Genomic DNA, 64,443 nt, shown 5'->3' with positions numbered 1-64,443 from the left:
AGTACCTGCACTGCCCACACAGCACCACAGCATGATGGAACCACCTCCAAATTTGACTGTAGGTAGCAAGTGTTTTTCTTGGAATGCTGTGTTGGAATTTTGTTTCTCATGGTCTGAGAGTCCTTCAGGTGCCTTTTGGCAAACTCCAGGCAGGCTGCCATGTGCCTTTTTACTAAGGAGTGGCTTCCGTCTGGCCACTCTACCATACAGACCTGATTGGAGGATTGCTGCAGAGATGGTTGTCCTTCTGGAAGGTTCTCCTCTCTCCACAGAGGAATGCTGGAGGTCTGACAGATTGACCACCGGGTTCTTGGTCACCTCCCTGACTTAGGCCCTTCTCTCCCGATTGCTCAGTTTAGACGTGCAGCCAGCTCCAGGAAGAGTCCTGGTGGATCCAAACTTCTTCCATTTACAAATGATGGAGGCCACTGTGCTCATTGGAACCTTCAAAGCAGCAGAAATGTTTCTGTATCCTTCCCCAGATCTGTGCCTCGAGACAATCCTGTCTTGGAGGTCTACAGACAGTTCCTTTAACTTCATGCTTGGTTTGTGCTCTGACATGCACTGTCAACTGTGGGACCTTATATGTAGACAGGTGTGTGTCTTTCCAAATGATGTCCAATCAACTGTATTACCCCAGGTGGACTCCAATTAAGCTGTTGAAACATTTCAAGGATCATCAGTGGAAATAGGATGCACCTGAGCTCAATTTTGAGCTTCATGGAAAAAGCTGTGAATACCTATGTACATGTGATTTCTTTTTTTAAATAAATTTTGCTCAGTGTTGAACATATATCTGTGCTTTGTTTTATGTGTCAACAGTTGGAAATTCAGTCTTACACAGATAGGATGTTGCAAAACGAAGCAGACTGCTTGCAGCCTTCTGTTCTATCAGTGATGCTTCCTCTCCACACTCAGCCAGAATTCACTCACTTTCTGAGTTGCAAAACTCAGCCTCAGGGTGGAATTGGACGTCATCTTGATGAGGTGGTCCTCTTCAGGAATGCTGAAATCAGCAGGTGTTGCTACATTGAAGGGATCGCTTACCCAGTCATACAGAGCATGGATGGTTGGGAAATATACATCTCAGGGAAGAAATGTGCTCTGGAATCACTATGATGTCTCTGGGATCACTGGTTTCAGCAAATGCATTCAGATTGTTGAAAGAACCTGCATTTCCTTCGTCAAGCCTCTTGTTCCAAATCTCTAAATTCATCCACTAATATTGTCTACCAGGTGAGGAAGGGACTTATCTTTGTCCTGAAGTTGGATGTTTAAGCCATAGCATACATAGCAAAAGATTTTTCTCACATTGTCATTACAGGGTATTGTGTGTAGAATTTTGAGGAAAAAAAAGATTTAATTTCATCCATTTTGGAATAAGGCTGTAATAACTGTGGGAAAAGTGAAGTGCTTGTTGTGTGGGCCGCCCGAAGAGGAGGTACTGCTGGCCAACGCCAGAGGGCGCCCTGCCTGTTGTCGGGTTTCAGGCACCAGAGGGCGCAGTTGCCACCCAGGAGCCAGGACTGACAGCTGTCAGCAATTCATCATCATCAGCACCATAAAAGCCTGGAGGAGACACCACACCTCTGCCGAGATATCAGCTTACATCACAGGTAACCTCTCAGCCGTTTCTGTGCCGTCTGCACATTATTTACTACTGAGTTTGCAGTCGTAACCTTTGTACGCTCGCAGCTTGGAGCTGGGTTTTGTGGAGGTTGGAGGGAGTTGGCGTTTCCTGCTCCTCACTTTCCTGAACCTTAAGTGTACTATTGGTACTGTACGTTCTCAACGTTCCTGTTTCTGGGAGTGGTGGATTATTCCCTCAGGAAGGAATTGTGACTTTTGTTATGTGCCGACGCGGGTTGAGGAGCGGACCTACGTCTGACTGAACCCAGCGTTAAATAACCAGAAAGCGGTTCCAAAAACAAAACAATTTTATTTCCCCTCTTGTGCAATACTTGGTGTACAACATAAAAGTGCATTTGTCTGGCGGAGTGAAGGACGGCGCACTCTCCAGCGCCCAAAGGGATCGAAGCCCGGTGCTTCTGGACTCAAGTTCACCGCCAAACACCCCCCAGGTGGACACGACAAACTGACTCTGTGAAGGATAGAAGAGGTGAGGTAAGTCAACAGCTACAACTAATATCCTTCAAAGGCACACACTATCAGCAACACATTCAGGTCTGAATTTAAGCTTTATGTAAATGAGCAGCTTCTCACAACAGGTGGAGGATCATCATTCCGCACGCCACGGCCGTGAGAAGCGAGCTGCACAATTCTCATCAATGTTCAAATATACTGCGTAACAAAATACCAAATTACTGTTAACACTTATTCAGACAATCAATCACCTCTGATGTGTGCTGACAGCATGTGTCCCTCACCCGTCCTCCTTCACAGGCACAATGTGTCAAACCCAGGCGCGGTCCTCAGCGTCTCACAAACGAACGTCACAAGGTCGAGTTCCCGGCAATTCTGCTTGAATCACTCATGGCTTAAATGCAGAACACCATCTCATTATCTGCTTCAGCTGAAAGTCTTTAAGTCTGCACATGAGCATCATCCACAGGTGCTGCGAGTCATTAGTCCTGCACATGAACATCCTCCACAAGTGCAGCCAATAATGTTGATGAGGGTGAAGGATTCTTCTGCCAGCACCGTCTCCACAGACAAAAACCAGTTTGCATACCACCTGGAGAGCAAAGAAAAGAAAACAACACAAAAACATCCAGCCAAACCCCCCAACACACAACAGTACCCCCCCATCAACGGGAAGCCTCCCGGCAACCAAACAGACCCGGCCTGAGAACAGCACCTCCCTCCGGGGTCCATGACAGCAAGCAGACGGCATAACGCTCCCAAGGTCCACAGCAGACAGCAGGACAGGGCACCGTGGCTGGAAGGCCGGCTGGCATCAACAAAACCCCAAAAAAGTCCCATATACAACCCAACATACAAGAAAAACACAAAACCCACCCAAAACCTCCCCAGGGGACCGTCCCATCCAACCCCGGGAAAAAAAGAAAAACTCCCTAATGCAAAAACCCAACACAGCCCCAACAACACAATACAAACACAAATTCACAAAGAAAAATAACAAACAACCCCCCCCCAGAACGATATGCAGAGCCCAACCCCCCCCCCTAGAAGACCTTTACCGCCAGTTCCAGGAGAGACAACCAAAACCGGAATCCTACAGAGGTCCCCAGGTTTACATGGAGGAGCAGCACCCCCCCAGAGGACCGTGCCATCAACCCCAGGAGACCCCCTCCCCACAACCCAGGAACCCTAGACCCGGCCACACTTGGTTAGTCTGCCCCACAATCAATTCCCCCCCAGAGGACCATCCCATCAACCCTGGGGGTGGAACCTGGAAGGAAGCGTAAAAACACAAAAATCCAACCCCCGGCGGACTTCATTAAAACACCCCGGGGGCAAATAAAACAACTGGAAAACCCTGTTACCTCCCCCAGCACCCCGAAAGACCCCAGATCACTGCCAGAGCGAGTCGTTAGCTCCATTTTGGCAAACGGCACAAAATTACTAAGCCGGGGAAGGAAACAGGAAAAACTAACCCGGTCCCAACCCTGAAGTGCAGCGGAAAACCGGAAATACGTCCGGTGCCCCTACCCGACCATATCACCAGCCTATCGGGAGGGGCGGAACTACCGAAATGGCGAACGGCAACAGATCGGCCCACCCCTCCGACTGAGGTATGTTCCCGCTGCAACACACCCCGGTAACACCAATGACGAACGGTCAAAGGCCCACCGAGGCTGGAATGGAACCGGGCCCTAACCAAACCCAAAAAAACGCCCCTGACAACCCCCCCTAGGTGCAGAGGTCTTCTGAGAAACACTCAGCGTGACCAACCTGCACCACCCCACAACCCACAAGACAAACGGTCTTAGGGCAAGTGAGGTTGGGGTTAGGGAAGCAGGGAAATAAAAACAACAAAACAAAACGACCCAATCCCAAACAGAAAATACCTAAGTTCAAATGATAAAAACCAACGATTGGCTGAGTCCAGCCGAGCTCCGAACGGCCAGTCGTTCACTCCACCAGAACCGCCTCTAAACACCCAAACAATTTATAACCCCTTACAAAAAAAACAAAAACAAAAACAGCCCACAACTTTTTTTTTTTCCCCATTATTGTGCCTGTCCAAGAACACCTGGAGATGTCCCTAAGGATCCTAACAATGGAGGGTCATTACTCCACAACGCAGTGACCCAGGCTAAGGCATCACCTCGGCGCAAATTCGTCACATATGAGACACGGCTACCATCAGAAGAGAAGGAAGCCGAATCTCTGGGTAACCGAGTTATCTGCACCGGTATCGATAGTGCCGCAGCTGGAGGAGCAGAAAGCAGAATGGCGTGCGCTGCAAGCTCCATAATGCAGGCATCTGTTTGTTTAATTAGGTTTGCGAGATACTGTAATTGCTCCCATATTTTCTCCAAGTATTCTTGAACTCTTTCGGCAAATGGAACTGCTTCTGCTGCTGGGTCCATTTTAGAATGGCCGGGAACTACTGTTATGTGCCGACGCGGGTTGAGGAGCGGACCTGCGTCTGACTGAACCCAGCGCTAAATAACCAGAAAGCGGTTCCAAAAACAAAACATTTATTTCCCTATTTGTGCAATAATTGTGTACAACATAATATATGGTTTGTCTGGCGGAGTGAAGGACGGCGCGCTCTCCAGTGCCCAAAGGGATCGAAGCCCGGCGCTTCTGGACTCAAGTTCACCGCCAAACACCCCCCAGGTGGACACGACAAACTGACTCTGTGAAGGATAGAAGAGGTGAGGTAAGTCAACAGCTACAACTAATATCCTTCAAAGGCACACACTATCAGCAACACATTCAGGTCTGAATTTAAGCTTTATTTAAATGAGCAGCTTCTCACAACAGGTGGAGGATCATCATTCCGCATGCCACGGCCGTGAGAAGCGAGCTGCACAATTCTCATCAATGTTCAAATATACTGCGTAACAAAATACCAAATTACTGTTAACACTTATTCAGACAATCAATCACCTCTGATGTGTGCTGACAGCATGTGTCCCTCACCCGTCCTCCTTCACAGGCACGATGTGTCAAACCCAGGCGCGGTCCTCAGCGTCTCACAAACGAACGTCACAAGGTCGAGTTCCCGGCAATTCTGCTTGAATCACTCATGGCTTAAATGTAGAACGCCATCTCATTATCTGCTTCAGCTGAAAGTCTTTAAGTCTGCACGTGAGCATCATCCACAGGTGCTGCAAGTCATTAGGCCTGCACATGAACATCCTCCACAAGTGCAGCCAATAATGTTGATGAGGGTGAAGAATTCTTCTGCCAGCACCGTCTCCACAGACAAAAAACAGTTTGCATACCACCTGGAGAGCAAAGAAAAGAAAACAACACAAAAACATCCAGCCAAACCCCCCAACACACAACAACTTTTTGCTGACTGCTTACTGGGTGTCCTCACACCCACTATTAACCTGTTTTTGTTCCTGCCAGCAGTACCGGATCTGACAGCTGGAAGCAGAGTCCACCTGGGGACTCGGGACTTGGCGGCTTCGGCATACTGCAGGTCTCCGTTGGCGGTGGAACCTTGTGGGCCCCGGCTCTTCTCTGGATAGGCGTCTCCTACCCTCGGGCCTGCCCACATGTCACCAGTTGTATTTTGTGATTGGCTATCTAAAAGCAGTATTCAACCTGTTGTGCACATTTGCCGCAATAAATTGTATTTATTGGTTTATCTATTGACCATTCATTTACGCCCCCCCTGTTGCGGGTCCGTGCATTACACTTTCCCCAACAGGATATCTCGGCCAACGTCATGGATCCCGAGGGGCACAAACCACCCGTTGAACAGTCAATGGAGATGCAAGGTGCACAGGCTTCTGCCGGAGGAATAATGGGTGAGTTGCAGCAAATCTTGGCCGCCTTCACTGCTCGGTTGGATTTGGTAACCGAGCAGAATGTACTACTCAATCATAGGATGGAGGCTCTCACCGCACAGGTGGAAGCGCATGCACAGGGCGCGGCTGCTGCTCCTCCTCCTGCCGACCTGTTGCTGAACAGGGACCCTCCAGTGGTCGTTCAACGGACCCCCCCCCCATCCCCTGAAGCATACATAAGTCCCCTGGAGCCGTACGGAGGCTGTGTGGAGACATGCGCGGACTTCCTAATGCAGTGCTCACTCGTCTTCGCACAGCGCCCAGTAATGTACGTGTCAGACTCCAGTAAGGTGGCTTATGTCATTAATTTGCTTCGAGGTGAGGCACGCGCCTGGGCTACGGCGCTTTGGGAGCAGAATTCACGGCTCCTAACAACATATACTGGGTTCGTAAGGGAGTTCAGACAGGTGTTTGATCACCCAAATCGAGGCGAATCTGCTTCCACTATGCTGCTGTCCATTCGACAGGGGCGTCAGAGCGCTGCGGAGTATGCAGTCGACTTCCACGTCGCGGCCGCGAGGGCCGGCTGGAATGCGATAGCGCTTTGCGCCGCCTTCTTAAATGGACTGTCTCCAGTCCTGAAGGAGCACCTGGTGGGTAGGGACGAGCCGCGGGATTTAGACGGGCTTATTGACTTGGTTATACGTTTAGACAACCGGTTAGAAGAACGTCGACGGGAGCGAGACGAAGGACGTGGGCGGGCACGCACCGCCCCTCTCCCTTCCCGGTCCGAAGCAGCCCCGTCTTCCCCACACTCCAGAGCCAGAGTGCTCCGTGTGACGACAGCTCCCCCTGCTGACGAAGCTATGGACACGAGCAGGGCCAAAATGAAATTAGAAAACAGACAGAGGAGGCTGGCCCGCGGAGAGTGCTTTTTCTGCGGCTCTAACGAGCATTTGCAGAAACAATGCCCCAAGCGGTTAAACACCAATGCTCACCCTTAGAGACTGGGCTAAGGGTGGGCCATAACACACACACGGGTAATGCACGAAATTCTGCACGAATCCCAGTTGTGATCCTCTGTGGGGATTTAACCCTTCAAGCCCCAGCACTGATCGACACGGGGTCAGAAGGGAATCTGCTAGATAGCAGATGGGCTAAGGAAGTGGGGCTCCCTCTAGTGGCCCTTCCTTCTCCGCGACGTTCCAAGCATTGGTAAACAACGTCTTGCGGGACTTCCTGCACCGGTTCGTCTTCGTATACCTAGACGATATCCTCCTCTTCTCCCCGGATCCTGAGACTCATGTGAAGCATGTACGTCAGGTCCTGCAGCAGTTGTTGGAGAAGCAGCTGTTTGTGAAAGGCAAGAAGTGCGAGTTCCACCGTACTTCTTTGTCCTTCCTGGGGTTCATCATCTCCTCCAACTCCGTTGCACCCGATCCGCCCAAGGTAGCGGTGGTGAGAGATTGGCCCCAACCGGCAAGCCGTAGGAAGCTGCAACAGTTCCTCGGCTTCGTTAATTTCTGTCGGAGGTTTATCTAGGGCTACAGTCAGGTTGTTGGTCCCCTTATTACCCTGACCTCCCCAAAAGTTCCATTCACCTGGTCGGATCGGTGCGAAGCCGCGTTTAGGGAGTTGAAACGCCGGTTCTCTAAAGCGCCAGTTCTGGTGCAGCCCGATCCCAGCCGCCAGGTTGTTGTGGAAGTAGATGCCTCTGACTCAAGGATAGGAGCCGTGCTGTCCCAGAGCGGGGAGTCCAATAATGTTCTCCACCCCTGTGCCTATTTCTCCCGCAGGTTGACCCCGGCAGAGCGGAATTATGACGTCGGCAATCGGGAGCTCCGGGCGGTGAAAGAGGCTCTGGAGGAGTGGAGACACTTGTTGGAGGGAACTGTGGTTCCATTTCCGGTTTTCACTGACCATCGGAACCTGGAGTATATTCGGACCACTAAGCATCTGAACCCCAGGCAAGCCCGTTGGTCTCTATTTTTTGGACGTTTTGACTTCCGGATCACCTATCACCCCGGGACCAAGAACCAGTGGTAGATGCATTGTCCCGGGTGCACGAAGAAGAAGTCAAAACGGAGCTGTCGGATCCACCTGAAAAACTCATCCCGGAGTCCACTATCATCGTCAGGGAGGCTCTGACGCGTCACCCGGACCCCGGCGGTGGACCATCAAACCGTATGTACGTCCCACCAGACGCTAGGACTGCAGTATTAGACTTCTGTCACGGTTCAAGCTCACCTGCCATCCAGGGGTGCGAAGGACCGTGGCAGTGGTCCGGCAGCGGTTCTGGTGGGTGTCTATGGAAGCCGACGTCCGGGAGTATGTCCAGGCCTGTACCACCTGTGCCAGGGGCAAGGCTGTCCACCAACCGGAGAAGGGACTCCTCCAGCCGCTGCCAGTGCCTCGTCGCCCCACATTGGCCTGAACTTCGTCACAGGTCTCCCTGCGTCCCAGGGAATGACAACCATCCTGACGACAGTGGACCGGTTCTCCAAGGCGGCCCACTTCATGGCCGTCCCGACGGCCCAGGAGACTGCAGACCTCCTGGTCCACCACGTCGTACGTCTGCATGGTATCCCAATGAACATCATCTCGGATCGTGGTCCCCAGTTCTCCTCGCAAGTCTGGAGGAGTTTCTGTAGGGAACTGGGGGCCACCGTGAGCCTTTCGTCCGGGTACCACCCTCAGACCAACAGTCAGGCAGAGCGGGCCAACAAGGAGTTAGAACAGGCCTTACGATGTGTGACATCCGCGCACCCGATGGCTTGGAGTCAACATCTGGCCTGGATCGAGTACACTCACAACAGCCAAGTCTCGTCTGCAACCGGCATCTCCCTGTTCGAAGCGTGTTTGGGGTACCAGCCCCTATTGTTGCCGGTTGTGGAGGGAGAGGTCGGGGTTCCCTCGGTCCAGGCCCACCTCAGGAGGTGCCGTCGGGTGTGGTGAACAGCCCGCTCTGCCCTGCTGAAGGCCCGGACAAGGGCGAAGAACCATGCAGACCACCGATGCGCCCCGGCCCCAGGATACCACCCCAGGCAGGAGGTCTGGCTGTCGACCAGGGACATTCCGCTCAATACGGAGTCACAGAAACTGATGGACAGATATATTGGACCTTACAAGATCGTCAAAGTCATCAGTCCAGCCGCAGTGAAGCTGGCAGTTTCAGCTTCACTGCGGATCCATCCAGTTTTTCACGTCTCCAGGATTAAACCATATCACACCTTGGACCTTTGCACCCCCGGACCAGTGCCGCCTCCTGCCCGCATCATCGACGGCGAGCCTGCGTGAACAGTCCGCAGGCTCCTGGATGTTCGCCGGAGGGGTCGGGGTCTCCAGTATCTGGTGGACTGGGAGGGTTACGGACCTGAAGAACACTGCTGGGTGAAGAGGAGCTTCATCCTAGATCCGGCCTTCCTGGCCGATTTCTACCAGCGACACCCCGACAAGCCTGGTCGGGCGCCAGGAGGCGCCCGTTGAGGGGGGAGTCCTGTTGTGTGGGCCGCCCGAAGAGGAGGTACTGCTGGCCAATGCCAGAGGGCGCCCTGCCTGTTGTCGGGTTTCAGGCACCAGAGGGCGCAGTTGCCACCCAGGAGCCAGGACTGACAGCTGTCAGCAATTCATCTGCACCATAAAAGCCTGGAGGAGACACCACACCTCTGCCGAGATATCAGCTTACCTCACAGGTAACCTCTCAGCCATTTCTGTGCCGTTTGCACATTATTTACTACTGAGTTTTCAGTCATACGCTCGCAGCTTGGAGCTGGGTTTTGTGGAGGTTGGAGGGAGTTGGCGTTTCCTGCTCCTCACTTTCCTGAACCTTAAATGTACTGTTGGTACTGAACGTTCTCAGCCTTCCTGTTTCTGGGAGTGGTGGATTAGTCCCTCAGGAAGGAATTGTGACTTTTGCTGACTGCTTACTGGGTGTCCTCACACCCACCATTAACCTGTTTTTGTTCCTGCCAGCAGTACCGGATCTGACAGCTGGAAGCAGAGGCCACCTGGGGACTCAGGACTTGGCGGCTTCGGCATACTGCAGGTCTCCGTTGGCGGTGGAACCTTCCTACCATCGGGCCTGCCCATACGTCACCAGTTGTATTTTGTGATTGGCTATCTAAAAGCAGTATTCGACCTGTTGTGCACATTTGCCGCAATAAATTGTATTTATTGGTTTATCTATTGAACGTTCATTTACGCCCCCTATTGTGGGTCCGTGCATTACACTTTCCCCAACAGTGCTCTGAATACTTTCCAGATGCACTGTAATATTAACAATTAGGTAATAAAATAATATAAAGTAAACAGTGCCAGAATTATGACCAAACGTATTACAGCAATCCCCAACAGGTATAAATTTAATAAACATGGTAATGGCAGCTCCTACTAAAATTACCAATGTCCCGTAAAAAACCATGCAACCCCCCGCCAACACACACAGGCCGCTCTCCAAAGGTATGACAGAATATGGAAAAGTCTAACATCTTGCATAAATAAAAGTTTATTGCTGAAAGATGCTGCAAGCAGAATTAGTTAGTGCAGTGCACAGCTCAGCTCATTTGACAGATGTCACTGTCCTCAGAAGATTTCCAGTGTCTAAAATAAAAATTGTGCACTAAAAATAAGGACTAGAGACTAAGTATTGCCCTAGAAGGCAAGAAAAAGGCTTGACATTTTTAAATATTTTTTTTGAGGATGCATGCCCCTAATAGCAGCACAACTGACCAAGTCCCATGCATCATACATGCAAATGGTAGCAGGTGGGGGAGGTGATGGTCTAGTGGTTAAGCGTTGGGTTTGAAACCAGAGGATCCTTGGTTCAAACCCCAGCCTGCCTGGAAAATCACTAAGGGCCCTTGGACAAGGTCCTTAATCCCAGAGTTGCTCCTGGTGTGTAGTGAGTACCTTGTATGGCAGCACCCTGACATCGGGGTGAATGTGAGGCATTATTGTAAAGCGCTTTGAGCCTCTGATGCAGATGGAAAAGCACTATATAAATGCAGTGAAGTCACCCCACTCCAGCTGTCCATGCTTATTTTCTTAAATAATTAAGAATATCTAGTTTAAAGTTAGAGACCTGCCATTGTGATGTATAGAACTGGGCAGTGCGCCCTGCTTCTCCCATCAATGGGCTTTTTACCTGACAATTACATTCCCCTACCTTAAAACATCATCTCACAACTTGAATAAGTGTATTATGCCACTGGTGTGTATAAATAATTTATTACACGAACATATCAAAATTTGAAATATTGTGTTACTAGAGTGGGGTGACTTCACCTGGACTGGGGTGACTTTACCTGGGGCGAGTTCACAGTGGGGTGACTTCACTATGAACCTGTGCAAATGCTCACACAGTTCTCCCATTTCAGCCCGTGTTCTACTTCTGCTCCTATACAGCTACAGCTTGCCTACAGCTGTAGTGCAGTATTCTGTCAGATGGCAGTAAAGAAACAGTTCCTCAGCTGTCACCCTGCATTTCACATATTTGCAGAATGGCTATTTGGCATCAACAAAGTGCACGTAAGCAGCGAATATAATCTTTATCACTGTCAGCAGCTTCATCAACCTGTAAAGCTCAAAGTGTTATCATTTTTCAATTAGTTGCTCTTCCAAGTGGTTTGAAATGCCAAACGATCGTGACATTACAGTGGGATAGCCTCTAGTTTTGAGACGCTATTCTGATCCAGACACCAGACACCATATCCAAGGCTGGGGGGAGAATTAGCTCCTCTATTGTGTGTGGTTCCGTGCATTGTGTAACTCTGTAGGTGACTTTGAATGAGTCTATTTGAACTTTGGTATTCACTGCTGTTGCTTGTACAAAGTGACTTTCCTGTTGACAGGATGCTTTTATTTTGATCTGGAATGTGTTTCATGACTGTCTCTTCAGCTGCTCCCTTATTTTCACTCAAGGTCGCCACAGTAGATCCAAGGTGGCTCTGTGTGTACTGCTCTTTGTTAGGGATGAACCAACAAAACCAGGTTAGGACCCAAATGCAGAAAGCCAACCAGAATATAAAGTAATTTACAGTTGTATACAAAAGTTTGGGCACCCCTGATAATTTTCATGATTGTTCTTTATAAATCATTGGTTGTCTGGATCAGAAATTTCAGTTAAATATATCATATAGCAAACGAACACACTGATATTAGAGAAGTGAAATGAAATTTCTAGTATTTACAGAAAGTGTATAATAATTATTTAAACAAAATTAGACAGGTGCATAAATTTGGGTACCCTTGTCATTTTATTGATTTGAATATTATTGAAACACAAAACTGGTTTGGTAAGCTCATTGACCCTTGACCTCCTTACACAGGTGAATCCAATCATGAGAAAGGGTATTTAAGGTGGCCATTTGCAAATGTTTCTCCTCTTTGCATCTCTTCTAATGAGTGGCAACATGGGAGCCTCTAAACAACTCTCAAATGACCTGAAAACAAAGATTGTTCAACATCATGGTTTAGGGGAAGGATACAAAAAGCTATCTCAGAGATTTCAGCTGTCAGTTTCCACTGTGAGGAACATAGTGAGGAAATGGAAGACTGCAGGCACAGTACTAGTTAAGGCCCGAAGTGGCAGGCCAAGAAAAACCTCAGATACCTGAAGCGAAGGAGGGTGAGAACAGTCATAGTCAACCCACAGACCTGCTCCAAAGACCTACAACATGATCTTGCTGCAGATAGTGTATCTATGCATCTTTCAACTATACAGCGCACTTTGCACAAAGAGATGTTGTATGATGCTGTAATGAAGAGGAAGCCGTTTCTGCGTACACACCACAAACAGAGCCACTTGAGGTATGCTAAAGCACATTTGGACAAGCCAGCTTTATTTTGGAATAAGGTGCTGTGGACTGATGAAACTAAAATTGAGTTATTTGGACACAAGGGGTGGTATGCATGGCTGAAAAAGAACACAGCATTCCAAGAAAAATGCTTGCTACCTACAGTAAAATTTGGAGGTGGTTCATCATGCTGTGTGGCTGTGTGGCCAGTGCAGGTACTGGGAATTGTGTTAAAGTTGAGGGTCACATGGATTCCACTCAGTATCAGCAGATTCTTGAGAACAATGTTCATGAATCAATCAATCAATCAATCAACTTTTTTCTTATATAGCGCCAGATCACAACAAACAGTTGCCCCAAGGCGCTCCATATTGCAAGGCAAGGCCATATCAGTGACAAAGTTGAAGTTGTGCCGGGGCTGGCTCTTTCAACAAGACAACGACCCTAAACACTGCTCAAAATCTACTAAGGCATTCATGCAGAGGAACAAATACAATGTTATGGAATGGCCATCTCAGTCCCCAGACCTGAATATTATTGGAAATCTGTGATGTGATTTTAAGTGGGCTGTCCATGCTCAGAAACCAACAAACCTGACTGAACTGGAGATGTTTTGCAACGAAGAATGGTCCAAAATACCTTCAACCAGAATCCAGACTCTCATTGGAAACTATAGGAAGTGTTTAGAGGCTGTTATTTCTGCAAAAGGAGGATCTACTAAATACTGATGTATTTTTTTCTGTTGGGGTGCCAAAATTTATGCACCTGCCTAATTTTGTTTAAAGAATTGTTGCACACTTTCTGTAAATACTAGAAACTTCATTTTACTTCTCAAATATCAGTGTTTGTCTGCTATATGATATATTTAACTGAAATTGCTGATCCAAACAACCAATGATTTATAAAGGAAAATCATGAAAATTATCAGGGGTGCCCAAACTTTTGCATACAACTGTATTTTTGTGAACAATTGAAATGATTGAATGTACAAAGCAGAGGAAGCAGACACTGGAGCAGGGAGACGTAAGTTTGAGCCAAAGGTGGATGTAGCTGTTCCCGAACCAGATGGATGATGGCAGTACCAGAACCAGAGACAGGACCAGGTGGCTGCGATGGAGCCGACAGGAGGCAGGAATGCTGAGGAGACAGAAAAACGGAGTTAAAAGACATCCAGAGGACAAGGAATCAAAAATGTTCATAGGAAGATGAACTGAGGCCAGGTACCACAGAGGCAAAGCTGAGTTTCTAGCATCTGTGGAGTGAAAGGACCAGGGTTTATGTACAGGTGCAGGTGATTGTAGACAGGTGTGATGAATCAGCTTTGTGATACAGCACCTGGAGGAACAGGAAGAGACGGGGAGCAGAGCAGACCAAGGCAGCACAACAGTTCTTAATTTATTTGGTTTCATGATGTCAGTCGGCAGAGGCCCAGAGTTTCCAGACACAAAAAGCACAACGGTCTTTCCTCATCTTTGCTGACAGTGAACCCAAGAGCAAGCTAGGTGTTGTCATAGTTTCTTGACTTTGAGTGACTACCTTCATCTTCTCTCAGAAGTGTCTCCAGCTTTTTTTTCATCCAAAATCTATTGATCCATCAAGGCTTTCTGGTTGTTGAGCTATACAACAAAAAAGGGGGTTTTCATTGACCTTTGACCTGTGACCAAATGACTCCAAAATCTGATCATCTCTAGATGAATAAAATGCCTTTATTGTCATTGTACATGCATACATGAAAAACTCCTGAAAAACTCCTTTGTCCCTCAGGCCATCAGACTGTACAACTCCTCACTCAGGGGGAGGGGGAGTAACAGGAAGACAGAGGACGGGAAGGAGAGGAACAGCAGTAGCCAGTAAACCAGTACTGATCAGTATGTCTGGTATTCATATTTGTGTATTTATATTTATATTTGTAAACTGATTTTTTTTTTTTTTTTACTTTTACTTTTGGTACTCTGTGTGCTTCTTACCCTGTGTGCTGCTATACAATGCTGCTGGAAGCTCAATTTCCCTGAGGGAGTCTTCCGAAGTGATCATTAAAGTTCCATCTAACCTAATTTATACATATACAACAAAATTTGTCCTCTGCATTTCAGCCATTCTAATTACAGTTACACACAGCCTAACCACTAGGAGCAGTGGACAGCCACAGTCTGGCGCCCGTGGACCAACTCCAGATTCAGAGTCACTAGCCTGGTCAGGGGCAGAGAAGGGAGCAGACCCTAAATAAGCATGTTTTTGATTGTGGGCAGAAACCCACACAGACACGTGGAAAACATGCAAATGTTGCACAGAAAGTGAGTCATTAGTGCGAACAATAAGCCACCGTACTAGATATCTGGCCAAGTAACATTCTCACCAAGTTTGATTCATCTAGATTTCTTGGTTGATAAAATACACAAAAAAGGTGGGGGGTTTTGTTTTTTGTTTTGTTTTTTGGCCATGTCGAGATGTTCAAAAAAGTGTTTCCTTGACCTTTCTCCAAACAACTCCTGAATCAAAGTATATACTGTAGATCATCTATCAAGGCTTCTTGGTTGTTGAGATATACAAAAAAGTATGTTACACAAGTAATCACTGTTTATGAGTAATATATATATATACATGCCTTGGTGATGGTGCCACGGAGCATGGACCAGTCCGCTTCCATGGAATCCTGATGAGGTGCAGGTAGGTATAGTGTTTCTTAAAGCCAGAAAGTTGCCATTTGAAATGACTTTAGTTTTGTGTCATGTCTGTGATCTGCTTTTTTCTACAAAATTAAACAACTGAATGAACATCCTCTGAGGCCGGTGATTCCATAATTATTGCCAGGGTTTTATATATATATATATATATATATATATATATATATATATATATATATATATATATATATATATATATATATATATATATATATATAAACCTTGGCCATCTACTCCAAAATTTAATTCTCTACAGATATCTACCTAAGTAATATTCTCACCAAGTTTGAAGAAAGTCTGTTCAGCCATTTTTGATTCATCACTCACTCACACACGGAGCAGTGAAAGTGGTCCACAATACATCTTTAATGCCTCACAGCCTAGATAACTCAACGCTGCACCTGCACAAGGTTAACAAGGCTTCTTTGTGCACAATAAAGATTTAAGTGGCATTTGTGTATGTAATTCCATATTATAGTGCGTGATAAAGGATTCTTAAAGTAATCTCTTGCCCGTGTGGTTATATCAGCTATTGATGAATGACAGTTCTTGATGTAGCGCCAGCTGAGGGATTAGTGATCATGAGTGTTCAGTTTAGGCTTTCAACCTGGCCCATGACACACTGACATTCCATCAGAGCCCTTGAATTGTTTAATGATACTATGCACTGTGATACTACAATACTATGCAAAACATGCACTATCTTGGATTTATCCTGTCTGCAGTGAAATAGAACTCAAAGTCAACCTAAGAATCACTTTGGGGATATTATTATTATTGCTCAAATTCCTTTAGGTCAGGGGTCACCATCCCTGCTCCTGGAGATAACATAATGTCATCTATCTAAAATAATGGCCTAAGTCATGTGACTTAGGCCATTTTTGACAATAAGCAAAACAAAGTTGTTTCTTGATCTGATGTGGTGGCGCATAAAACGTCACCAAAATGTAATCAGTTTATCTTCATATCTGTTTTTAATTTGGAGATGTGAGTTATCTTGTGAGTAAACTGGTGGGGATAACATTGTCTGTCTACCCACTCACTGTATTTCACACAGTGCTTGCCAAAGCCTAGGGGTGTGTGTGTGTGTGTGTGTGTGTGTGTGTGGGATTGGGGGGGCGGGGGGGGGGGGGGGGGGAACGACTTAATAATGTATCGACACAAAAACCTTCACCACATATTTTGATTCAGGAGCATGAAAATATATGTTGTGATGTCGATCGGGATGCTGCACAGGATGTTGGTTCTGTTTGGATTCAGGGAATTCCACTCCATGACCATGTTCTTGCAGGCTGCACAGGAAAAGCTGCCTGTTACTATGTCAGTGTGTCAGCCTTTTGTTTCTTTTTTTGTACTTAGTCAGGTGTCACAGAGCTGTGCCTGTATTGATTTAGTTCTCCTGTTGCTGTGCTGAAATCCTCCGTGATGTCCTTCAGACATGAACTATTTATCCATTAGTGGGATTGCTTGTTGTGTGATGCCTCTTCTGTGTGTTAATGCTTCAGCCTCATGTGGGGGTTTAGCTTTCTCTGTCTGTGTGCCGTGTGCCGCCTGAGGTACTCCCTGGGGCTCGTCTTTCTGATCATCATGATTTTGTTTCATCCAGGTCAGTGGCTCTGACATGCCAGCCTCCCCACAGAACACCCACTCTACTGAGCAACAGAGCGACGGTGTGAAATCCAAATGTGTGATGCATGTTCTGATTCTTAGATGCTGTCTTGTGCACAGCTTTGCGATCATTGGTTTTGACAAGTTTATTGTCCCTTGAAGGTTGTATTTGCTGGATGCTTTCCAGGAATACACTCCAGACAGTAATGATGCAACATTTTTCAACCAGTCACCCAAAAATGGTACAAGCTCAACATTTCAAACTGATTATAGGGGTAACTACAACTACAGTGGTCTTGTGTTTATGTACACACACAGTACAGTGATGTTCAGCTGAAAATGTGCCACTTTGTTCTTTCTGCAACAGTGTGACCATCAGTGTTAATAAAGGAATAAAACTGCCGTTGCTTTGAGAAAGCATCTGCAGTTTGTTCAGCAATACTTCAGATGTCCTCAATCCATGTGAAAATGTGCAGAAAAACTGTAAGTGCGCAACAGGTACGATGCATCAATCCAACAATGATTTATCTCTGCAGTTATGAGCAGCATAATGACCAATTGTGTCTGTCCACAGTGTGCAGCAGCATAGTGGCTCACATCACCACCTAGAGGCTGCAAGAGGTACTACAATATGCATCCAACCATGTAATGAGCTTAAATTTGACGTCACAATTACATGATGCGCATGGAGACCTCTAATCAACACAAAAATGCCTAAATCAGGTCACAGAACAAAAAAGTAGAGACTAAAAAAAAAAAAAACCTGAGGTTGAGAGAACATTAGTCAGCAATTCCAGCACTTGTTACCCAACTATTGTGGTTGACCTGGTGACATTCCAACTAGTGTCAAGAGTGGATAATGTGTGAATTTAGGCTAGGGACATTAGTCCACAAACTCAAAGCCAATTTTTCCTTAATCAGTAATATTTAAGAAGACAAAACAATGCTTACAATCTAGCCTCAGTGTACCATGACCTCCACAATAATGTGTGATAACCATTCCAGGGTGGTAGCTGAAGATGGCTCAAAGCAGGATTACATACAGTGCATCTGGAAAGTATGCACAGCACTTCACTTTTTCCATTTTGTTATGTTACAGCCTTATTCCAAAATGGAGTAAATTTATTTTTTTCCCATCAAATTCTACCCTTTGTTCAATACTTTGTTGATGCACCTTTGGCAACAATTACATCCCCACGTATTCTTGAATATGATGCCACAACCTTGGTGCACCTATCTTTGGGCACTTTTGCCCATTCATCTTTGCAGCACTTCTCATGCTCCGCCAAGTTGGATGGGGAGTGTTGGTGCACAGCCATTTTTAGATCTCTCCAGAGATGTTCAGTCGGATTCAGGTCTGGGCTCTGGCTGGGCCACTCAAGGACATTCACAGAGTTGTCTTGAAGCCACTCCTTTGATATCTTAACTTGTCCTGCTGAAAGATGAACTGTCGCCCCAGTCTGAGGTCAAGAGTGCTCTGGAGCAGGTTTTCATCCTGGATGTCTCTGTACATTGCTGCATTCATCTTTCCCTCAATCCTGACTAGTCTCCCAGTTCCTGAAAAACATTCCCAGAGCATGGTGCTGCCACCACCATGCTTCACTGTAGGAATGGTGCCTGGTTTCCTCCAAACATGACACCTGGCATTCACGCCAAAGAGTTGTCTCAGCAGACCAGAGAATTTTGTTTCTCATGGTTTGAGAGTCCTTCAGGTGCCTTTTGGCAAACTCCAGGCAGGCTGCCATGTGTCTTTTACTAAGGAGTGGCTTCTGTCTGGCCACTCTACCATACAGGCCTGACTGGTGGATTGCTGCAGAGATGGCTGTCCTTCTGGAAGGTTCTCCTCTCTCCACAGAGGAATGCTGGAGCACTGACAGAGCGACCACAGGCTTTTGGTCACTTCTCTGACTAAGGTCCTCCTCCGATTGCAGTTTAGGCGGGCGGCCAGCTGTAGGATGAGTCCTGGGGATCCAAACTTCTTCCATTTATGGATGATGGAGACCACTGTGCTCATTGGGACCTTCAAAGCAGCAGAAATGTTTCTGTATCCTTCCCCAGATTTGTGCCTCAATTCCTTTGACTTCATGCTTGGTTTGTGCTCTGACATGCACTGTCAACTGTGGGACCTTGTATGTAGACAGGTGTGTATCTTTCCAACTCATGACCAATCAGCTGAATGTACCCCAGGTGGCCTCCAATTAAGCTGGAGAAATATCGGAAGGATGATCAGTGGAAACAAGATGCACCTGAGCTCAATTCTGAGCCTCATGGCAAAGGCTGTGAATACTTACGTACATGTGATTTAATTAAAAGTAAATAAATACATTTACAAAAACCCCAATAAGGCAAGCCCCTGTGAATACTTTCTGGATGCACTGTAGGTGTCAAAAAAAAAAAAAAGCATATTTTTTTATTGAAACATTTTTCTGATTATAGAGATTTCAAAAAGGTATGGTTTGGACTATGAGGCAAATTATTGGTTAATAGTATTAATAATTTTGACTGTGTTGCGTGAATGCTTGTTCTCTAAAATAAAATGTCAACGTCCATTGGATTCTGATGTTACCCCATAACGTGTTAACTGACAGATGTCAGGGGTGCTGTTCCATCAAGACAATGCCCCAGTTCACAAGTCAACAGTGGCCATGGCCACTATCCACGAGTGTGGATTCAAACTGGTAGATCACCCACAATACTCCCCTGACTTGGCACCCTCGGACTTTCATCTGTTCCCAAACCTGAAAAAAAAACTTGGCTGGGAAGCACTATCGGAGCAATGATGAGGTGATGGCTGCCGTTGAGGACTATTTTGACTCTCAAGATGAAAGCTTCTATGCCAAGGGAATCGAAGCACTCAAGCACCGCTGGAAGAAGTGTGTGGAGTTACAGGGAGACTATGTAGAAAAATAACGCTGAATTTGTTCAATTTGACAACTGCATCTTAGTCAGCCTTAGAACTTTTCAGACTACCCTCGTATTTAAAAAAACAAAAACCACAACTATCAAAAACCAATAATATGCATCACTTTTTACCAAAATTAAAGCAACTTTAACTTTTGACCCCTGCACAAAGTGAAATTAACCTTTGAGACCATTTTTGCCGTTATTAGCCGGTGACTCCTTAATATTCAATTATAGTTTAAATAACACCTTTTTGGAATTGTAATGATCAGTCAAATGTGGTCTACTTTCGAATAATTTTTACATGTTGATCTCTACTTATTTATAGCTCAGCGAGTCCAATCTGCCTCAATAACTACCATTAGTCCCAGGCAGCATTAAATAAAAACAAATACAAGTACTTAATAATTTATTTACACAACGTTAAAATACACAAATACAGTGGCAATAAAAATGAGGAGCAAAAATCTTGAAGTGGGAAGTGATTTCCCATAAATCTACATTTAGGGATCCACTGTGGGATATCAGTGACCACCTCCACGACTCAATTAAAACCAAGCCAGGAGGTGATGACAAAAAAAACAAACAAAAAAACATGCAAATGTGACATCGGAAAATTAAGTCATGAGCGAGACCAACAAATTTAACCCCCCCACCTAGTGAAGAAGAATACAGACCAAACTTAGCAGGAACTACAATGGAGAGTGAAGCATTCCCAGTCCCTCCACTTCAGGAGTCTCCCACCCTGCTCCCAGAGAGCACCCGCCCCACATCGTTCACTTCCTGCTCAACCCACAGCTACTTAACCCAGTCAGGTCTTCTCAGCCAATCAACAGCTGGGAAACACCAGCGCTGACTAACCAGCTGTGCATATAGCCAGCAAACATGGAAGACATGGAGCACGGTCGGAGACCTCCACTCTATATGGTCAATCCCTGCCCTGAACCATACAGCAGCTCACGTGGACGTGGCAGAGTACACCCTATATTTATACACACACACACACAACAACGTACAAATTACTGCTACAACCCCGTTCCAACTACAGAAAACGTCTACAACACTTTAGCAGTCTACCACAGAGAATATTCTACATCAAAACCTGCAGGATTCATCAGTCAGGTTGGCCGAGCGATCATTTCAATGTCATCATAATCAAAGGGTGTCGTCTTCATTAAAGGACCAAGGAACTGTGATGGAACAGCCACCTTGGCTCCAGTATCAAGCACTCAAACCGTAACTCCCCACAAACACCCTAAAGTCCATTTAGTCTCCAGTTTGAGCACAAATGCATCTTTACTTCCTGGTGTCACATCCCTTATGTCAGTAACTCAGACTATCCGAAATATCAGCATCAGACCGAAAGCAGAATTACTTTCATGAACTGATCTCAACCACAATTGCAGCCATCAAGTTTTTGACTTCACCTTTGAATAACCCAAAGAAATTTTTAAGAATATAACCTCAATGCCAATCAAACTATTACAAGTAGAATCAGTGACACCAATAATGCAGATTTATGACACTGGGTTTTTTAAGTCAATCTCGTTTCAAATCTTCTGAAGAAAGCATAAAGATTACCAGGTTTCACTGAGCTAGAACCGATCACAGGGCCGCTATGTTGGACTGTCATGATGCAGATGACTTCTTGCTGGAAAAGTCCATTTTTCCAGCATATTTCAAATGGATAAGCTATTAAATAATCTCAAACACCACCTCTTTTCTAGTTTTAATGACCATCTTGATAGTTGCACATCATCAGTTAGTTCCCTGGCTGGACCTTGCTGACTTTCTCAAAGTAAAAAACATGCACATATGTTTATAAAACTTTTACATTGACTATAACAGTTGAGCAATAAGAGAGTGACTGCAGTTTCCAAAAGACTGCCACACCCAGGAATGGTGAATTACTGAAATTACTGAAAAGTGGGCTGAAGCTAGGGCTGAACGACTGTTTCATAATCAGTTTTATGATGTAATTTTTGAATTAAGACCTGTGATACTGATTAGTTTTAAGAGGCAATACCCACTCAGAGTTCACGTTTTTGCTCAACCAGATCGTTTATATGAAATGCCGCTCTCCATTACTTTTGCTAACTGAAAAGAATGAGCTGCATGCAGAATGTGAACGACTGGCATTCGCTGAATAATTTGCAGATTGTAGCTTCCCTTCCACTGAGTCTTTCAGTAGGTTGTTAGCTTTTAACAGCAACATCTGACAGTTCTGAATCATTTCCAGGTGCTCATCCTGTCAGCGCATGATGCAGATGTTAGCCTGTGTGGCTCAAGTACAGAACTGCTAACAGGATCAGGAAACATCAAAAACTACAGTCAGATTTATTTTAAATGCAATAAGGACACTTATGATTGACATATGGGCAAATAAAAGGTCAATTAATTTCATAACTATGCTTGAAAAGTTAGAATTATGAGCTAAACAGTCAAGTTTTATGCAGTACCATAATGTATGCTGAAATCTATTTTAGCAAAAAGGAAAGAGCAATTTTGGTCTGAAGACAAAAAACAAAGCTGGATTTCTTATATTCGTTCAGCCCAAGTCAAAGCCATCAATGTGCTGCAAGGCACTAAATGACTGATTCACCCCTCCAAAATCCTATTCTCAATTAGCTCCAATGGTATCATGCAGATGGTTCATTACCCAGGTTTTTCCAAAGGTAGATGCAGCCATTTCTTAAAATTATACCCCATTGAACCAGGAGGCGTCACCGACCTTACAATACATTTCTGAGAGATTATTTTGGCTTGTCACAGTAGTTGCTCTTCCACAATTTAAAGTACTTGGATAAATTTTGCCAAAATAAGACACTGCTTATAATCACTAATACCTCCATGGCTACATGCTAACTACTGTTGTAGAGCTCGAGTCCATTTGTGGTTTTGACTGTCTCAACCACTCAAATAAAACCCCAAAGTCAAGATCAAACTTTGGGATTTTAGAGAGGTTGACACACAGTCAAGACCACGTCTTTGGAGGTAGTGAGATAGAGTCAAAACCACAACCGCACTACAGTACTACAACAGTGCTAAATAACACCAATTACAAAGTTAAAAAACTTAAAGATGAATCTTGAAAACTGCATTTAAGCTCAGAAAGGAGACACAATGGACAATTTTTGTGTGAGAGGGGTTTAAAATACTAAGAAGCAAAAAATCTTTTTTTTTTTTTAAATCTCTCCACATCTCTCAATTTGAATTTGTGTAACTAGGACACAACTACACACAAACACCCACAACCATGTCACTATGCAATGGCTTCAAAAAAATCACATCCATACATTGTTTAACAGATCTACCTCCCAAGAATTTTTGTTTCATTCACAGTTTTGCCAGCAGCACACTGCAGTTACAACATGAAGACGGAAAAGATGAGCTGTGTGGTTTTAAATGAAATACCCTTTTTTTTTGGTACAAATACATTTAAGAAAAAAAGTATTAAAGGAACAACTCTGAAAATAACATTGAAGTGTGTCTTGTCCATTTCAGAAAGTAAACTTGGGTCAGAGGAACATAGCTATGAATGTAAAACTCAAAATACCTTAATAAGAAGATAAAAGAAGATAATTCACAAGTCTTCCAGGACATAAAATACATTAGCCACCGTCCGTTTATACTGTCACGACAGATCAAGCCTTCTTGTTTTCAATAATGTCTCTCTCTCTCTCCCTTTTAATAACATCCTACACCATTTGACAACCATCAGATTTGCCATTCTCCATTTTGCAATCCCAACAGCTTATAAAGTCAGGTCAGTGGAGCTGGTGCAGGATCCTTTTTAATGTTAAAGAATGAAAACAAAATAAATTCAAACTAAAAAAAAAAAAAAAAGAATGCCAGAGAAACACGAATCCATGGCTTCATCGATGCTGGCATGGGGGGAGTGTGTCCAGATCTTCACCGTAGAAGAAGGGAGGCTGTGGCTGCTACTTTGTCAAGTGGTTAAGGCCAAACTGTACCACACCCACCCATTGCATACACGCACACAAACACACACCCTGGTCATTACGGATATCTTCAGCTGTCAAGCCAGAGTGCAGCCAGAAGTCTGTGCATTGGTTGTTAGTCCTCTGTGTCACTTAAGAATCCTGTATATGTGTGCATGTGTTGCAGGTGGTGTTTGTTGAGGCCTCCGTGGTGCAGTGGATGTTTGCCAAAGTTTCACCGTGGAGCTGCAGACTGGAGGCCGCTGGGTGTGACGCGGGACAGAGCCTGACAGACACAGATGAAACAGCAAGATATGTTAAGATTATTAAGTCAGCAGGCTGTTCTCAAAGAGCAGCTGATTTACATATTAGTTTGTAAAACAGTAATCCTAAAATGGTACTGAGATTACACCAATGAAATGTTTAACACAGTCATCAGCTGAAGTTGACAATAATTATTTTTCCCCATCTTCAAGGACTTGCGCCCACTTTACATGTAGGTCTCTCAATAATCAAAGTGTCTGCGTTTAGATCTACACCAGGGGTCGCCAATACGTCGCTCATGAGCTATCAGAAACTCGCAGCCACTTTAGAAGTAGCTCGCCAAAGGGTTCATGAACTGTACATAAATTTGAAAACTTGGGTCACTTGGTAAACTTACTTTAGATTTATATCCAATTAACCCTCTGGAATCCGAGGGTATTTTTTAGACAGTTCACTCGCCTGGCATAAATGTTTTATTATTGCTGTTAACAGCTCTCCCTGCATCCCACAATCAAGTTTTATGTCTCTTTTTTTTCAGGACAACCTGTGCTTTCAGAATATATATGTTTTTGTTGTGTTTTATAAGTGTAATAAAGGTTTACAATCAAAAATAGGCAAGGAAAAAATAAAGCGAAAAATAATTTTCCACACATTTATTCAAAACATGCAGCAAACTATAATAAACTGTTTTGACACTTAAAGGTATAAAAGGTAATTTACACTATAAAGGTAATTTGTGGTCTTATGTGAAAGACTGCACAACAAAAAGGTTCAAACAATAAACACAAATGCACATTTTGAACAATATATACAAAATGGTCTATGCGTTTTGTTGTCCATTGATATGGTAAATAGTGCTTTACACAGAGAAAGCAACAGTTATCCAGTAACATTTACATGCAAACTAGTGGAGCAATCCTGATAGTTACACACTCTTTGTTGAGCACGTGAGATTGTCATCAGAGGCTCTCCGTCTGCTCTGTGTGCTTCACTGAGCACTGTGTGTAATGTCGCAGGGCGCACTGAGTACCGTATTTTCCGGACTATAAGTCGCACCGGAGTATAAGTCGCACCAGCCACTTTATCCATTATAAAGAAAAACAAACCATAAATAAGCCGCACCGGAGTATAAGTCGCACCAGCCACTTTATCCATTATAAAGAAAAATAAACCATAAATAAGGTCCACTGGACTATAAGTCCCATGGACATACAGGTATGTTAACATGAAAAGTTCAGATGATAATATTGTGACGGCTACCGTTTTCGGATGCATATTTCACCAGTCGCAACTTGTAATCTGCAGAGTATGATTTTCTTTTTGGTGGCATTTTTTCGGGCCTTCTCCGTTGTCTTGTTATGTTATCAGTAACGTTAAAATTTTTATTTTTCTATGGTAGTCAGAAGTCGCAGGAACAGTCACACAAGACTCGAGTGCCCTCTCATGAGTTGCATTTTACCTACGGATATGTTTGTATTTTGCGGACCACATTGCGAGCCGAACCATGCAGCGCCTACCTGCGCAGCTCATGACCTCCCAGCGGTGTCGATCCAGCTCCTTCCAAGTGGAGACGCTAATCCTCCGCCGTCGCTCAGTGCTCCCATGCAGCTCTCAGCGTCAACTCTGCTCACACTGATATCCAAGGGTTGAAGCTGTCTTGTTAGCCGTCCCGGAATAAACACCATGTTCGTCTGCTTCAAACGCTTTTCACAATCATCGACGCCAGCTCCTTCCAAGTGCACACGCTAATCCTCCGCCGTCGCTCACCCAATGCTCCCACGCAGCTCTCAGCGTCAACTTAAACACTCTGTTCTGTTCGCCATGCCGGAATAACAGCAAGCACCGTGTTCGTCAGCTTCACACGCTGTGGGTGAGGTGAGGAATACGCATCCAAAGTTCTGTTCTCTGATTGGTTATCGCGACCAGCGTGAACTATAGGACGGCCGTCATACTACAGTGCCCATGATGCATTGCATTTCCTTTTCCGGTGGCCATTTTAAAACATAGATCGACTCTGTCACGTAAAATTGTTTTGTTACAGTAAATTAATTGAGATTCTACCGGTATATTTTTCATTTATAAGTCGCACCGGAGTATAGGTCGCACCCCCGGCCAAAACATGTAAAAAAGTGCGACTTATAGTCCGGAAAATATGGTATGTACTCATTGGAGCACCCAGGGGGCTATTCAAATGGGCTAACTAGTAACATAACACATCACTCCTGAAAACGATCTTTGACTTTTCACGTGAGGTAAATCTGCCCTACGATTGGATTTTGGAAAACCATGTGACGGTGAACCAATTCCGATTGGACACTCACATTGCGCACGTCATCACACAGCTTCTATGAGGAGTACAAAGATGGCCGATGGCTGGCTCGAAATTCCGCGGAGTTAACTTTTCAGCAAAAAATTAAAAAAAGTAAGTTTCTATCTCATATCATTCAAAAGTTATTTATAATTTAGTAAAGCTTGGTCTTAGCTGTCGTATACAACGCGTCAGCCCCAGAGGGTTAAATTCACACGTGTCCTGTGATCCTTCTTGCACAAAATGTTTATCTGCCAATTAGCTGTCAATCAAACAGTTGCGCTGCTGTCAATGAATCAGAGTCAGATGACGTTTGTCACTGGTGAGTGAACAATGCTGGCGGACTCGTGCTTCATGTCCCTCTCTTGCCTGACGAGGCAAGTTAATTTTCACTCGCATTTAGTAAGAAATCTGCTTAAAAAGCAACATATTTAGTACTCAAAGAAGCATTTTTCTGATTCAAGGTTCACGCTGGTTCTGAAGTGAAATTGATAAGGCTAGATGCAATCTATAATACGTACCACGTTTCCCAGGACATGCAGCTCAGAGCTGGGGGAGGAAGTACGCATCATCTCTCTGTGTGTCTCACAGCCAGTGGTGACGTGAGTTTTATAAACATATTTACGCTTTTATTTTCTTTTAAAGTCTGGCTGCATAAATATAGGACAAAACATAAACTCACTTTTTTCCCCCCATATACACCTAAAGTCTGTTTTTGAGAACAACATGAGATACACACGGATAAAACCTTCTTATCTGTCAATTAGATAGCACTTTTCACAAAAGTAAAAAAAAGTTTATCCATGTGTGGGTTTTTTTCCCCTGCTCACAGACAGTGACCGTTTGTGACATGGGCGTAGACAGTGGGATGAAGGGAGGGAACAGCCACCACCCCCTGAGAGAGTAAAGATCCACTTTTGAATACATTTTTAAGACATTTTGCATGTATTATTATTACTGCTACCACTAATAACAATATATTTTAACAACTAAAACAGTCAGGCAGTATTACACTGACTGTCCAAGTTTTTACATCTACAATTTTGTGCTTAGTGGAACTGAGGAACTACATTAAAAAAAATTGGTTTACTTAACTTTGGAAAAAATAAACAGAAAGGAGTAGCTTTTTATGTGAGACACTAGAAAAAAAATGCTTATATAAATGCAAAATGCACACGGGAGTGAATTAAATATGTTTGTGATGTTTTAATGTAAAATTTAAGATATGGACACCAACAATTTTTAAATGTTCAGAAAAAACAAGCATGGTGAACCTGTTTGGGTTAAAATAAGGTACAAAAATAAATGTTGCACAACATAAGTAGCTCTCGCCAATTTTCATTTTGAAAAAGTAGCTCACAGAGGAAAAAAAGGTTGGAGACCCCTGATCTACACAATCAATATAATGATGCAAATGACTGGGTACAACTTGAATTATTCAACAGACAGACCAAACACGGGTTGGCCCCATATTTAACACCTTTTATGTTGGGCTACCATTCTTTTAATTTAGTCCATGTCCACGTATCCTGCAATCTTGATTTTACAGCTATTGTAGATTTTAGAGCTATTACATTTGAAACCGTGTCACTGTACCACATTTTACAGACTACAAGTCAAGGTTATTTATCTTTTTTTTTTTAGCGAGTTATATGTATATAAAAAATAAATGAAAAAAATGGGTGTAAAAGTACACAAAAATCACACTTTGGTATCTTTTCAGTACGGTGGAAACAAGAAACACAACATTAAAGATATTTAGCCTATGTTCTTTAGCCATGTGTGAGTGAGTGAGTGAATGCAGTCCATTTATTCAGGGTTGTAGTGACCTCAACCTTTGATCCTGACTCCAAAAATCAATCGGGATATTGGAATGTACGAGGTCTGATAGAAAAGTATCCGACCTTTTTATTTTTTCAAAAACCTGATGGATTTGAATCACGTGTGCTTGCATGAGCCAACCTTGAACCTTCGTGCGCATGCGTGAATTTTTTCACGCCTGTCGATTGTGTCATTTGCTTGTAAGCAGCCTTTGTGTGAGGATGGGTGTAGTCTCTTGTCATTTTTTCTTTGCAAGGAAATGGCGTAACGACTGGAGCAGCACGACAACATCAAATTTTGCCAGAAACTGGGCGACAGCCAGGTGGAAACCATTCAGAAGATTCAGACGGCTTTCGGTGGCTTTTCAGTCGTGTGACTACCAGAGAAATTGTGGAAGAGGTGAGCATGTCACAACATGTCCTGTGAGACACGGTGGCGCCTTTGCTGTGCCATCAGCTTTGTGCCAAAGCCATCGGCATTAATTTCACTGCAACTCTTTTCATGGCAAAATGTTCTGTCACAGTGGAATGTGTCGAAAAAGTGCTGATGTCCACCTCTTCCACAATTTCTCGGATAGTCACACGATGGTCCCGCATCACCACAGCGTTCACTTTGGAAATGATCTGGTCATTTCAGCATGTTGATGGCCGACTGGAGCGCGGCTCACTCTCCACCGTTGTGTGGTCGTCTTTAAACCGGTTGTACCGCTCTTTAATCTGTGTGATGCCCGTAGAATCATCACCGAAAGCCGTCTGAATAATCGGAATGGTTTCCACCTGGCTGTCACCCAGTTTCTGGCAAAATTTGATGCAGTCGCACTGCTCCAGTCGTTCCGCCATTTCCTTGCAAAGAAAAAACGACGAGAGACTACACCCATCCTCACACAAAGGCTGCTTACAAGCAAATGACGCAATCAACAGGCGTGAAAAAATTCACGCATGCGCACAAAGGTTCAAGGTTGGCTCATGCAAGCACACGTGATTCAAATCCATCAGGTTTTTGAAAAAAATAAAAAGGTCGGATACTTTTCTAACAGACCTCGTATATGCATTACCTGTGAGGTGGACATGCGGGATGTGTCCTGACGTCCTGTCAGATCTGACGAGGAGATGTTGACTGGTGCACCACGATGCAGACGCATGCTTACCTTCCTCTCCTTCTCCATACCTAAGCGTGAAAAGGGTAAAGGAAATATTAGGATGAGTGTTGAGGTTTACAGTGTTGCAGCCTTTTCTCTCAGAACAATTAAACACACCTCAAACATATGGCCAACATTTGGTTCTAGGTCTAATCTCATCAACAACTACACAACACAACTCACAGCATGTGACTAGTAGAGCTTTATAAAAGCATATGATATGATGGAATGTGCCATGATAGAATTATACCATTCTTAACTGCTGGTCCTTCAGTAAATAATAGCTTCTCTTACAACTGGTATATTAATTTCAACTGTTATCACACATTACTGAGGTAGACTTGTTGAAATCCAGTATGAATATCAAAGAATAGATAAAGAGCTTTGTGTGGTAAGTAAATGTTATCTTGATCAGTTTTTCTCATGCATGAACATAGCAATTTTTAGTTTCATATTCTAATTAAACATCAAATCAATGCTTATAAAGAACAAAAAAATGTAGCCTTCAAAGTAAGTATGCAAATGACAGAATCAATCCAAGTTTTATTGTTTCAGTTCCATTAACACCATTTGCAAACATTTTGAAACACTTTTTCCCACAACACTGTTGCATACAGCAATTGATTATTTGTGTCAAGTGATCATGTGATATATTGAGGAGAGTCGTGACACGTGTCACAATAATTTTCAAAGTCTAATCACTAATGCTATCAAAAGCAGACAGACTAGGATTAAGATCTAACAAATTTATTCTCCTAGTAAAAATAAAAAGCTCATAATTGCTGCTTTTTCAGAGGAAAGTGGTGTTAAAACACTTACAAATCTGAACAGACACCGAAATGTATTGAACATAAGAGCTCACAATGATCAACATGACAATTCAGCATCATGTGTGCGTCTGTCTGTCACTTTCTGTTGTCTGAGGTGGAGCAAGGGCAAAACCAGGGCAGGACAAATGAACTCGGAACACCAACAAGTAGGCTAATCTTGGGTCTGGTGTTTATTACGTCATATTTTGGGGGGCTTAGTGGTTTTTCTAAGATGTGGGCATTCAAAATTATGACCACGTTTATTTCCTCAGTACTCATAGATGAATGACCTCATGCCATCCTCGCATCCAAAATTCCAACAATAACTTCACTCAACACAATTATCCTCCTCCACAACATGAAACCTATGAAAAGCATGTCACACTCTTCAACATGATGTTGGGGGAGGTGATGGTCTAGTGGTTAAGGCATTGGGCTTGACACCAGAAGATCCTCGGTTCAAATCCCAGCCTGACTGGAAAATCACTAAGGGCAAGGTCTTTAATCCCCTATTGCTCCTGGTGTGTAGTTAGCACCTTGTATGGCAGCACCCTCACATCGGGGTGAATGTGAGTATTATTTGTAAAGCGCTTTAAGCGTCCGATGCAGATGGAAGAGTGCTATACGAGGTCTGTCCAAAAAGTATCGGACCTTTTTATTTTTTGCAAAAACCATATGGATTTGAATGACGTGTGATTGCATCAGCCAAGCCTGAACCTTCGTGCGCATGCACAATCAGACCAGGAGTGACATGTTTAGCTGCATGTTCTCCTTGAATTGCTGGCTGTCTGAGTGGTGTCCAAAAAATGAGGTGGGCTTCATAGATAATTGGCAAAGCTTCTGGGGAAAACCTGGTCTTGTTAGGAGAGACGGCATCCATCCTACTTTGGATGGAGCAGCTCTCATTTCTAGAAATCTGGCCAATTTTCTTAAATCCTCCAAACCGTGACTATCCAGGGTTGGGACCAGGAAGCAGAGTTGTAGTCTTACACACCTCTCTGCAGCTTCTCTCCCCCTGCCATCCCCTCATTACCCCATCCCCGTAGAGACGGTGCCTGCTCCCAGACTACCAATAACCAGCAAAAATCTATTTAAGCATAAAAATTCAAAAAGAAAAAATAATATAGCACCTTCAACTGCACCACAGACTAAAACAGTTAAATGTGGTCTATTAAACATTAGGTCTCTCTCTTCTAAGTCCCTGTTGGTAAATGATATAATAATTGATCAACATATTGATTTATTCTGCCTTACAGAAACCTGGTTACAGCAGGATGAATATGTTAAACACCCCCGAGTCACACTAACTGTCAGAATGCTCGTAGCACGGGCCGGGGCGGAGGATTAGCAGCAATCTTCCATTCCAGCTTATTAATTAATCAAAAACCCAGACAGAGCTTTAATTCATTTGAAAGCTTGACTCTTAGTCTTGTCCATCCAAATTGGAAGTCCCAAAAACCAGTTTTATTTGTTATTATCTATCGTCCACCTGGTCGTTACTGTGAGTTTCTCTGTGAATTTTCAGACCTTTTGTCTGACTTAGTGCTTAGCTCAGATAAGATAATTATAGTGGACGATTTTAACATCCACACAGATGCCGAGAATGACAGCCTCAACACTGCATTTAATCTATTATTAGACTCTATTGGCTTTGCTCAAAAAGTAAATGAGTCCACCCACCACTTTAATCATATCTTAGATCTTGTTCTGACTTATGGTATGGAAATAGAAGACTTAACAGTATTCCCTGAAAACTCCCTTCTGTCTGATCATTTCTTAATAACACTTACATTTACTCTGATGGACTACCCAGCAGTGGGGAATAAGTTTCATTACACTAGAAGTCTTTCAGAAAGCACTGTAACTAGGTTTAAGGATATGATTCCTTCTTTATGTTCTCTAATGCCATATACCAACACAGTGCAGAGTAGCTACCTAAACTCTGTAAGTGAGATAGAGTATCTCGTCAATAGTTTTACATCCTCATTGAAGACAACTTTGGATGCTGTAGCTCCTCTGAAAAAGAGAGCTTTAAATCAGAAGTGCCTGACTCCGTGGTATAACTCACAAACTCGTAGCTTAATGCAGATAACCCGTAAGTTGGAGAGGAAATGGCGTCTCACTAATTTAGAAGATCTTCACTTAGCCTGGAAAAAGAGTCTGTTGCTCTATAAAAAAGCCCTCTGTAAAGCTAGGACATCTTTCTACTCATCACTAATTGAAGAAAATAAGAACAACCCCAGGTTTCTTTTCAGCACTGTAGCCAGGCTGACAAAGAGTCAGAGCTCTATTGAGCTGAGTATTCCATTAACTTTAACTAGTAATGACTTCATGACTTTCTTTGCTAACAAAATTTTAACTATTAGAGAAAAAATTACTCATAACCATCCCAAAGACGTATCGTTATCTTTGGCTGCTTTCAGTGATGCCGGTATTTGGTTAGACTCTTTCTCTCCGATTGTTCTGTCTGAGTTATTTTCATTAGTTACTTCATCCAAACCATCAACATGTTTATTAGACCCCATTCCTACCAGGCTGCTCAAGGAAGCCCTACCATTATTTAATGCTTCGATCTTAAATATGATCAATCTATCTTTGTTAGTTGGCTATGTACCACAGGCTTTTAAGGTGGCAGTAATTAAACCATTACTTAAAAAGCCATCACTTGACCCAGCTATCTTAGCTAATTATAGGCCAATCTCCAACCTTCCTTTTCTCTCAAAAATTCTTGAAAGGGTAGTTGTAAAACAGCTAACTGATCATCTGCAGAGGAATGGTCTATTTGAAGAGTTTCAGTCAGGTTTTAGAATTCATCATAGTACAGAAACAGCATTAGTGAAGGTTACAAATGATCTTCTTATGGCCTCGGACAGTGGACTCATCTCTGTGCTTGTTCTGTTAGACCTCAGTGCTGCTTTTGATACTGTTGACCATAAAATTTTATTACAGAGATTAGAGCATGCCATAGGTATTAAAGGCACTGCGCTGCGGTGGTTTGAATCATATTTGTCTAATAGATTACAATTTGTTCATGTAAATGGGGAATCTTCTTCACAGACTAAAGTTAATTATGGAGTTCCACAAGGTTCTGTGCTAGGACCAATTTTATTCACTTTATACATGCTTCCCTTAGGCAGTATTATTAGACGGTATTGCTTAAATTTTCATTGTTACGCAGATGATACCCAGCTTTATCTATCCATGAAGCCAGAGGACACACACCAATTAGCTAAACTGCAGGATTGTCTTACAGACATAAAGACATGGATGACCTCTAATTTCCTGCTTTTAAACTCAGATAAAACTGAAGTTATTCTACTTGGCCCCACAAATCTTAGAAACATGGTGTCTAACCAGATCCTTACTCTGGATGGCATTACCCTGAGCTCTAGCAATACTGTGAGAAATCTTGGAGTCATTTTTGATCAGGATATGTCATTCAAAGCGCATATTAAACAAATATGTAGGACTGCTTTTTTGCATTTACGCAATATCTCTAAAATCAGAAAGGTCTTGTCTCAGAGTGATGCTGAAAAACTAATTCATGCATTTATTTCCTCTAGGCTGGACTACTGTAATTCATTATTATCAGGTTGTCCTAAAAGTTCCCTAAAAAGCCTTCAGTTAATTCAAAATGCTGCAGCTAGAGTACTGACGGGGACTAGAAGGAGAGAGCATATCTCACCCATATTGGCCTCTCTTCACTGGCTTCCTGTTAATTCTAGAATAGAATTTAAAATTCTTCTTCTTACTTATAAGGTTTTGAATAATCAGGTCCCATCTTATCTTAGGGACCTCGTAGTACCATATCATCCCAATAGAGCGCTTCGCTCTCAGACTGCAGGCTTACTTGTAGTTCCTAGGGTTTGTAAGAGTAGAATGGGAGGCAGAGCCTTCAGCTTTCAGGCTCCTCTCCTGTGGAACCAGCTCCCAATTCAGATCAGGGAGACAGACACCCTCTCTACTTTTAAGATTAGGCTTAAAACTTTCCTTTTTGCAAACGCTTATAGTTAGGGCTGGATCAGGTGACCCTGAACCATCCCTTAGTTATGCTGCTATAGACGTAGACTGCTGGGGGGTTCCCATGATGCATTGTTTCTTTCTCTTTTTGCTCTGTATGCACCACTCTGCATTTATTCATTAGTGATCGATCTCTGCTCCCCTCCACAGCATGTCTTTTTCCTGGTTCTCTCCCTCAGCCCCAACCAGTCCCAGCAGAAGACTGCCCCTCCCTGAGCCTGGTTCTGCTGGAGGTTTCTTCCTGTTAAAAGGGAGTTTTTCCTTCCCACTGTAGCCAAGTGCTTGCTCACAGGGGGTCGTTTTGACCGTTGGGGTTTTACATAATTATTGTATGGCCTTGCCTTACAATATAAAGCACCTTGGGGCAACTGTTTGTTGTGATTTGGCGCTATATAAAAAAATTGATTGATTGATGCGTGAGTTTTTTCACGCCTGTCGGTTGTGTCATTCACCTGTGAGCAGGCTTTGTGTGAGCAGTGGTCCACCCCTCTCGTCTGATTTTTATTGCGAATAAATGTCTGAACAATTTGGAGCTTTGCTGCATCAAATTTTTCCAGAAACTGTGAGAGACCTCCAGCTGGACACCATTCGGAATATTTAGATGGCTTTCAGTGACGATTTTATGGGGCCGCATGGCGCAAAGCAACGCCGTGATGAAGCCTCACAGGACATGTTAGGGCATGTCCAGCTCATGCACAATTTCTCGGATACTCACACGACTGAAAAGCAACCGGAAGCCGTCTGAGCCATCTGAAAGCCGTCCTGTGAGACCAACACGGAGGTGGTTTTGTCCCGCGCCATGAGCGGCATGGTGGCGCAATCCTCCGCTTCTCTTTCCATGAAAAAAAACTCCTGTAACAGTAGAATGTGCCGAAAAAGTGCTGATGTCCACGACTTCTGCCTTTTTTGTGAAAGTTAGACGACGTCCCGGATCAACAAAGCCTTCACGTTGGAAATCATCTGGTTGTTTGAGTGGGGTTTGAGCCTGTCCATCTGTGCTCGGAGCGCGCCGCGCTCTCAGACGCTGTGGGCGGTCTTTAAACCGGCTGGAGCACTCCTTAATCTGTGTAATTCCCATAAAATCGTCGCTGAAAGCCATCTAAATTTTCCGAATGGTGTCCACCTGGAGGTCTCTCACAGTTTCTGGAAAAATTTGATGCAGCAAAGCTCCAAATCGTTCAGACATTTATTCGCAATAAAAATCCGACGAGAGGGGTGGACCACTGCTCACTCAAAGCCTGCTCACAGGCGAATGACGCAACCGACAGGCGTGAAAAAACGTACACATGCGCACGAAGGTTCAAGCTTGGCTGATGCAATCACACGTGATTCAAATCCATATGGTTTTTTCAAAAAATAAAAAGGTACGATACTTTTTGGACAGACCTCGTATAAATGCAGTCCATTTACCATGTTAACAGAGACATTTAAGTTTTGGAAAAGTGTCGCAAACATGCAGGAACTGCCATTTTGTGCATGAGCAAAAACAACTGTGTCACTGCAATCATACATACTTGGGTGCATTTGGCAAAAATCAGTTACACTCGTATATAAAGCGTAACATCGTATGCAATGCAAATTTTACCTGCTATTAAAAAACATCTTACAAAAGGCCAACAGTTGTAGATTTTTTTTTTTAATATATCACTGCATGCTCACCGGTGTGTGAGGCAGGGTTGAGCGGTGAGGGGGCAGCAACATCCTGAGCAGCCCTAGCTCTTCCTGAGGCTGAGGCCATACCCCGTGCCCCAGGGTTTCTGCTGTGCCTTAGCCGTTCCTCCCTCTCCCGGCGCTCCCTCTCTGCATCTTCAACTGCTCTGTTGGCACCCTGTGTATGACAAACAAATGTGAAAGCATTGTTTCAATGATTGAAAATAAATGTTTAACAGTTTAAATTTTTTTGAGTGCTGTGATAAAGGGTCACTTCCATTGAAGCAGATCTTCATCTTTGGGATCTCTGAATATATAAAATTGAGTAGACTGGTGTATTGTTACTTTTTGTTTTTGGCTCTATCTGCAACGTCTTTTCAATAAGTCGTGTGGAGTACAATATGGCACCGTCTTTCCTACATCAGTGGGAACACAACTATTTACAGCGGTGTTTTGTCTAACAAAAAAAAAAAGAAAAAAGTGAATACCCTCATTTTTTTCATAGTACTTACAAACTTGAGCATGTTCCAGTCGAATACATAGTCATAAGAGAAACCCTGTCTGTGGAAGAGATTTCTGAAGAGCTGGCGAAGGTAGGAGTAGTCAGGCTTGTCATCAAACCGCAGTGAGCGGCAGAAGTTCAAGTATGTGGCAAACTCCGCTATGGAGATAAAGAGAAGAATGCTTAAAAACAAACAAACAAAACAAAAAAACTGATACAGGGAAGACACGCAAGACCCAGGGAAAAGTTGACAACATAATTTTCAGTCAAAAACAATTTGAATGTTAAAATTGAACAGGCTGTTTGTCCGTCCATTATCTTTGTCTCAGATGTTTCTGTGAAGGCTCTCAGTTGTCCAGGTGGTTTCCATAGTAGAGAAGCTTGAGAGAATCTTCGACTGGACTGGGTTGCTTGACGCCAGGACGTTTCGCTTCTAATCTGCTCCCCTCCACAGCATGTCTTTTTCTTGGTTCTCTCCCTCAGCCCCAACCAGTCCCAGCAGAAGACTGCCCCTCCCTGAGCCTGGTTCTGCTGGAGGTTTCTTCCTGTTAAAAGGGAGTTTTTCCTTCCCACTGTCGCCAAGTGCTTGCTCACAGGGGGCGTTTTGACCGTTGGGGTTTTTACGTAATTATTGTATGGCCTTGCCTTACAATATAAAGCGCCTTGGGGCAACTGTTTGTTGTGATTTGGCGCTATATAAATAAAATTGATGATGAAATTGATGATAATCGCAGAAGCTTCCTCAGCTAACTCTTGTTACAAGAGTCAAGACAGAAGTCAGACTACCAGAGCAAGAATTTTAGCTGAGGAAGCTTCTGTGATTAGAAATGAAACTTCCTCGCGTCAAGCAACCCAGTCCAGTCGAAGATTCAAGCATCTCTACTTTGTCTCAGATTTTACAAAATAAATTCTAATCCAATTACATTTGTTCCGCAAATCTGATTGGTTAATCGTGTGAGATTTCAGACCATAAAATATCAAATAGACTTTAGCAAAATATCTGACTCCGTGCCCTGACAGCGTTGTTGCACAGGTGTCAACAATGGCGCTGGCAGCTGAGAGCGACAGAAACTAGTACGATGCCGAAATGTGTGGATTTAACTGGATTGATTGATGGATTTAACTCAATGCAGCTGACAAGATGGAGAAATCTGTGGGTCTGCTCACAGAATTTCCAGTTTGGCATGAAGACGCTGCGGTAAGCTTTGACAAGTCGACCACACCCTTTCACAACGATTCGCCGACCAAATTATTTACAAAAAAATAAACTGTGTAAATGATGGAATTGGATTAGAATGGGAATAACCCTGTTGTGTCTGATGATTTGCGGACATTCATGCTGGATTATGGTCGCAAATATCCAGTGTAAAACTCTTTTTACTGGCTCCGCCAACATGTCACCGGTAAAACTCAATTTGTGACCGTAAAATCCAGCATGAACATCCACAAATCATCAGATAGAACAGGGTTATTCCCTAATTTAACCCAATACACACAACAAACTGAGACTACAATATGAATCCTACAAAATTATGCAGAAACATACATGGATAGCCTTTGCATAGGATCTCGATGGGAGTTGACATTTTCTTTTCACTGATGCGTTCATATTTCTGCCTCTTGGTGGCAGCTTTGAGGCCTTGCCACGGCAAAGAACCCAGGTTGAAGTACATTAGGACATAACCCAGTGATTCCAAGTCATCCCGTCTAGACTGTTCTGTAAGTCCACAGATAAAAGACAAAACTGGCATCAGAATTTTAATGACCAATATTGTTTTGTTATTGACAAGACGGCACATAACTGAGGCTCACAATAATTTAGCCCACTTAAGTACACATGAAACCAAAATGATGAATCTCAGCAGTCTTACTGTCACCCTTTTATATTTTTAATAGAATGAGTGTATGTTTAATACAGCTGTGACATGTATTCATGAATATTCTTTTCAAATTCTGTAAATGTACCATTCCTTACAACAACCTGCATTTCCCCCCTACATTTTGATCAAACCCCTGCAGCGTCCTAAAGCCTGTTACACAGAGAGTCTGCTATAAACAAACAAGCACTTGCTGATCTTGTCTCCAAATAATGACTAAGCCACTTTTTACCTATATTTTAATTTCACTGAAGGGCATGAAAAAATCGTTTTAGCTGTCAAAGAGTAGGCAAATCCATACTTGTGTCCTTTGCTCACTTTTCTCAGCTGGTACTTGAAGTTACATCATTAAAATGCAGCAATCCTTCTGGATGGGCCATTACACCCTCATAACATTTCTGACTGCATGCTTTAACTTCTTCAAGACTCAGTGATGCATGCAAGTTTAATTCTTACTATTAACATGTAGAGATATATTTTTTAAATTTATCCACACTCAACCAATATATAAAACCTACTTTTTAAAAACCAGAGAACATGACAAAGATATTGAGAGATTCATCAAGAAGTAGACCCAGACTGATATGGTGAGAGAGTACTGCAAGAGGAGTGCTGAATGAAAATATTGGCTGACAATACTAATTTTACCAAGTGCTCTGATTACTGAAAATAAATTTAAAAATCAACTATTGCACAGCAGGGAGGTAGAGTGTGTGATTACAGCACAGCCTGCAGATACCTGGTGACCACACTGCTCTCTCACTCTGAATGTACCAACAAGAAGAATTCTCACCAATGCCCAGATGGGTATTTATGGAGGCGTAGCGTGCAGTTCCAGTCAAGTTCTTGTTCTCACGGTAGGGGATGTGCTGATGTGTACGAGCATCACGGTATTTCTTGGCCAAGCCAAAGTCAATGATGTAGACCAAGTTGCCCTTCTTGCCCAGACCCATCAGGAAGTTGTCTGGCTTCACATCTCTGTGGATGAAGTTCTTTGAGTGGATGTATTCAATGCGACTGATCTAAAGAAGTGAGACAAAGGGAGCAAAATAGTTAAGAATCATGTGTCCAAGTAAACTCCCAAGTCCTAGACAACAGTGTGTTAGGAAACACCAAAACACTGAGATTTAAATTTAATTTGCAAGAACAAATGCAGATGTTTAGTCACTTTTGTCTCTCTGGGTCATACCATCTGGTCAGCTAGCAGCAGAACTGTCTTGAGGCTAAATTTTCGTGAGCAGAAATTAAACAGATCCTCCAGACTGGGTCCCAGCAGCTCCATCACCATCACATTGTAGTCACCCTCTGCCCCACACCACTTTATTGTTGGAATACCCACTGTGAAATGACAGAGTGGAAAGGGCAGGAAAAATTTAATGGATACCACTGTGATGGAAGGTGTATTTAAAATATGTCAAGGGAATCTAGTTAGCAGGCTTCTTTCATTTTACTGACAGTGAGACCCTGAGCCAACCAAACTGGAACACCCCCCCCACCCAACTACACTTCAATATCCTGTCCATGAATATCACAAACAGGATTGGTGACAAGGCACAGCCCTGTCGGAGGACAATCCCCATCGGAAATGAGTCCAACTACTGCCAAGAATCCAAACACAGCTCTTGCTTTGTGAGTACAGAAATTGGATGGCTGTGAGAAGGGACCCCCTCATTCCATACTCCTGCAGCACCTCCCACAGCATCTCCCAGGGTACCTGATCATATGCCTTATCCAAGTCCACAAACACATGTAGACTGGATGGGCATACTCACAGGATCCTTGTGAGAGTAAAGAGCTGGTCGGCTGTTCCACAGCCAAGACGGAACCTGCATTGTTCATCTTCAATCAGAGGTTTGACTATTAGCTGAACCCTCCTTTCCAGCACCCTGTGTACCAGCATACACTGTGGAAACATGGCATGTGTGGAAGTGAACTCGCATCTATTGGCTGTACACATACACAGAAAACTTTAAACTAGTAACAAATATAGTTTCATACAGATTCTTTTCAAAGTGAAAAAAGTCACATTACATACAGCTTAACAGATTTGAAGGAAATACTTGCTGAAAGTGATGTCAAACTGGACTGCTCACTTAAAAATAAACCTTTTCAAGTGCAATGCAAAGACATTTACGAGTAGGGCAGTCACAATTATTACAATATTCGCCAATCGCAATTATTTTTCATATTCGCGAATATTTTTCATAATCGCGATTACCGTGAATTATTTATTTTATCAACAAAGTTGCATAAACGACTCGGAATCTGACGTCATCGTGCAGCAGCAGCCGCACGCTGCCTCACTCACTCTGTTTTCCTCTCGTCTTGGTCGAATGGTTAGCGAGGCTCGGATAATAACATGGAGCGTGAGGAGGTTCTGGTTCCAAAGCCACGCACCGCTGTGGATGCATTTCGGTTTTGTAGGGCTGGCTCGACTAGTCACGACTACGTCGACGATTGAAATCGTTAACAACTAATTTAGTAGTCGATGAGTCATTTATTTTATTTAAGTCTTTGATTTTTCTCTCAATTCATAGTTTTAGGCAGCCATCCTGCCGTCTTTTGGATGTTCAAATTTTGAATAAGACGGCCGATTAAAACAACAGCCGTCTTGTTCAAAGCCTTTTAAAATGCACAGTTTACCGAAGGAGCGCTGTGTGTGTGTGTGTGTGTGTGCATGCGTGCGCGCGCGGGGTCAACTCACTGCAGAGTGAGGGAGCGAGATTCCTGAACGGAGGCACGAGACGTTACGTTCTGCTGTGAACCATCACGTGACACAGTGAGCGCGGAGCAGAGAGAGAAGATTTTAACCCGAGTGAACATATATATAAAAAACAAAACCAAACCGTGGAGCTGCCTTTACTCTCTGTACTTTCTCTACCGGTGTGGTTCTGACGGCACCGTCCTGTTCACACCATGTGCGCGTCGTATACTGAATTTATGAGATCATGAGATGAAATAAACGGTCAAATATCCTTAAAAACATCCTTAAAAATTAGAATATATAAATGAACTGAGCAAAAATTACAGAAAAGCTGTGCAGTGATGTTCAGAGGCACAGATCACAAAAAGCTGAACTTTAACAACTGTTATTTTCCAAAGGTATGTATTTGTATTTTATTTTAACTATTAGAGAAAAAATTACTCAACCATCCCAAAGACATATCGTTATCTTTGGCTGCTTTCAGTGATGCCGGCATTTGGTTAGACTCTTTCTCTCCGATTGTTCTGTCTGAGTTATTTTCATTAGTTACTTCCTCCAAACCATCAACATGTCTATTAGACCCCATTCCTACCAGGCTGCTCAAGGAAGCCCTACCATTAATTAATGCTTCGATCTTAAATATGATCAATCTATCTTTATTAGTTGGCTATGTACCACAGGCTTTTAAGGTGGCAGTAATTAAACCATTACTTAAAAAGCCATCACTTGACCCAGCTATCTTAGCTAATTATAGGCTAATCTCCAACCTTCCTTTTCTCTCAAAAATTCTTGAAAGGGTAGTTGTAAAACAGCTAACTGATCATCTGCAGAGGAATGGTCTATTTGAAGAGTTTCAGTCAGGTTTTAGAATTCATCATAGTACAGAAACAGCATTAGTGAAGGTTACAAATGATCTTCTTTTGGCCTCAGACAGTGGACTCATCTCTGTGCTTGTCCTGTTAGACCTCAGTGCTGCTTTTGATACTGTTGACCAAAATTTTATTACAGAGATTACAGCATGCCATAGGTATTAAAGGCACTGCGCTGCGGTGGTTTGAATCATATTTATCTAATAGATTACAATTTGTTCATGTAAATGGGGAATCTTCTTCACAGACTAAGGTTAATTATGGAGTTCCACAAGGTTCTGTGCTAGAACCAATTTTATTCACTTTATACATGCTTCCCTTAGGCAGTATTATTAGACAGCATTGCTTAAATTCTCATTGTTACGCAGATGATATCCAGCTTTATCTATCCATGAAGCCAGAGGACACACACCAATTAGCTAAACTGCAGGATTGTCTTACAGACATAAAGACATGGATGACCTCTAATTTCCTGCTTTTACACTCAGATAAAACTGAAGTTATTGTACTTGGCCCCACAAATCTTAGAAACATGGTGCCTAACCAGATCCTTACTCTGGATGGCATTACCCTGACCTCTAGTAACACTGTGAGAAATCTTGGAGTCATTTTTGATCAGGATATGTCCTTCAATGCGCATATTAAGCAAATATGTAGGACTGCTTTTTTTGCATTTGCGCAATATCTCTAAAATTAGAAAGGTCTTGTCTCAGAGTGATGCTGAAAAACTAATTCATGCATTTATTTCCTCTAGGCTGGACTATTGTAATTCATTATTATCAGGTTGTCCTAAAAGTTCCCTGAAAAGCCTTCAGTTAATTCAAAATGCTGCAGCTAGAGTACTGATGGGGACTAGAAGAAGAGAGCATATCTCACCCATATTGGCCTCTCTTCATTGGCTTCCTGTTAATTCTAGAATAGAATTTAAAATTCTTCTTCTTACTTATAAGGTTTTGAATAATCAGGTCCCATCTTATCTTAGGGAGCTCATAGTACCATATCACCCCAATAGAGCGCTTCGCTCTCAGACTGCAGGCTTACTTGTAGTTCCTAGGGTTTTTAAGAGTAGAATGGGAGGCAGAGCCTTCAGCTTTCAGGCTCCTCTCCTGTGGAACCAGCTCCCAATTCAAATCAGGGAGACAGACACCCTCTCTACTTTTAAGATTAGGCTTAAAACTTTCCTTTTTGCTAAAGCTTATAGTTAGGGCTGGATCAGGTGACCCTGAACCATCCCTTAGTTATGCTGCCATGACTTAGACTGCTGGGGGGTTCCCATGATGCACTGAGTGTTTCTCTTTTTGCTCTGTATGCACCACTCTGCATTTAATCATTAGTGACTGATCTCTGCTCCCCTCCACAGCATGTCTTTTTCCTGGTTCTCTCCCTCAGCCCCAACCAGTCCCAGCAGAAGACTGCCCCTCCCTGAGCCTGGTTCTGCTGGAGGTTTCTTCCTGTTAAAAGGGAGTTTTTCCTTCCCACTGTCGCCAAGTGCTTGCTCACAGGGGGTCGTTTTGACCGTTGGGGTTTTTCCGTAATTATTGTATGGCTTTGCCTTACAATATAATGCGCTTTGGGGCAACTGTTTGTTGTGATTTGGAGCTATATAAATAAAATTGATTTGATTTGTTCAATCTTGAGCTTAATGTAGTGTTCAAGCACAAAACGTGACTGATGGGAAAAAAAGGATGACTTCATCACACTAAAATGAACTGGAGTCAGAATAAAAATACAAGCTGCTGATTTCTGTTATTTTTCAAAGTTATTAAGCTGTAGCTATATATTTTAATTATTTCAAAGTGAGTTGCCTCTTATTGTATTCTGATTTATTTACACAAAAAAATATGGGGAGACAAATCAGCCGGCATTGTTCTGTTCACTTTATAAGTTTTCTGCACGTGTCCAGGTATTTTTTCCTTCTTTATAAGAGTTTAGTGTTTGCATTTGCTCCACAAAGTTTTAAAACACAATAAAATGTTCACACTTTTCTTTATAGCAGTTCTGTAATTTCAGAAACAACCACAAATCAGAAAAAGTTGTGAATATATGTAAAATGAAGATAAAAATAAAAATGTTGCACTATTCCCAGTTTCTCCACTCAGAGAAGCCAAACGTTCTTCCAGAGTTGTGTAATCATACTACGATAGTAGAATATAAAGAAGGGAAAAAAAGAAAAAAAAAATAGACAATATAATCGTCAATCGCAATTATTTGCCTGACAATTAATCGTCTCCAGAAATTCCTAATCATGACAGCCCTATTTACGAGACACCTCAGCTGGACATTAACATTGGTTCTTTGGTCAACAGGGGCTGTGAAGTCTTTGATAAAAAAAAAAAAAAAAACCCAAACAAACAAACAAAAAAGCCTAATCAAAAGCCTTGGAAACTGACTAAATTAAAAGATGCAAGCCCATGTGGTGATCCCACCTACTGTCATTGACAGTACAACAGCAATTCTGACAAACTATGGAAAAAAAAATGTCCCCAGTGTGTCTGGAACTCTTGTATATGTTGGGGCAGTTGTTTGTCTTTTGGACACACCCATGTCCATATGGTGCAAAATACTCAGGATTTCACCAACCTCCCCATATAAACCCTGTACCAACCGAAGAAACTATGCAATAAAAATTAGCAATCATACTGCATGCACAACAAACCCATCTACCATACATACAATATCAAACATGAATGGATGTTTTTTTTGTGAGTGTGTGAACAAATGTGCTAAACAGGCATGCTATGTTTCAACTGAGTCACAGGTTTTTTTTAAAAAAAACTTTTTAAAATAACTTTTTGGGCAGAAAGGCAGAATCAGAAATGGGGACAGACACGCAGCAAAGGCTTTGCTCTGGTTGGAAAATGAACTAGGGGATGCTGCAAACCATAAACTGTGGCATGTGCTTAAGGATATACTGGTAGGCAGGCTGACAGTTTACTTCACAAACCATTTTAATTATTTAATTACCAAATATGCCTTATGGTTTTAAAATACAATTTATGAAATAGTCTTTAAAAGTGTATAATTTAACTTTTCTATGTGGTCTGAAACAAAAAAGCAAACAAATCATAGTATATTGTAATTTCAAGATGCAATACTTGTAGAACTGCATTTCTAAAATATTATGATACATATCAAATTGGGACCCTAGTATTGTGGTGTTTATCATATTGTGGGATAATCATATCATCCCAGCCCTACTAAGTGATGTTCAAGGTGAAAACATTAAGGTGAAAGAGATCAATAAAATCTCGTATTTGTTTGCAATGGACTGAAGCCAAACAAACACCACACACTTATTAATATCTACCTCAGTAAATGCTGTTTGTCAGAGATAAACATTTTATATGTAGTCAATGGTACACAATGTAAAAATAATGCTGAATTATAATTTTCAGTACCTTTAAATACTGCAGCTAAATACTGGCTCATAAGAACATCTTCACAGAGAAGATGTGTGACAGCGCACGACATGTACATAGTGTTCAAAACAGTATACAGTACCTCCGCCCTGCATCATCTTATAAATTTTGCTCTCAATGTGGAGCTGAGGGTGTTTGGTCTTCACACATTCCAATTTGATGGCAACCTCCTCCCCAACAGAGATATCAGTTCCTGGACAGAAAAAAAGAAAGTTATTAGCACACACAGAGTATTACTGTATTTCGTTTTTGCACTACACCAGACAACTGTGATTTAAAAAACAAAAACAAACAAACAAACAAAACAAACAAAAAATAAATAAAACTGATTTCAGCTTCTTAAATGTGATTTTCTGGTTCTTTTTACTAGTTTATTTACTCCTTTCTGGCAGTAAACTGAATATACTTTGACTAAGTTGGGTGTTTAAATACCAATTAAACAGACTCTTATCCTCAATGGGTATGATGACATTATTATATTGTGAATAAAATGTAGTTTAAACCAGTATACCATCCACCACGATAACTTATGACTGACACAATAACAGTGCTCCAGATTAACATGTTTTTTTTTTTTTCAGAAGAGCACCTTGCTGAAAATTTTAAAAGCACAAGCAGAAAATTTAGGAGTGTAAACCTTAAATCGCCCAACAACGCAATTCATATTTTCACTCACCGCGGTGTAACTATTAGGCAGCACGGTGGCTTAGTGGTTAGCACTATTGCCTCACAGCAAGAAGTTCATGGGATCGATTCCCACCTGTGGCCTTTCGTTGTGGATTTTGCATGTTCTCCCCGTGTTTGCATGGGTTTCCTCCCGGTGTTCCACCCACATTTAAAGACATACAGGTTAGGCAGGGGTCGAATCAGTACGTGCATGTGCTAGTTAGTGCACGTATTATTCAAGTGGTGCACGTAATTTTATACTGCACTAGCACTGGTGCAAGTAACTTTATCCAAGTTTTATAAACTATAAGCACCAGTAGAATGAACCAATAAAGGAATAAATCAGGAAAAAAACAATTTCCATTGTGCTGTCTTCATCTTCCCTGTGTTTTATGACTCTCACACACAGAACAAGTTGCTGTGCTCTATTTGTTGTGGAAAGCTGAGAAACGTCACCAAACCGCCATCCCTGGGTTCACAACATCCTCATGAGACGTTCCCAATTCGGGGAGTTCCATTATTTGCTGCAGGAGCAGCATCAAATAACTGGAGCTGCAGGAGCTCCAGCTTGAGGACCTCCTGTCTCGTTTGCACGCGCACATGTAAACAAAGAAAAGAAAAAAAAAAAAAAGAAAACTGGCCGCCGCTGCAGTTCTTCGCTCTCTCTCTCCCCTCAGACTCTGTCATCACTGTGTTATAAACCAGTCACCATTTGTTTTATAATACATCTGTGCAGTTAATAAAATTATCTTCACAAACGATTAGTTTGCGTGCGCACGTGATGGAAAAAAAAAACAAAAAAAAAAAAACTGGCTGCCGCTGCAGTTCCTCGCTCTCTCCCCTCAAACTCTGTCATCACTGTGTTATAAACCAGTCACCATTTGTTTTATAACACATCTGTGCAGTTAATAAAATTATCTTCACAGACGATTAGTTTGCGTGTGCACGTGATGAAAAAAAAAAAAAAAAAAACTGGCTGCCGCTGCAGTTCCTCGCTCTCTCTCCCCTCAAACTCTGTCATAACTGTGTTATAAACCAGTCACCATTTGTTTTATTATACATCTGTGTAGTTAATAAATAAAATAATCTTCACGGACGATTCGTTCGCGCTCATGTTAAAAAAAAACAAAAAAACAACTGTCTGCCGCTGCTGCTGCTCTCCCCTCAAACTCTCACCAGAGAGGAAGAGTCTGACACATCAGAGGAGGAGTTTTAAGGTTGACATAAGACTGACTTTTGGTTGTGCAAGTAACTTAAAAAATGTATTTCGACCCCTGTTAGGTGAATTGGAAAATTTATAATTGTTCAGGTGTCCCTTGCAAAAGAGATTTCGATCTCAATGGGATTAACCTGGTTAAATAAAGCTTTTAAAAAATGACCAATAAATGCTTTGGTAATAAATGAACTCCCTCAGCCATTTCTGTCAAAATTTGTTTTTTTGTTTTTTACTTGTGATCAGTTAATATATTCATATGCTTACATGTGAAAAACAATAACTTGGAAAATAAGACTAGTATTGAGGCACTGAGCATTCTCCTTATATTTGCTCCTCAATTACAGCTATTATTGAAGTTAGAAAATGTCATTATATCTAAAAAGTTACACAGTAACTGAACTCAGTGATTTTTGCTGTACCATGCAACAATAAGCCCTGTTTGATCAATAAAATCAATCAATAAGAAAGTTTAATATAAATGGATGGAAAAAAATTTTCCCCACTGTAACCATGAAACAGATTTAAGATCACTAAAGTTTCCTTCTTACAGGAATTCGATTTGTCTGGACAGAGTTTTCTAGGAAATGCAGCACTCCTGTTGTCGTTCTGAGCTAGGCTTTACATGTATTACAAAGACATGCATGTACAGTGTGCATACGTAGTGCGTGTTTTTATCCTCTGCAGTACTGCTCCCTGAACAGGTTCAGACATATCCCTCTATTGCCATTTTACAACACAGGCAAATTTGTAAGCAGCAAGTATACAAAAATATAACAATATTTACAAGCCACTAGCCATTTCACTTCCCACAAAAGTAATAATAATAAATTTTTATTTATAACGCACCTTACATTTGACAAGCAAATCTCAAGGCACTACCATAAAAGTACAAAGAATAAAACACAGTACAAGGAAAATTTTTTTTTGAGTATCTTAACTATGGTTGGCCAACAAAGCCCAGTTCAAACATGGCAAGGGTTCCTATACCATACGTATCGACAGAACCAAATCAGAGCACAGATTTTAGTCTATTATTTTTGCACCATGCTAGTGCCTGAGCTGTTCATTTAAAGACATATTCACACCAGCAATTTTAATCTGGTTAAAACAGACTGTGGTTCATTTTCCTTCTTGGTAGGATTTGTTTCAGCAAGTGTGAACACAATAATCACACCCTGATGTGCATAAAAGCAACTGGAAGCAGACCTGAGGTGGTCTCTGTGGCAAGAATGCAAACTGAACGAATGGGCCGAATTCAATTTCAATTTATTTTCATTTATATAGCGCCAAATCACACAAAGTTGCCTCAAGATGCTTCACACAAGAATAACGTAAGAAAATGTGAATAACACATACATTTCATTTTGCTATTTGTCATTTCATTTGTTGTCTCATCATTCCATTTAACTTTAGGGACTTTAAGGCTTTTAAAGCTTCATTTGTTATATTAAAGATTTCATACACATTTTTTTCTTATTTCAACTATATTTTAATTATTATCACACAATTAACAACAAAAACAGGCCAAGAAGCCTCTCGCTGCAGCCTGCAATGAACAAAAACACCGGCCCGTAGCCAAGTGTGACACAAGAAGCCACTTCTCCCACCATGGCATAACTTTGAAACAGGAAGGTGTGTCAGTAGAGGAAGTTAGCAGCTCTGAGTACGCTAAATATCTTGCTGTATTTCGACTTATGAATCACTTACAAGTAACGTGTGCATAACTTAACTACAACTTATGTCCCGCGTATGCGGGACGTATGAACCATACTAGGGGTGTCGGAAAAAAATCGATTCACGTCTGAATCGCGATTCTTATTTATTACGATTTTTCTGTGTAGGCTCTCAGTTGTCCAGGTGGTTTCCATAGTAGAGAAGCTTGAATCTTCGACTGGACTGGGTTGCTTGACGCGAGGACGTTTCGCTACAAATCGCAGAAGCTTCCTCAGCTAAAATTCTTGCTCTAGAAGTCTGACTTCTGTCTGACTCTTGTAGAGAAGAATAAAACAGAAGCCAACAAAAGCTGGAGTTTTAAACCTAACCAGACCCCTCCTACTGAGAGGCAGACTGCTATAGGCTAGTGACTAAACAATAGCTCTAATTAGCAACTATTGTGCTGTAGCTAGCACACCTAATGGCAGGATAGCTGTCCCTCTAATGATGGGATGGATGCCTTTCTGATGGCTCCCTTGATGACGTGAATGACTCATTACCATGAACAAAAAGACTGAAACTCCTTTGACCTGAGTACCCCATTGTAAACAGGGGATAAAGTGTGTCTCAGACCCCCTCCCCGGTTAAGGCTGGGTTTCAAACATTTCACAAAGAATGCCTCCTTGACCCCTCTCTCAAACCATTTCTTCTCTCTGGCTAATATTTTAACTTCCTTGTCCTCAAACGTGTGGCTAGTGTCTTTAAGGTGGAGGTGAACCGCAGACTGAGGTCCATTGGCGCCCTCTCTGCGGTGCTGGTATAGCCTTTTGTGTAAAGGTTGCTTCGTTTCACCTATGTAGTGTTCGTTAAAGTTTTCCTGACATCTGATAGAATACACTACATTGCTCTGTTTGTAACTAGGGATCATGTCCTTAGGGTGAACTAATTTCTGTCTCAAGGTGTTAACCGGTTTAAAGTAAACTGGGATTTTGTGCTGTCTGAAGATCCTCTGTAGTTTTTCCCCTACTCCTGCTAAATAAGGGAGAGACACTCCTCTTCTTCTTGTCTCCGTCTCCTGTCTATCTGGTCTCTTTGTTCTCTGGGACTTCTGCACTTTGTCCAGGGACCTTCGTGGGTACTCACATACTGTGAGGGCTTTCCGGACACGTTGTTGTTCTTTAGCCCTTCCCTCTGCAGTTGTGGGCACCTGTAGGGCTCTGTGTTGAAGCGTCCTGATCACCCTGAGCTTGTGTTCAAGGGGGTGGTTTGAGCCGAAGAGCAGATATTGGTCAGTGAGAGTTGGTTTTCTGTAAACCCCTGTCTGGAGCTGCCTGTTCTCTCCAGTCGTAACATCACAGTCCATGAAGGCTAAATGGTTGTTTCTGGCATCCTCACGTGTGAACTTGATATTGGCGTCCACCGAGTTGATGTGTTCTGTAAAGTCCTCAACTTGCTGTTGCTTGATTTTGACCCATGTGTCATCAACATATCTGAACCAGTGACTGGGAGAGATGCCTGTGAGGAAGCTTCTGCGATTTGAAGCGAAACGTCCTCGCATCAAGCAACCCAGTCCAGTCGAAGATTCAAGCTTCTCTACTATTTATTACGATTCTGAATCGATCCAAAATGTCCAAGAATCGATTTTTTAAAAGCATTTTATTAAACATTTCCTTGCTTACTCGCGTGTACTGTTTGTCAGGCAACGGCTTCCGTACTACAGCATCTCCACGAGGGGCGGGGGTCCGGCGTGCTTCAAACATTTGTGAGCTGAAGCTTAGCGTGGCGGATGAAGAGCTAATTCAGCCAGCACCGTCTTTGCTGAAGGCAAATGTAAGGGCGCATTTTGGATTTTATTATTTGCTGCGTAAGAAGGAGCTTGACATGACTTATGCAGTGTGCAAAATCTGCAAAATGAAAGTTAAGTACGTCGGAAACACTTCAACTCCGCAAGCCCACATGCTACAACATCACCCGGAGCTAAAAGGAGCAGAGCAGTGGTCTCTGCCGACTACTGACCAGCGCTTCGCTAAACTGCCAGTCAGCTCCGAACGAGCAAAGCAGATAAGTAAATTTACATATTTAGAATCACTTGATTAACCTTGTAAAGCTGCATTTTCTTAAACATAAACATTTTTAAGTAATATAACTATTTCTCAGAGCTCTTTGAATCGGAAATCGATTCTGGCTCGAATCGTCACCCCAGGAATCGGAATCGAATTGAATCGTGAGTTGTTGTACGATTCACATCCCTAAACCATACGTTAAAAACATTGTGCATACCCAAAATTTTTCAATGACCTTGCCATACTATGACGTATATCAACGTGCTCTAAACTTATACAAAGCTTACCCATAACTTATTACACAAGTGTTTTTAATATGCTTTGCATACACTGGCTAAATCGTCAAGGTGTGACAGGAGTGTTAGACACATACTCGCATGACACATGCTTTGTTTTCTTTCCAAGTCTGTGGATGTCACCTGGCTGTCTTGGCATGGAGCCAACAGCAGTTTAAAACTGAGCAGCAGCAAGTTTAAAAAAGACAAAATGTTTAAAAATAAATAAATAAATAATATATTTATTTATTCGGGTGGTGGCCAAGTGGTTAATGCGCTTGGTTTCAGTTCAGAAGGTTCCAGGTTCAAATCCCACCCCTGCCACATTTCTCCATGTAATGTGGAGTTGCATCAGGAAGGGCATCCGGTGTAAAACTTGTGCCAATTCAACATGCAGATCCACCTTGGATTTGCTGTGGCGACCCCAAGTGCAAACAAGGGAGCAGCCGAAGGGACTTACCAAATAAATAAATAAATTATATATATATATATATATATATATATATATATATATATATATATATATATATATATATATATATATATATATATATATATATATATACACACACACACACAGTCTCTTTCTAAGGATGGCATGAGATAAAGTTGTGACACTATCATTGAAGCAGCTCATTCAGTGTCTTTTGCTCTTATCCTAAGCCTTCTTATGGTACACCTCCCAAAATATTCCTTTTAGGGGACTTTTTAAACCATGTTCTCTCTTCTGTGGTGTACACATCATCACCACAGTGGATGCTCTGATCCACCCAGTTAGATCTGAACTCTTCCCAACCAGAAAGACTGATATTTTGGTTTGGTTCATTAGACCTAATGGGACTTTTTAACTGAACACTCAATTGAAATGACAAGCAACCTAATTACTGTTCACTACTATGGCACACATCAGTGGACGGCCCTTCACCTATTTGTAAGTTCTGTAAAGATATTAATTACAATGCAACACAAGCTTTCTTCTAAGTCCCTGTTGGTAAATGATATAATAATTGATCAACGTATTGATTTATTCTGCCTAACAGAAACTTGGTTACAGCAGGATGAATATGTTAGTTTAAATGAGTCAACACCCCCGAGTCACACTAACTGTCAGAATGCTCGTAGCACGGGCCGGGGCGGAGGATTAGCAGCAATCTTCCATTCCAGCTTATTAATTAATCAAAAACCTAGACAGAGCTTTAATTCATTTGAAAGCTTGTCTCTTAGTCTTGTCCATCCAAATTGGAAGTCCCAAAAACCAGTTTTATTTGTTATTATCTATCGTCCACCTGGTCGTTACTGTGAGTTTCTCTGTGAATTTTCAGACCTTTTGTCTGACTTAGTGCTTAGCTCAGATAAGATAATTATAGTGGGCGATTTTAACATCCACACAGATGCTGAGAATGACAGCCTCAACACTGCATTTAATCTATTATTAGACTCTATCGGCTTTGCTCAAAAAGTAAATGAGTCCACCCACCACTTTAATCATATTTTAGATCTTGTTCTGACTTATGGTATGGAAATAGAAGACTTAACAGTATTCCCTGAAAACTCCCTTCTGTCTGATCATTTTTTAATAACATTTACATTTACCCTGATGGACTACCCTGCAGTGGGGAATAAGTTTCATTACACTAGAAGTCTTTCAGAAAGCGCTGTAACTAGGTTTAAGGATATGATTCCTTCTTTATGTTCTCTAATGTCATATACCAACACAGAGCAGAGTAGCTACCTAAACTCTGTAAGGGAGCTAGAGTATCTCGTCAATAGTTTTACATCCTCATTGAAGACAACTTTGGATGCTGTAGCTCCTCTGAAAAAGAGAGCTTTAAATCAGAAGTGTCTGACTCCGTGGTATAACTCACAAACTCGTAGCTTAAAGCAGATAACCCGTAAGTTGGAGAGGAAATGGCGTCTCACTAATTTAGAAGATCTTCACTTAGCCTGGAAAAAGAGTTTGTTGCTCTATAAGAAAGCCCTCCGTGAAGCTAGGACATATTTCTACTCATCACTAATTGAAGAAAATAAGAACAACCCCAGGTTTCTTTTCAGCACTGTAGCCAGGCTGACAAAGAGTCAGAGCTCTATTGAGCTGAGTATTCCATTAACTTTAACTAGTAATGACTTCATGACTTTCTTTGCTAACAAAATTTTGACTATTAGAGAAAAAATTACTCATAACCATCCCAAAGATGTATCGTTATCTTTGGCTGCTTTCAGTGATGCCGGCATTTGGTTAGACTCTTTCTCTCCGATTGTTCTGCCTGAGTTATTTTCATTAGTTACTTCATCCAAACCATCAACATGCTTATTAGACCCCATTCCTGCCAGGCTGCTCAAGGAAGTCCTACCATTATTTAATGCTTCAATCTTAAATATGATCAATCTATCTTTGTTAGTTGGTTATGTACCACAGGCCTTTAAGGTGGCAGTAATTAAACCATTACTTAAAAAGCCATCACTTGACCCAGCTATCTTAGCTAATTATAGGCCAATCTCCAACCTTCCTTTTCTCTCAAAGATTCTTGAGAGGGTAGTTGTAAAACAGCTAACTGATCACCTGCAGAGGAATGGTCTATTTGAAGAGTTTCAGTCAGGTTTTAGAATTCATCATAGTACAGAAACAGCATTAGTGAAGGTTACAAATGATCTTCTTATGGCTTCGGACAGTGGACTTATCTCTGTGCTTGTTCTGTTGGACCTCAGTGCTGCTTTTGATACTGTTGACCATAAAATTTTATTACAGAGATTAGAGCATGTCATAGGTATTAAAGGCATTGCGCTGCGGTGGTTTGAATCATATTTGTCTAATAGATTACAGTTTGTTCATGTAAATGGGGAATCTTCTTCACAGACTAAAGTTAATTATGGAGTTCCACAAGGTTCTGTGCTAGGACCAATTTTATTCACTTTATACATGCTTCCCTTGGGCAGTATTATTAGACGGTATTGCTTAAATTTTCATTGTTACGCAGATGATACCCAGCTTTATCTATCCATGAAGCCAGAGGATACACACCAATTAGCTAAACTGCAGGATTGTCTTACAGACATAAAGACATGGATGACCTCTAATTTCCTGCTTTTAAACTCAGATAAAACTGAAGTTATTGTACTTGGCCCCACAAATCTTAGAAGCATGGTGTCTAACCAGATCGTTACTCTGGATGGCATTTCCCTGATCTCTAGTAATACTGTGAGAAATCTTGGAGTTATTTTTGATCAGGATATGTCATTCAAAGCGCATATTAAACAAATATGTAGGACTGCCTTTTTGCATTTACGCAATATTTCTAAAATCAGAAAGGTCTTGTCTCAGAGTGATGCTGAAAAACTAATTCATGCATTTATTTCCTCTAGGCTGGACTATTGTAATTCATTATTATCAGGTTGTCCTAAAAGTTCCCTAAAAAGCCTTCAGTTGGTTCAGAATGCTGCAGCTAGAGTACTGACGGGGACTAGCAGGAGAGAGCATATCTCACCCATGTTGGCCTCTCTTCATTGGCTTCCTGTTAATTCTAGAATAGAATTTAAAATTCTTCTTCTTACTTATAAGGTTTTGAATAATCAGGTCCCATCTTATCTTAGGGACCTCGTAGTACCATATTACCCCATTAGAGCGCTTCGCTCTCAGACTGCGGGCTTACTTGTGGTTCCTAGGGTTTGTAAGAGTAGAATGGGAGGCAGAGCCTTCAGCTTTCAGGCTCCTCTCCTGTGGAACCAGCTCCCAATTCAGATCAGGGAGACAGATACCCTCTCTACTTTTAAGATTAGGCTTAAAACTTTCCTTTTCGCTAAGGCTTATAGTTAGGGCTGGATCGGGTGACCCTGGACCATCCCTTGGTTATGTTGCTTTAGACGTAGACTGTGGGGGGTTCCCATGATGCACTGTTTCTTTCTTTTTTTGCTCCGTATGCATCACTCTGCATTTAATCATTAGTGATCGATCTCTGCCCCCCTTCTCGGCATGTCTTTTTCCTGGTTCTTTCCCTCAGCCCCAACCAGTCTCAGCAGAAGACTGCCCCTCCCTGAGCCTGGTTCTGCTGGAGGTTTCTTCCTGTTAAAAGGGAGTTTTTCCTTCCCACTGTGGCCAAGTGCTTGCTCATAGGGGATCGTTTTGACCGTTGGGGTTTTTCATGGTTATTGTATGGCCTTGCCTTGCAATATGGAGCGCCTTGGGGCAACTGTTTGTTGTGATTTGGCGCTATATAAGAAAAAAGTTGATTGATTGATTGACAAGTCTCCCATGCTGTCAAACTTTTAAAGAAGCTTTGTAATCATCTATGCCTGTGCGTATTTGTGTCACATGTGTCTTATCTGAACTCTCAGGTATTTTAAGTGTGTGTGTGTGGGAGGGGGACATACATTTGTTGTTTTAGTGTATCAAAAGGGGCTTTTCCCACTCTGGCAAGTATGACAAACTAATAATATTCCAGTTTCAAACTATTTATTTTTTTTATTTGAATGGAATGTTGTATTTAAGTAGACGAAATAAATAAATAATACAAAACAGACACATCCCTCCAAAATACTGATACACGGAACTACAGAGTGAGTCAGATATGATGACACTGTCCTGGCTGACAAACACCCCATGTGCTAAGACCACTGATTCATCGGTGTTACGTCACATCAGTCACTAACCACTTTGAGAGGGAGAGATGAGTGACTCCAGTACATTCAGCATGCTTACATAAGAGCTGGCAGCTCAATATCAGCTCAACCAACAGGTCATGTGGAACACAAACGGGATCTTCCTAATGCTTTTAATAACCTGTGGTTTGAAACCATTTTTAAGTAGTAAGATGTACTTTTATTTTTTTATGTTAGAATTATTAACAAAATCTGCATTTAATTACTTCTGATTGTACAATGTTGGAATGTTGCTGGTTTCTTGTGTTGCTAAAAGAGTTGTATTAAAACTGGCAAAAATTCAATACCAGGATATTTCTGCTGTTTTAGGATGTATTAAGGCATATTTAAAGTGAGTGCTACATCTGTAAACACTTTAAATCAAATTATGATCCTAGAGAGTAAAAATCCCTTCATACACCTCCTATTTACCACAGTAAGAGTAAAATGCTGTACTCCCCGCGGCAGTATGTGTATATGGCACTGGCAAGCTTGCATGCTTTCAGTAACAAATTTGTTTTCGAACTGTCCTATACTCTCACTCTTTAACTCTGTAAAGCAAATTACAAGCATATGGAACTGGTAACCACTCAAGAAACTGTTTTTCCACAGACGTTCTTGAGGTCAAGACTGACGAGTTTCCTCCTTTCAACTTCCCATATCTGAACAAAAACATCATTTCATAAACATGATTACTAGAGGCAAATGTACGTAGAATCTGCCTGTAACAATTCTAGCTACTGTGGGTCTCTTCAATATAATGAGCAAGATAAAATAGCCATTTTATCTTAATGACCTAGCAAATAAATGACTGCATGAATGTGTGTGTACATGTGACTGAGGCCAGCGAGCCTCGCTGTACATATGGCAGTCAATAGGTCTCCTCTGACAGCCAAAGAATACTCTGGCAAGTCAAGCTGAGCCCGGGTTTTAGCCGGATGGACAGACAACACAGACCAAAGCTGCTACATATAGATGTCTTCAGGTACAAAAGTAGATGAAACTATCCCCCAATCTCAATTCTCTTTTGTACCCCTTCCCTTGACTCTACCCCTACCCCTTTAAAACAAGGGGTAAGGGAAGGGGTATGCCTCTAGCCCTATGAATTGAGACACCCCTCCACCTTAGGAGAGAAAAAAAAAAAAAAAAAAAAAAAAACTGCCTGTGTCAAACTGCTGTCTTCACTGTTTGTTAACATGGCAACCGAAATGCAACTTGTTGCAGTAGCCTGTTTGCTTTTTATTTTCTCGCCTTTCTGTGTAAATGCAAATAAATAGAAGAAATCGCAATCATGTCATGTTAATTAATGTAATTAATTTGTAATTTAGAATAATAATAATAATAGTATTAATATTAATAGTATTAGTGTTAATAGTATTAATAATTAATTAATTAGTAATTAATTAACGCTGTTTAGAAAGTTATAACTTGCCAAAAAAACTTTACAGGCAGTTGTCTATGACAGCAACGTGTATGCTGCTGGATGCATGCTGCGTATATTGTCGTTATGAAGAATATCGTGACGTCGCTCGTACGCTGAGGCGTTATAATGCACATACATACGAATGCTACGATAAGACACTTATTTCTCACAATGGAGAAAATCATGATAAAGGATAAGCACGTTAATTTGTATGTTCATAAATCTTTGGATAATATCAATCCCTGCTGTTGGATTTCAAGGTCTGTAACGTGTCTATTTTGTAAACAAACAGGGAGCCCTGAGCACACTCGTCTCCTAATAAGCTTTCAGGCAGAAAATGAGGAGAAGTTTCATCAATGGGAATAAGTTGGAAAATATATACACACACGTATATGTGTAACACATAACCTGACGTCCTAATAAACTGCTATTATTTGTCAAGGAAATTTCTAAAAGAAATAGGGCTGGATGCAAAAAATGGGAGAATTTGAAAAAGAAATATAAGGTTAACAGAACTAGATGCAGCCCAAAACATACATACAGGTGCTGGTCATATAATTAGAATATCATGAAAAAGTTGATTTCAGTAATTCCATTCAAAAAGTGAAACTTGTATACATTCATTGCACACAGACTGATATATTTCAAGTGTTTATTTTAATTACTATTTAATTAATAATTAATTACCAATCAATCAAGTAATGATTAATCAAACAATATTAATTATTACTATTACTGATTAATTATTATTAGTATTATGAACATTACTATTTAATCAGTAATAGTAATAATTAATACTGACTCGATTACACAGGCAGTGGTTACCTCCAAGACAAAACACAAAATGCAGACATCGTTCTCTGTGTAACACCTGCATTGTCATGGTTTGTATCATCTGGATGTAAAGAGGATAAAATGAAGAGCTGAAGTTGTTTATGTGAAATTTCCCTGCACAAATGGGTTTGCACGCAGTGAGATTCCCACCAAGCCTCGCGCTAAAACATCGCAAGATGACGCCATTCTTATAGCAGTGCTGTGAGAGGATAGAAATGATTTATTGCACGGAAATAACAGAATCTTAATTTTGACTGAAATCAGTCATATGAATGAAGACTTGCACCCATGTCATTATGAATTATTGTGTGGACTACAGAGAAGGTACACAACCTGTGCAGTGTGAACTATGACAGAACAGACAGTTCTTCCTGGACCCCAGGAAAGAGTGCTGTACTAAGTGGGTTTCACTTTACCTCTGGTAAGTAGTTTACTGGATCATAGTTGATCTGTGATCATAACAGATTATGAGCACAGCAAAAACCTGCACATTTATATTTGTGCCCCCTTTGTGAGCTTAGGTCTGAAAACTCTGTCTTGTTTAGATGTTGCTCGTCCTTATGGTGCGTTCCATTTGCATGTGGAGATCAGTAATTTCCATAGGGCTGTATATGAGTACTAGAGTCCACAGTCACAATGCTCCCTACTTAACGCAAATGTTCCTTCGTGGAGAGCGATGTGTCATTTTCATACCAGGCAAAATATTGAAGTGCCCGGATGTGAAATGTTTCATGTGCATTTTCAATGCGGTCACATGACTGTACACACACAGGAAAAAGCTTGCAAAATACATGTTAAAATACCATTCTGACCAGGCTACTGAACAAGTAAAATTAATCTACATTAAGTTATGTAAAGAAAATATTAAACTTACTCTGACACCTACACACTCCAAAAAGTTGAACATGTTATAATCCAAAAAGTTAGTGTTGAAAATTTACACAGATCCAATATGTTCCAGCTTCCAAATTCTGCAGACATAACCATCCACAATATTGTGATACACACAATCCAGACTGGGCACAGAGGACGCATTAATTATTCCACATGGTAAATCCATTTAAATGTCAGTTCTGCCTCCATCTTCATGACACACTGTAAGCTACACCAGTTTAACTGCCCAAAAATCATGGAAAAAGTAACAAGAATAACCCAAATTACTTACCCGGAGAAGGAATTGTTGTCTCCCTTCTTCCTCTGGTTGTGGCTTTGTCAACATGCACAGGCTTGCGGTATGTTCCAGCCGTTTCTTGACAAGATCTATGAGCGTCAGTGTGCGCTGGCCACTGAGTTGCCCACTGTTAAAATGGCAACCATGCCTCCTTGCTGGCAAATGTCTCAGTGCAAGTGCAGACTCTAAGACTCATATACAGCTCTATGGTACTTTCCCAGTTAGGCCCACCAGTAGCCCGATAACCAGCACAGCTATGAATTGGGCCGGATACTGGCCTCCATTTTGGAGTGAGATTTCCCACTCCTATAAGACCAATAGGAGAGCAGTGCTGGCCTTCTCTCTCCTAAACAACCAATAGGAGAGCAGCGCTCACGCCACATCAACGTGAGGCTGATGCATGGGCTGATGTCAGCGTCTCGGCCGCCAACCAATCACAGGCTAGGAGAGAGAGGCCAGTATCTGGCCCAATGGAGGGCCGGTTGTCAGGCTAGCCCACCAGAATACCCTCTAAAGTCAGAATTAGGGCTGAAATGATTAGTCGATTAACTCAAATAATTTGATTACAAAAAATGTTTGAGGCAAATTCTGTGCTTCGAAGCTTCATTTAACATTGTAGTATATATGTCAGGCCTGTGTGTGGCGCTGTAACATCCCCTGAAAAAAACAAAAAAAAACAAGACTAGAGAATGCACGTATGCCGTGTAAACACTAACCAATTTAGCTCCCAAAGCTACCGCTTTTCAACGTGACACAGAGGAAAATAAAGCCTTTTAAGAGAAAGTCGGTCCATGCTGATCATCTGAAATAACTCCCTGAGCATTTAAAGTGAAGCAGTGTGTTCGTCTATTTTTAAAAAACACAATGTCCGCTCTACGTGGAGAGTGACTATTTGCTCGGCGGCTTTCTGCTGCCCCTCTCTGTGAGGGACTCAACACTCACCTCAGACCGGTCGAGTCACAGCTCCATCCGGCCACACTGACAAACAGTAAGTCCACTCTTTCATCTGTGTTTTGCTCAGACTCGCACAGTGTTTCGCTTTATAATTTTCGCTTTTTTGAGCAACACACAACTCTTCACAAACACTGTAACTTAAAAAACAAAACAAAAGACCCCCCCCCCAAAAAAGGTTAAATTTTACAAGTTGGGGAAAAAAAAAAAAAAAAAAAAAAAAAAAAAAACAGGAAGCCACACATCCCATCACCATTTCAGAAAAATGCCAAGACTTTGGAGCAGCAACACTGTGCCATTGTTTAGAGAGAGACCTGGACCATTGATGTTGTTTAAAAACGCAAAAGTACGTTTTATCCGATTACTCAATTAATCGCCAGAATAATCAATAGAATACTCGATTACTAAAATGATCGATAGCTGCAGCCCTAGTCAGAATTCCAACTCGATCAAACTCCACATATTCACGATCCAACATGGCTGACCCTACCAGCAACAGTTATAAAAGATGTAGTTTTTAAATGTTTTTAACACTTCTGTCTTACTTGTGTCCAATTTCATAATTTGTACAAACAGTACTGTCCTACTGCTGTCTACACGTTGCTGTGGTATTGTTTATCAACTGATGCTGCGAATATACACAAATCATGTCACTAATGCTAGCAAAAACAGTCTACACTGTGCTACAAACAAAGGAGTAAAATAAAACACTAATGTAACTTCTTTGATGAATCAAATATTTTTGTAGCATTCTACACTACAAAATATTGGAGGTGTCCACCTTATTTCCCAACTTGCAGTGCTGTGTCAAAAATGGAACGAAGTGGTTCCAGTTGTGGCAGCCGTAAATCTAAATCTTGGAGCTACTGCTACGGCAACCAGTGTAATAGATGTTCTGTGACTCAGTGTCTATTGCTAGCTCCTTGTTAGTATACTGGGAAGTATCCCTGCCTGTCATGCAGGAGACAGAGGTTTGATTCGCCGACGGAAGACTTTGTTTTTTAAACTCCTTTCATATCAGCCAACATTTCTTGTTTCAATTGTCCTTTGGGTTCATGTATCTCTGCAAGATTCTGGTTATTTGGGCTATTCAGGCTGAAGTTAAGGAGAGGGTTAGGATTTCACATTACTGCCATAAATAATATCCTACCAACCCATAGTTACAGTTACTGTAACGATATCCACAGCCAAAATGGAATGCATTTAACTCAGTTGTAACATTATTTGTAGTTGCGACCTACACATTTGGAGGTAAATGGAACGCCACATTAGTTAAATCAGCAGCAAGGCATCAATCAATATTGCAGAAACCTGGTGTTCTGAGGAACCATCCTTTTTTTGTCAAAACATCCTACCGTATGCTGAGTTTATAGACATCTGTCAAGTGGCATACAGTAGTTATAAATTCGGTCATTTATCTGCTGTTTCGAATGACATAAAACCAGCAAAACTGGAATGCAGAACAGTATTGGTGACACAAATGCATGGGGTCCACAAAAACTAACAGAAGTAAGAAGGAATTAATAATTAAACAACAAATATTTTATTGTGATTACTAGATAGGAATGATCAAGAATCATTAACAACAAACTTATTTGACTCTTCCAAACAATATAAATTTAATACACTTGTTTACTGAATTGTTGTTCAGCCAAAGGAAACCTTAAGATGTTACCTACTTAGGACTGTTGGAAATCGTAATATCAGTTTTGTTCATTTTTGTTTACACATGCAACACTCCAATACCGTTCAATTCACAACCACGAAACAGAATATTTTTTAAATGTGAGAATCTGGAATGTGAGAATGTTCCCTTTTCTGTTTTATTAGTATCTTAAGCTATGATTAAAGGAGTTTTCAATCAGCTAATCAGTTATTTTGATCAGCCCTCACAAAATTCTGAGTCTCTGGAAAGCTCTTGAAGCAACCATTTTAATGAGACACTAAAGTAGATGTTCTCTGTGATTAGTCTATACTTTTTGCTGAAAATGAAAGGGTTGGGACCAGATGAGATGTTCAGCATATATATATTTTTCGAGAAAGAAAAAAGGGATGGCTTACATAATGGCACTTAGCAAATGGTGCTAAAGGATTGAGCTACATATCAGCAAACATTTTGCTGTCATAAACGAAGATATAAACGGATTCTCAAGTTGAGCATATTTCACATATCGAAGTTTGAAAGATTATAAGGAAACAGACGTCTTTTTAAACTAGCTGTTGTAGATTAGCTCTGGTACTATATAGCTCATAATGCTAACACCAGACATTGTACAGCTGATCGACGATCAGCTTGTTGGGGAACGTCCAAGAGGCAAGTTCTTGGAGTTTCTCTATCAGACTGAAGCCAAAACAAACATTTTCTTAAACTTACCAAGGTAGATGTCTCCAAACGATCCACTGCCAATTTTTCTGCCCAGTCTGTATCGATTTCCTACTCTCAACTCCATAATAGAGAATCTGAGGCTGACTAGCAAGCAGGCTCGCTAGCTTGAAACTACAAAACAAAAACAAAAAAAAAACACCCTCAGACTTAGAGCTTAAACCGATTTCAAGCAAAAATAAAAATAGCGAGCACAGAAAGTCTCGTTAAGCAATGAATCGAGTCTGCTCTGAGGTCTTCGGATGGGGGCACCTCTTACAATCTTTCGCCACTTTTTTTAAAATACTCCAAACATCACAATACACTAATACAATACTTGTTAAAAAGATTTAAGTGTGTACTTTGTGCTCTTGTTATTTCTTTAATAAGTAAGCTTCGATTTCCTACGGATGAAGATGGATTTTGAAGATCCAAAATATAATCTCAGCTGAGTCCTGTCGCTGGCTCTCTGTGTCTGCTGCCGCTTGGAGTATTGAAGCTATGTTTCGTTCCGGATCGTCGAAACGTGTTTCGAGACGGCGCAGCAGTTTCCGGTGAAGCTCCGGTTCGACACTTGCATTACTTGTGGGCGTTGTAATGTTGTGTCTGTCCGGAACATACGGAAGCATAATGCTGTCGATAAACTAAACTAAACTACTTTTTTAAAGATCACGACTCATGTTATAGATATCTCAATTTTGTTTATAACTAAATGTAGTCTATACATTCTGACTAGTATGAACTATGTATCTGTGCTCATTTCTATGGATAATAGTAAAATATGCGGTTCTGTTCTGAAACTGTTCCAAGAACAAACAAATACGAGATTTCTTTTTATTTGTTTTTATATTAACTTACCTCATAAAATATATTTTTACTATACAACTTATCACATTCGCCCTATTGACGTATCCTATAATCCCTTGCGTGCCAGAGAGTCACTGCAGTCAAACAATATAGAGAATCAACATGATGACAGTTGTAAATTAATATTATACTACAAAAATGTATTTTTTATGCTTTTCGTCATGTTAATAAGAGACTGCTGCATGATACCCTGAAAACTTGCTAAAACAATTATAACAAATAATCCGTGTCTGTTACGTTTCATCCATCCATCCATCCATTTTCTTCCGCTTTATCCAGAGTCAGGTCGCGGGGGCAGCAGCTCAAGCAAAGTCGCCCAGACCTCCCGATCCACACACACCTCCCCCAGCTCCTCCGGGGGAACTCCAAGGCGTTCCCAAGCCAGCTGAGAGATGTAGTCCCTCCAGTGTGTCCTAGGTCTTCCCCGGGGCCTCCTCCCAGTGGGACGTGCCCAGAACACCTCTCCAGTGAGGCGTCCAGGGGGCATCCAGAAAAGATGCTCGAGCCACCTCAACTGACTCCTTTCGACGTGGAGGAGCAATGGCTCGACTCCGAGCTCCTCCCGAGTGACCGAGCTCGAAGCTCGGTGTTACGTTTCATCTGTGTGGAATTTAATAAACGCAAACCGAATTTCAGACATATTATATATATTAGTCTTGAACAAAGAGGACAAACAGCGTTGTAAAGAACAATAATCAAGACGTTAAAGAGCAAACTTCCCTTTCCCCCAGAACGACATGATCAGGAAGCGAGCGTAGCTCACAGCAGCTCCCATTGAAAACAATGGAGAGACAGCCTGTGATTCACATAAAATAAATACAATAACAACGTCTATAAACCCAGAGAATATATTCACGAGAGTTTTAGGCACAATCTAAAAATAGTTTTATGTTGCGATGTTAATGGTGTTGTCTGTGTGCAGCGGTTAAAGTGCAGCGTGATCAGAGCGTCTCAATGCAGTTCTCATTGAGATCTCACAGCGCGGCAACATCTCCGAGGTTTTGCGGGATTTGAAACGTCAATAGGGCGAATAGCAACACAAAGACAGTTACCTATATCACTGAGTAATAAAATAATTTTAAAAGCCTGATTAAATAAAGACCAATTTTCTTCATTTGCAGACCACC

The 64,443-nt window shown here is 42.0% G+C and overlaps 1 protein-coding gene across 2 annotated transcripts; it reads right to left on the bottom strand.

Annotated features, from left to right (window-relative positions):
* Positions 1-20,273: 20,273 nt before the first annotated feature.
* On the bottom strand, positions 20,274-62,951 carry LOC117527409 (casein kinase I). 2 transcript variants are annotated; one of them, XM_034189741.1, is made up of 9 exons: positions 62,462-62,537; positions 45,286-45,396; positions 39,401-39,549; positions 39,005-39,233; positions 37,881-38,051; positions 36,345-36,493; positions 35,842-36,010; positions 29,270-29,382; positions 20,274-24,108 (listed from the first exon to the last, which is right to left on the bottom strand). In XM_034189741.1, exons 1-9 carry the CDS (start codon positions 62,535-62,537, stop codon positions 24,058-24,060), a joined length of 1,218 nt encoding a protein of 405 aa, XP_034045632.1. In that variant the 3' UTR covers positions 20,274-24,057. The 2 variants fall into 2 exon arrangements, with proteins under 2 accessions (XP_034045632.1, XP_034045631.1); XM_034189740.1 differs by lacking the exon at positions 20,274-24,108 and adding an exon at positions 28,088-28,272 and having other exon boundaries at positions 29,260-29,382; positions 62,462-62,951.
* Between the last annotated feature and the right edge of the window lie 1,492 nt (positions 62,952-64,443).

This window comes from Thalassophryne amazonica, chromosome 16 (genome assembly GCF_902500255.1).
Source record: "Thalassophryne amazonica chromosome 16, fThaAma1.1, whole genome shotgun sequence".
Taxonomy (NCBI): domain Eukaryota; kingdom Metazoa; phylum Chordata; class Actinopteri; order Batrachoidiformes; family Batrachoididae; genus Thalassophryne; species Thalassophryne amazonica.
The sequence above is the reverse complement of the archived record's forward strand: the minus strand, read 5'-3'. Positions and strand labels throughout refer to the sequence as shown.

Excerpts from the sequence above, each read along its gene's own strand:
- LOC117527409 (XM_034189740.1), bottom strand. The coding sequence starts at position 62,537 with ATGGAGTTGAGAGTAGGAAATCGATACAGACTGGGCAGAAAAATTGGC. Across the intron at positions 45,397-62,461 it reads GTTTGGAGACATCTACCTTG|GAACTGATATCTCTGTTGGG; the intron begins GTAAGTTTAAGA and ends TTTTCTGTCCAG. Across the intron at positions 36,494-37,880 it reads CCTATGCAAAGGCTATCCAT|CGGAGTTTGCCACATACTTG; the intron begins GTATGTTTCTGC and ends TTATCTCCATAG.